Below are 72,089 nucleotides of genomic sequence, written 5' to 3'. Positions count from 1 at the left end.
CTGAACACTGAAAGCAAGAAAAGGAATTTTGTATGTAATTCTACGTGAGATGGGCAACCAATAAGCCTTTTTTAAGAGGGGTTACATGGTCAAACTTCTTAGCCTTAAAGATAGTTTTTACAGCTGTATTTTGAATATTTTGCAATCTTCTTCAATTCGATCTTCATCATTATTCAACTTCACTTTTAATAATTTTCACCATTTTTCAAAGTTAAAACTGCACTTATCTTGCTTTTCTTTAATTTGATCAATATCAGGTAGGGGATTCAAGAAACTAACCCTTCTACCCGAAAATGACCTGATCGAATTGAAGAAAAGCAAGATAAGTACAGTTTTAACTTTGAAAAATTGTGAAAACAGTATGTGAGTTGAATGTTGATGATGAAGAAAGAATTGAAGAAAAATCTTCTTTAATTCACTTTTGGGAGCTGGTGAAAATTAGATGTATAAATCCCAACCGATATCGAATCTGTTTATCTGTGTGGGTATCATTGCTGAGGCCCCAGAAGAAAACTAAAAGTGTATTAGAACTGAGAGAATATTGGATGTTTTTCAAAAGAGGAAGCATTAACAAGAGTTGACAAACTCACTGAGCCGAGGAATCTTACCTAGCACTGCTGCCTTAACTAAATATGACAAGAGAAACTGGTGCACATCTAAATGATTATGCAGTGATGTCACCTAGGTATGGTGGATAATCCCAAATACCAGATGAGACTCTACTGTATTACAGTATTTGCCAGCGTATAGGACACAGCAGCGTATAAGACGCACTCCCTTTTTTAGACACATTTTTAAGAAAAAAAATAATTTTCTACATTTTTTCATGAATTTCCTTAATGATTTACTGTACTAATTTTATAGTTATTTACGTCTACAAAAAACACAGAAATTCATCTCCAGAGCTAAATGAAGAATCACTTGAAGCCTCTTCAGAAACTGCGTTGTTTTTTGAGCCATATTTTACCAAGAAATCTCAACATAAAATATCACAGAACACAGATAATGTTCTTGTCAAATCTACCAAATTAAAAGTACTGTACTATAGGACAGTCAGCATCCGAGACAGAGCAGAAACAACATGACTCGCATGTACAGTGCGTACTTGTGACGCGCGTGTACAGTATTTGGGAGACCTTGCAGGGTCAGAGAGAGCAGAAACAATATGACAGTACATTAATAAAAAACCAGAAGTTTTAGACTGACTGAAATTTCAACTCATAATTTTGATTACTGGCGCATAAGACGCACCCCATATTTTAAGCGTATTTTGAGGGGAAAAAAGTGCATCCTATACGCCCGCAAATATAGTAATTCAATTTTGGTTAACAAAGGAACAGAGAAGATAAGATGCAGCACTAATCCCTCTCTGTACTAATGAGAAGCATGTACTGCTGTTGCCCGTGCAGTCCCTGTTCTGTGGTGGGACCTTGTGCATGCGGGTGGGAAGCTTGCACTGCTGTTATTTATACTGTTATTTGCTCTGTGTATGTAACCTTGCACTGCTGCTACCCATGTTGCACTTGTTCTGTGATCATCAGTTTCTTGAACTCTCAATCCAAACCCCTTGGGAAGCACAAATTTGTCAGGAAATATCTATGTACTAATTTTGCCTCATCTTCTTGGGTGAGACGCAACATGCGGCAAAGGATGATGAATTGGGGATAAACAAGCAGACAGACCACGGCTTCTAAAGAGCAGTGCACTATAACTAGCTTATCTGGTATTTTCAAATTATGCTTAATTTAGATTCCTGGAAAAGTCTACTTTGAGCACAACTTGTAGAGGATGCCTAACCCTTTCAAAATCGTACAAACCGTTCATTTTTGGACATTTTTAGAGCAATCAGCTGTCTGTGGCTTTCTCCACTTCTTTGGCATGAATGATATACATGAACGTCTGCTCAATAGTGAAATCAGCCGGAAGACTGCCTCTATGGATGCCAATGTGCTTACTCATAAGGTTCAGAGTGGAGCTGTAATGTCCACATACTGTGCAACGGTACATGAGGGCACCCGAGTGAGTCTTCAGGTGGCACTTGATAGTGGACCGCCCTCGGAAGAACTTATGGCAAACTTTGCACTGATAAGGTTTCTCCCCAGTGTGGATCCTCCTGTGGTAGTTGAATTCGCTTGTGTGAGAAAACCTCTTGCCGCACACCTTGCAGCTGTATTTAGTGTGTGTAGTCTGCGTCTGCAGGGCAATGTCTTCACTCAGAAACTCTCCGGGCACTTTCCGCTTCTGTAAGGTGCTGTGCTGCTGGTCACCAAAGCCCCGCCGCTCTTCTAGCCCATCACACTTGTGCTGGCTGATGTGGCAGCGATAAGCCACGTCAGATCTGAAGCTTTGGCCACACAAGTGACAACACAATAAGGAGCTGTCTATGCTCCGGTGGACAGCCAAATGTTTTTCCAATAGGCTGCGGTCCACAAAACTGCTGGCACAAGCTGCGCAGGAGAAGACTGAAATGTCCATGTGAGACAGCGTATGCCACATCAGGCTACACAGGTTGGGGTGCCGCCGATCGCAAATTCCACATGCCTGAGCTTTCAGGTTCACATGCTCCAAAATGTGCCCACGGAGTGTATGGAAGTCTCTGAGCAAAATCTTCCTACAGGCAGCACAGGTCAGTTCTGTGCTGGTCCCACCGTTGAATGAGTTGATTTCCCCCGGCAGTGGGTCAGAAGGGCGCACCACCACATTGTGATCACTCACACCATCCTTCCGATGAAGAGCAAGCTGCCACTGGGTGAAAAACTTGGTCTCACACAGGTCACAGGAAAATAGGAATATACCCACATGTGAAAGGACATGGGTAACACGGGAGCTATGGTCATGGAAGTGAGTTTTGCAAACCTTGCAGTTGCCTGTCTGCAGATCAACATGTTCCCGAGCATGCTGCCTGATGAGCTGCAGGTTAGGCTCCAGAACCTTCTTACATACCTGACAAGGCATAGCCTTGTTTTCCCGTCCACTAGTGGCTTCCCCAAATACCAGCTCATCTTCACTACCATCACTCAGTTCAATGACTTCACCAGCTGGCCCCAGATCTTCCCCAGGATCTTCAAAATGAAGCTCCTCCTCCTCCAACTCGTCCAGCTGTAGTTCATCCATTGGGCAAAAGCTCTGATGTTTGCACTGCTCACCAATACTGGTGCAGGAGTTGCTCCCTGTAGAGGACCCCAGTGGTATATCAGCTACAAGAAAACTGTTCTTACTATAATCCCCGTTACTCTGGATCTTGAAGGTTTGGCTAGAGTTTGTGGTAGGCTGGATGCCCAAACTGACATTACCTCCACTTGTTTGAGCTGCCATATTAGGAGAGGGAAATGGTACAGGCTCATCCTGCTCTGTCTTTGCTGGTAGCTGAAGTGGTAATGGCATGCTCTGATTAGCTTCACCTGCTAGGTTTCTCTCTTCTGCTTTGTAGCTACCCATTCCATCTAGATGTGCGATATAAGTCCTGTCAGAGCTGAAGTGGTCACCACCCCCACCTCGTGTCTCATTGACAGAATGACTAGGGTCTGTTGAGACACTGTTCAGGGAACCTGATGGACTTTTATTGGATGATAAAGAGTACTTGGCCATAGCTGAGCTTTCCAGATCTGGGAAAGTTGCATGGCAGGCTTTGAGAAGGCCTTCCATGCCTAGCTTTTCAGCCACCTCATATATAACTCCCACATTGATCAAGTCTGTAAAAAGCTCAGAGGTATAAATAAAGTTGAGAATCTTTTCAAAGTTTGCTGGAGTGATGAAATCCACCACATAAGTCCTAGCTGCATCCAAGCCTGTGTTCAGAAAGAGGCTCTGGAAGTAACCCGCAGCACAGGCAAGTACTGCCTTGTGTGCAGCATACGAACGGTTCCCTACCACAATGGTGACGTCACACATGGTCTCCGAGAGTCGGCACTTATTTAGCTCCTTCAGCAGATTGTTAGGATGGTCAGTGCTGTGTAACTTGATCCTCATGCCCATGTTCAACTTTTCTAGGAAATAACTCCGCAACGACAAAGATCCCCTTAGTGTTTTCACAACCACATGATTATGCTGCAAAAAGATGAATGCGCTTGGTTGTCATTAGCAGCAAGAGATTCTATGGAAAAAAAAACACAAGATTTAATAATTCATCTGTTTCATAGAGAGAACACACATTATAATAACGCTAGACACTTTTTGAAATCAATAAACACTGACTACTCAGAAGTAGGTAGAACCTCAGCTGTTTGTTGATTGTATATTTCCAATATTGTATTGGCCAATCTTATTGTAAACAGCTTTGAACTTATTTGGCTAAAGCAGTCTACAAATAAAGAACTGTTGTTATTAATAAAGGGGAATATGCATGCATTTTAAATCAGGAACAAATGTTTTTGAGAGTATATTACTGGCTAATGTTCCATAAATTAGTTTTCTTTTCTCTAGCCTAACGGGACAAAAATGGGATACTCTTTCTCCTCACTGCCACCCCCCACCACCACATATAACCCACCTACTCGAAGTCACAATACTCCCCACAGAAAATGAATCTTGTGCTGCAGACAGATCTTGGTCCCAATTCCCTAAGATACATTGGACCGAATTCAACAAACTCTACAATAAGTACAGCCACGTATCATGTGAACTCAACCACTGCCCGCCATATCTCCTGTCATCAGCGAGCACTAAGTTCCGTACCTTACTCCTACACTGGATACAAACCATGCTCACAGATGGCATTTTCCCAAATGACCTCAGCGAAATCATCATCACCCCAATCTTAAAAGACCCAAAAGGACCACGAGACCTCTCATCCAACTACAGACCAATAGCCTCTATACCTCTATATATCAAACTAACAGAAGGATTAGTAGCCAAATTCCTCACCAACTATCTCGAGGACCATAACTTACTCCATCCCACGCAATCCGGCTTCATAACTAACTTCAGCACAGAGACACTACTAGGCTCCCTTATCGACACAGCAAGACAACACCTCAGCATTGGAAAAAAAATGCTGCTCATACAGTTGGACCCGACGGCAGCATTTAACCTGGTAGACCATAACATCCTACTGCAAATCTTGGACTCAATAGGCATCTCAGATAAAGTATACTCATGGTTTGAAGGTTTCTTAAAATCCAGAACATACAAAGTAAAATCAGACAAAGAAAAATCCAAACCTTGGTCCAACCCCTGTGGCGTTCCACAAGGGTCCCCACTGTCCCCTACTCTCTTCAACCTATATACGGCCTCTCTTGGCGTTTACCTGAACAAACAAGGCCTATCCTCTTATAGCTATGCTGATGACATCACCATCCTCATTCCTTTCGACCAACCAATGCTCTTAATGTCAGACACACTACACAGAACTCTAGCTACAGTTACGACTTGGATGGAAGACCACAAACTGAAACTCAACCCAGACAAAACTAAATTCATCCTCCTAGAAAATAACAAAATCCCAACCATAACCAACTTAGAAATCAACTCTATCAACTTTGCAAACCACCCTAAAACTTCTAGGTATGACTATTGACAGAGGCTGCACCATGCAACCACAAATTAACAAAACAATACAGAAATCTTTCGCAGTTATGAGAAACCTTAGACAAGTCCGAAAATTCTTAAAAAAAAACACAATTTCAGCTCCTAGTACAATCTCTAATCCTAAGTATCCTAGACTATTGCAACATCCTCTACCTCCCCTGCCCTGCAATAATGATTAAACAACTACAGACAATTCAGAATACAGCTCTGAGACTCATCTATTCATTGAAAAAACATTATCACATTACTGAGGCATTCATCAATTCTCATTGGCTTCCAATCCAGGAAAGAATACAATTTAAATTCTACTGTATACTATTTAAAACTATAAATGGAGACAGCCCAACTTACCTAAACAACCGCCTCATCCAAACCACCTCTACCAGGCATAGAAAAACACCCCCCCCCCCCATTCACTTACCCCCCAATCAAAGAAGTAAAACGGAAAAAAACTATACAACGGACTACTGGCCACTCAGGCAGCGAAGATAGACAACCAAGTCTCCAACCTATTGACAACAACCCCAGACTACAAGATGTTCAGAAAGGAAATAAAAACTATACTCTTCAAGAAATCCCTTAATAAAGCTTAACCCCCCTCTTACCATCCCCTCCCTAACCCCAGATCCTACTTTTCCCTCTCTTGGAAACTTTCTCTGATCTAACGTTGTAACCCTTCTTCCATAACTCTTTTTGTAATCCGCTTTGAACCGAAAGGTAATGGCGGAATAGAAATCTGTAATGTAATATAATGTAATGTAATACACTGTATTTATGTATATTAAATCGCCTGTTCTGTGGGTGCAAGAAAAATAAATGTAGATTGCCATTTACACATCTAACAAAGTACAGTATAAATAAAATACACATACTTCAATATAAACACTAACAAAATAATTGGAAGGCCAAGTTTGATGTTTCATATTGTCTTCCAACTTAAGTATGTAATATGTAAATACTATTTATTTGGGATCCTATCACTAGGAAGTAAAACCCAGATGTCTTAATCCATCTTCCTTTTTCTGGAGCCACATGGTAACCCTACCTATCACTCCATGCTAACATCTTGTTTGCAGGGGATACTGATCCAACTCTTCAGCACTACCAGGATCCTCTTGGCTGATGCTAATCAAGGAACAGAGGCAGCCAGAGGTGGGCATCTGGGCGATCCTATCTAACCCCAAACTTCTTTATACCAGGACACGGCCCAGAGCTGGTCAGAAGATTAACCTCTGGAGCATCAGTTTTATAGGGTAAGCATTTGGATGGCGAGGTGAAAGGGGGGAGGGGCGCTGGAAAACAGTACACTCGAGCATTTGTGCCTGCCTAACGGCAGTTATTTATCATTACTGTTATCAAAGTGTTGGGGGAATGGTTTTCAGGGCCCGAGGCTGAAGGCAGCCGGATAGAGGTTCTGACCCCTCCTCCACCTGGAAGGCGTCAGCCGGACAGAGAGAGAGAGCAAGTCACACGCAATTCGGCTGCCCCTCGCACGCCCAGCACCCTTCTTCACACAGAACCGGTCTCCCCTCCCCCGGGGTCTGCCATCTCCCCCTCTTTCTCTCTTCCCGCTCTACCACGACTCCCCCCCCCCTCTCCTCTCCTCCCGGTGCACGATCTAGCGCCTCTTCCCTCACCCTCCTAGAATCAAACTGATACCTGAGCGGCTTTCCTCCTTCGGTGACCCGTCCCCCCTCTGACACAACCTCTCTTGGACGCGTCCCGCCTCGCCGGAAACAGGAAGTTGCGTCAGCGGAGGCGGAGACGGCTAGAGAATGGGGGGGGGGAAGGTTTACATCGGAGAAAGGCGAGACGCCAGGGAAGGAAAATCGCGGGGCTTCTTGCGGTCGACCTCAAAGACAAGTTGGAAAGGGGGAGCTGCGGGGATGGATGGAAGTAGCTCCCGCGGCGATCACGTGCGCGTGTAGGAACCTCCCAGCGGCCAGCTACGTACCCGGGGGGGGGGGCGGCCCTCCGAGACGTCCGAGGACCGCCCTCCTGTTCCCTGCCATGAAATTCAGCGCAGCCGCTCTCGCGGTCTGCGTGGACCGATTCGAACCTCGGAAGTCTCCTGATCTACTGGCGCGTGAGGTGGCAGATACATGGGATCGCTGCATGTGGAAGTTGCCACACCCACGTGCCAGTGGAGCAGGGGTTGACCGCTGATGTTCTCCGAGGACTTCGTTAGAGTCAATAGTGCTGGTTAACTGTGGGTTTTTTTTTATCACCAAAGTGGTCAGTGTTAAATAGTGCGCCGGGAGTTATGAGAATGGCACCAATGCTGATGCATAAGTCTTCATCTTTTTTCATTTGTTCTGGTTTTACAAATAATACTATAGGTAAAACACATACATAGACTTGGAGGCGACATTAAGGGCAAATGGGGGGGGAAGCATAGGTTTTAGATACTGTCTTCCCCCTCCTCTCAAGTACCACACTATGTACTGTAAATTTGTCAATGAAGCAGTCTTTTTTCGGAGTTGCCAGATGGCAAAAAACTTTCCAACCAAACTCATGACAAAAAAGGAAGCCTAACTTGTGCTTGGAGTGGCCCAAAAATGTCCCAAACAATTGCTGCTGGAAACCCCTCTAATTTATCAATCAAATGTTTCATACAAGTACAAATTTTTTATATATATAGTGCACATATTCTTGTACATTTCCTCTGGAGCCTGAACTATCCGGTAATGCATCCATTCCAGCCTTGGCTGCAGAACTTAAAAATAACACCAACCCCCTCTGCGATGTCACCTGTGCAGCCACTCCCTTTGAAGTTCAGTTTTGATTCTGCAGCCTTGCTGAGAACTTCTAGTTTTCTTCTGCTCGTGATTTTATTTCTCAATTCCTAGTATTTTATTTTCTTCGGTACCGCGGTTTGCCCTCGTGCTGCAGATCAACTCTGTGCGAGTGATCCTTCGACGGGAGATCGCAGACATTTTAATGCTTGTCTGCTTCTGGAGGGTGCTCTGTAAGCCTGAAACTGCAGTAAGCCCTCTGGACAGCCTGCAGATTGAATTGGGTCTCCAGGTTCGGGAGCCATCTCTCCCCTGGTTCGTCCGCAAAGGGGTAGAGCGCAGGCTGCTGCGTTTCCAAGAAGATACGCCAGGATCGGAACCGTGCCACTTGTCTTCCCTAATTTCCCTGAGGGGTCCTGGGGGTCATGATCTGAGGTGGCAGGGAAGGTGAGGCGGTCAGAAGACCTGAAATATCCAGTTTATTCAGCTCTTCTTGCTTGTACTGTGTTTTACAGGCTGCCATAGACTTGCATTGCAGCACATGTCTCTGTGGTGTCTTGAGTGTCACAGAGCTTGCCGATTTGGGGGGGGTCTTAAAATCGGGGTTTTGGGGGGTTTCCCTGCATGCCCTGGTCCCCCCACCTGTAAATCCTAAAATCACAGTTTTTAGCGTTTTCCCTTCGTATTGTTTTTCCGGGTTTTACCGGCTTGATGTGGAAGCTGTAGGGATGGGACACAGCAAACACACACATGCAGGCTAAGAGTCGGGCGGAGGCACTGCCGTGGCAAACTCCGAGCTCCTTTTATTATGCTTCTATGCTAATGACATCATAGTAACTCCCTCGATTACATGTCTAATGATTGGTGGATACAAAGTCACATGCATTTACATCATGTCACCCTCAACTCTGCACGTAGGCAATGCCTGATTAACACGTGGACAAACCCTGAGTCTTTGCACGTATTCAATGCCTGTCAGCTGATGTCCTTTCCAAATAAGGACTGCTTAAATTAAGGGTTAATTTGTGACAGGTAAGGGAGAGAGAGGGAATGATTCACCATTCTTTCACAGGGACTTAGAAATCAATGTGCTGACCTTGCCCTGTTTTAGAACTACGTCCCTTCAGGTAGCGATGGGTGTTGTGGCCTTTGGCCCTTCTGTTCTGGCGGTGGGCTCATTGGGCCCCCCCTGAGATTTGGGACTGCTTTGATATGTCCCGATAGTTCAGGCTCCAGAGGGATTGTACAAGAATGAAAGATTAGGTTTCTTACCTCTGCTAATCTTCCTTCTTGTAGATATCCTCTGGAGCCTGAACTCCCGCCCATCTGTTTTGTCCAATTCGCAGGTTGCCTGCCAGTAACTGGTAAGTTGGCTTTGTCTCTTTGACCAGCCTTGTTAACATTTCCCCGCTTGTCCTTTTATTTAAGCTTATGGGGTTTTAGGGTTCCTGGGATGGTGCCCCTTCTGCTCTTTAGGCTGGTTCTTCTTTAGTGACCTGTTCCTCAGGTTTGCAGGTGTGAAATGTTTCAATTTCTTATTATCCTAACTTTGCCTTTAATTGGCGGTTGTTGATTATGTATTTGGTTATAATGAGCAGCATTGATTTGTACCGGGGAGTCCTCGCACCCCCCTCTCTTTTTCTTGTGTTTCCTGTTTGTATTCGATCCTTCTGGCTTTGCTACCTACTGAACTTCAAGGGGAGTGGCCACACAGGTGACATCGCAGAGGGGGTGTGTGTTATTTTTAAGTTCTGCAACCAAGGCTGGAATAGATGCTTTACCTGATAGTTCAGGCTCCAGAGGATATCTACAAGAAGGAAGATTAGCAGAGGTAAAAAAAACTAATCTTTCATTCCAAACAGTCCATAATGGTATTCAAAAGATCAAACCCCAAATACAAAGCATTCAGGAAAAACACAATTAAAAACAAGCACTTAGGCCCTGATTCTCTAAAGTGCATCCCGATTTTAGGTGTCCTACAGCTGTCTAATCAGCCAATCGGGATGCACGTTTTAAAAAAAAAAAATGCTCCCCAGGCAAGCCTGAAGGCACCTCCGGGAGCCTAGGGAGACCCGCAAGATGCCTAAGCTCATCTAAGGGCCTTAGGCGAGCCTTAGGCTGAACCTAGGCGGCCCTACGCGTCTCCCTAGTAGAGGAGAAGCTTAAAATGTAGGCCAGCAGTGGCCAAGGAATAAGTATCTAGCTCAGGAAGTCAAGCTGAGATCTCATAAGTGGCTGCAGAGTAAAGAGGGAAGCAAAGATACAGCAATTAAGCAGGAGGAAATCCAGGAAACACAGCATCTGTGTTGTAATATGTCTCTTGCTACTCCCAGAGACTCCCAGTAGTCTCTTGTCACCTCTTCCATATGAAGGATAGGAACAGTGCTACTCTCCATTCCCCTTCAACTCAATCCCTAAACATAGTTTCTCTCAATAGCAGGTACATTAGATAGATTGTGATCCCACCGGGACAGAAAATGTTTGAAGTACCTGTATGTAAACCACTTTGAAACCTACAAAAAGACAGTATACAAGTACCAATCCCTTTCCCAGAGCTGCAAAGAAAAATACCTCCCCACACACACCTTTTACAAAAGCATAGAGTGGTTTTTAATGCCAGCGGCGGTAACAGCTCCTATGCTCATAGGAATTCTATGAGTGTCGGAGCTATTACTGTTGCAACCGGCGCTAAAAACCATGCTATACTTTTGTAAAAAGGGGGAATAATTTTCAAAAAGGAGAATTGTAGTTCATGGTATTGCTTGCTACCACAAGCTCCTCTTTACCCTCCCTAAACAAAATACCATATTTATCCCAGTAACTGCAAGGCTGGAAAAAAAGCAGATACCAGTTGCCACCACCCCTCTACTGAACCAGCCCAATTATCTCCCACACAGCGATACTTGCTTATTTGTGGGAAGAAGCTAATAGTTATTATAGAATGTTGTAGGGAGGCTTGAAAAACAGGACATGTTGCTTCCTTTCTTGTACAGATTTTTTAGAATCCAGTTTATGAATGGGACCGTTGGATGATCAAGGAGAAAAAGGGGCGCTCGGGGAGGATAAGGCCATAGTAGAGAGATTGAATAAATTCTATGCTTTGATCTTTACAGAAGCAGATGTAAGAGATCTACCTGAACCAGAAATGATTTTCAAGGGTGATGATGCGGAGAAACTGAAAGAAATCTTGCTGAACCTGGAAGATGTACTAAGCCAAATTGACAAGTTAAAGAATGGACCGGATGGTATACATCCCAGGGTACTGAAAGAACTCAACATGAAATTGCTGATCTGCTGTTAGTGATCTGTAACCTGTTGCTAAAATCGTCTGTAGTACCTGAAGATTGGAGGATGGCCAATCTTATGCCAATTTTTAGAAAAGGTTCCAGGAACAACCAAGAAATTACAGACCGATAAGCCAGACTTTATTGTTGGGCAAAATAGTAGAAACTATTATAAAAAATAAAATTATAGAACACGTAGACAAACTTGATTTAATGCAGGGTTAGGCAATTCTGGTCCTCAAGAGCCACAGGCAGGTCAGGTTTTCAGGATATCCACAATAAATATGCATGAGATAGATTTGCATCTCAAAGAGGCAGTGCATGCAAATCCATCATATATATTCATTGTGGATAGCCTGAAAACCTGACCTGCCTGTGGCTCTCGAGGATCAGAATTGCTTACCCCTAATTTAGTGGAACAAAGTCAGCCTTGGTTCATCCAAGGGAGGTCTTGCCTCATCAATTTGCATGACTTCTTTGAATAAACATATGAATAAAAGTGAGCTGATTGATGTAGTGTATCTAGATTTTCAGAAAGCTTTTACCAAAATTCCTCATGAGATGCTCCAGAGAAAATTAAAGAGTCATGGGATAGGATGCAATGTTCAGTTGTGGATTAGGAATTGGTTATCGGATAGAAAACAGAGGGTAAAGTTAAATTGCCATTTTTCTCTATGGAGGAAGGTACACAGTGGAGTGCCACATGGATTTATTCTAGAACTGGTGCTATTTAACTTATTTATAAATGATCTGGAAATTGGAATGACGAGTGAGGTGATTAAATTTGCAGATGATGTTGTTAAAACGCATGTGGACTGTGAAAAATTGCAGGCAAACATTAGGAAATTGGAAGACTGAGTATTCAAATTACAGAATAAATTTAGGGCTCCTTTTACAAAGGTGCGCTATCATTTTTAGCACATGCAGGAAATTATCACACGCTACGCTTCTAGAACTAACGCCAGCTCAATGCTGCGTTAAGGTCTAGCACGTGCGGCAATGTAGCACGCGCTATTCTGCGCATTAAAGCCCTAGCACACCTTAGTAAAAGGAGCCCTTAATGTAGACAAATGCAAGCCGTGTCTCATTTCCAGCTCACCACACATTTGTTTCCCACGTACTCACCTTTATAGGACCCCCAGGGACCCCTGAAGAAGACTTTTTGTCGAAACACGGACCGTGTTGGATCCTGTATCCCTAGCAGACTAGGTCCTTTAAGGCTCTTATGTGGATGATTTATTTTTATGTGGATGGAATTATTTTATGTGGATGATTTCAGTGTACCTTTGGAACTTTGACACTTTCAAATAAAGTCCATTTAGGAACATCGTCACTCCACAGAGTTTTTTTTTTGTTTTTTTGGGTTTTCAAATGCAAAGTGATGCATATTGGGAAGAATGACCCAAATTATAGTTACCAGATGCTAAGGTCCACCTTAGTGGTCAGGCCCGGCACAGGAAGCAGATTTTCGGGCACAGGACATGCTGATGCCGGCGATCCCGATGCGGAGGGAAGTAAGAAGAGGGTTCGGGTGGGTTGGGGGATCTCAGGCGGCGGCGGGGGGTGCCCGATGGCGGCAGGGGGGTGCATGATGGCGGCGGGGGTGTGTGTGTGCCGGATCGCGGGGGGGAGGGTGCCCGTTTGCGGGGGGGGCCTTCATGGGGGAGCAATGCCGGTTCTCGTGGGGGGGGGGGGAAGGTTTGAGGTGGGAACATATCAAAGCAAATTTCCCTTACTTCCTATGGGGAAACTTGCTTTGATATACGAGCATTTTGGATTACGAGCATGCTCCTGGAACGGATTATGCTCGTAATCCAAGGTACCACTGTATTTCCATATTTATGTAGAACTTATAGCCTAAATGGTTTACATTCAGGTACTCAAAACACTTTCCCTACCTGTACCAGTGTACCTAGAGCAATGGGGGATTATATGTGACTTGCCCAGGGTCACAAGGAACAGCTGTGGGATGTGAACCCACAACCTAAGGGTGCTGAAGCTGTAGCTATAACCACACACTGCACCACACACTTCCCTTACTTGATCAGACCAATGCTCTATCTAGCCCAGTATTGTCTTCACGTTGGCCAATCCAGGTCACATGTATGTGGCAAAACCCCCAAATAGTAGAACATTCCATGCTACCGATCCAGGGCAAGCAGTGACTTGCCCCATGTCTGTCTCAATAGCAGATTATGGACTTTTCCTCCAGGAACTTGTCCAAACCTTTTTTTCAAACCAGCTACATTAACCGCTCTTACCACATCCACTGGTAATGCGATCCAGAGCTTAACTATTCTGTTTGAGGAAAAAATATTTCCTCCTATTGGTTTTAAAAGCATCTCTCTGTAACTACATTGAGTGTCCGCTAGTCTTTTTTGATGGAGAAAAAAAATCAATCCACTTGTACCCGTTCTATACCATTCAGGGTTTTGTAGACTTAAATCACGTCCCCTCATACAAGAGGAGTTCCATCTCCTTTATCATCTTTGTTGCTCTACTTTAAACCTTTTCTAGTTCTGATATATTTTTTTTGAGATAAGATGATCAGAATTATTTATTTTATTTATTTATTTTATTTATTTATTTATTTAGATTTATATCCCGTTCTCCCAGTAGCTCAGAACGGTCTACAAGTAAACATACACAGTAGAAGTAATTAGGCAAATAAGATGTACAATAGGTTTAGATGCTTGGACATACAAGATTGTGCAGTATTTATCAGGGTACAATTAAATGCAATACTCAAGATGAGGTTACACCATGGAGTGATAGAGGCTTTATAACATTCTTAGTCTTGTTTACCATCCCTTTTCTAATAATTCCTAGCATCGTTTGCTTATTTGGCCGCTGCCACACATTGAGTGGAAGGTTTCAGCATATTGTCTACGATGACACCTAGATCTTGAACGTGAACTCTCAGGCCTTGAGCATGCGCACATGCTCAAGGCCCGGCACAGGAAGCAGATTTTCGGGCACAGGACATGCTGATGCCGACGATGCCGATGCGGAGGGAAGTAAGAAGAGGGTTCGGGTGGGTTGGGGGATCTCAGGGAGGGTGCCCGATGGCGGCGGGGGGGGGGGTGCCCAATGGCAGCGGGGGAGGGTTCCGGTTCTTGGGGGGGGGGGCGCTCGTACAGCGAGGCAAGCTCGGTTTACGAGGCACCAAATTTGCGAATGTTTTGCTCGTCTTGCAAAACACTCGCAAACCGGTGCACTCGTAAACCGAGGTACCACTGTAAATAAATATTCGTATGTTCTTAAGTTGGACTCTACAAAATGGACAGCAACAATTAACTTGCCTTCCAGCTTTCTGAAAGACAGTGGCAAGTGTTTTGGAACAGGATAATTGCATTACTGTTGGAATTAACATGCTTATTATTGATAGAATTTATTTTTAAAGATCTTCCAGTAAAATTAGATATTAAAGATTGAGAGCTTATTACTGTTGTATTGACAGTAATTACAGGAAACTGGAAACAAGACAATTTGATTGACTAATGTTAGATAGAATTCGGTTTGCCAGATAGTGAAATTTGAATTAGCTATGGCTAAGAAGTCACGGTCTTGGGATGTGCAAAGTATGTTCTGGAAACCAGTTCAATAATTCCAAGCAAGTTAGACTAAAGTGATAATGATATATATTATAAGTATGTCCTCTAAACCCATTCATTTAAAGTATGCTGGCTACCCAACATTCAGGATCTTTTTGAAGAGTACGGGTTCTTTGCTCATATATAGCTATGGGAAGGGGGAGTTATTTTCAGGTAAATCTCAATAAAAGGAATTATTGTTTAAAAATGTATTCAGAAGGAAAATTCTGTGAGAAGGGTCCTTAATTACCAGGAACAGCATCCAGTGCATAGAAAGCAGCCCCTACCTGTATTGTACAGTACAAAGAAATAAAGTACAGACACTGTCTCATACATAAAAAATTATCTTTTTATTCAGTGTTATTTTTGTTGGTAACTTACAGCACAGATGGGAACATATGCAGACTTATCAGACCAAAGAAGCATTGGGGGGGGGGGGGGATGAAAGGGTGTCAGGGAGGAGGTGCCATCTCTCATCCTCCAATGCAGTAACAGGATTACAAGATAAGAGGGGAAGCAGGGTGCATGGAAGCAGACACTGTAATGTGAAATGTTAGCTGAGGAGGCTTGCTTGATGTATAAAACAAGATGTATTGCCCCATGGTCTCTGAAAAACCAGCTGGGGGATCTCTTTCAAGAGCTCCTGTAGGCCAGTCTTAAACTCAGCGCTGAAATCTGAAAAAAAAGAGAGAAGGAGCAGGGGGGAAAAGATGAGTGAACATTCCTGTAAAGTTGATTGAAATCAATTAGAAGCTTTTTTAATCCAATGTGTTCTTTCTCCTTAATGATGAGATTAATAATGAACTTCCTGCAGCATTTTCAGCCACTGGTGATCATATGTTTCAGTCTCCATCCAAATCTGAAGATCTCCAATGAGAGGCATAGTTAAAGCTGAGCACTGGGGTGGTGCACTCCAAATGTGGACTCCAAATGCTTATGTCCCCCCCCCAACTTCTTTACCCTTTGCCTCCCTCAAAATAAGCAGGCAAACTACACACTTCTCCAGTACCCTTCCAAAATACAAGGCTAGCCTAACCATTAGGCAGTCACCCAGGGCAGCAGCTTCTAGGGAAGCAGCAAAACCAGCTGCAATCAAAGTAAAACAATAAACTTTGACAGCCACAGTAATCAAAGAAACCACTAGTGCCTATTTTAAGCTGCAAAGCAAATATTAGGGTTACCAGATGTCCAGAAAAACCTGGACATGTCCTCTTTGTAGAGGACATGTCCGGGTGCCTGAATGGACTTCCTAAAACCCGCAGTTTGTCCAGGTGTTGGAAAGCCTCACCGCGTCTGAAAGGCCTCCGAGCATGCGCAGATAATGTCGCATGCATACGCGTATGTTCGGAGGCCCTCCAGACCTGGCATGGAAGAAGAGATGAGGCTGTGTGGGGCTGGGGTAAAACAGGGTGGAGTTTGGGGCAGGGTTTGGGGTGGAACTGGTTGGGGCTGGGGACCGAACTAGGCAGGGCCATCATGTGTCTGGGATTTTTTTGCTTTAAATATGGTAACCCTATTTAAAGACGCTTATGATTGTTAAAAGATTCCAGGGTCCTTCCTTGCCAAATACTGCTTATTTTTATTTAATACTGATATGATCCCTCTCTTTTCCCTATTGTTTTTACCCTTAATTGTTCTCTTTTCTTTTAAAATTGTATTTCTTCCTACCATCCCGTTGTTCCCATGTAGGTATTGTCGTGTCATTAATAAGTTTGTTAATTGTTCCCCATTTTAACTTTTTAATTTTTTAACTGTAAAACGCTTAGAATGTATGATTAGCGTTTCATCAAATTTTAATAAAACTTAGAAGTATGATACCTAACTGTGTTTTTATAGAATCGTAGGATGATGATGACTGCAGAGTTTAATGATCAAAATTTTGGAAAGGGAATCAATGAGCTAGGGGCCTGAAAATTACTGGTAATTGAGGAGGCAAAAGGATAAAGATTTGCCTAGGGTGGCTCTTACACCAGCCCTACCTGGGCCATCTCCAGAAAACTTGTGAAAACATTTGGATGACATTGGAGAAGAACTTGATTTTCATTATTTACAGCGCCTTTCAGTGTGTACCATTACAAAAGGTATGGGCCAGTTTCTTGGTACTGTCTCAAACAGAGTTATACTGGTGGCAGGCAACTGTAGAACTCCACTATCCCTAGCTATTGAAACGCTCTCTGGATAGTGCAGAACCAAAAAGCCTTCTCACTAGCCTAATGCTATCCATATAGTGAAGTGGGAGGGAGGGCAGAGGTGCAAAATTATCCATAGAGTGGCAACATTCAGCCACTATATAGATAAGCTATGGGAGCAGTTCTATAAATTGGTGCCTCCTTTTAGGTGCCATAAAGAAGTGCCCTTAGTGCCAGTTCTATAATGACTTAAGGGTACGCCTAAACCAGTGTTCTTCAATACAAGGTAAGAAAGTGGCCCTCTGGCTTAAATAAACCAGGGTGTGGCAGGCCTACTAAGATGGACAAGGTGATATGCAAACATGAAATAATAAACAATTATTAACTTTCTTACTATTCAAAGGATTTTACTAGTTAGGGAGAATATGATAGTATAAGGACTCAATCCAAGAACAGGTAAGAAAGGTTTGTAAGTGATATTAAGATATAAAAAGATACCGAACCAGATAAACAAATATGGGAATAAAATATTGGTAAAGAAGGAACGTGTTTTTGCTGTAGTCATTGAGGGGAAACAGGTGAAACTTAGGAATCCATTTTGGGGCATTAAAGCTGACAAACTTGTAAAAAAAAAAAAAAAACCCAGACCAGATTTCCTGCATTTTTTAGGGTTCTTAAAAGAGGCCTTTGCCAAGTTTGTAGCCAGTGGATATACTCAGAGGACTGGCTGGCAGACTTGAGTTGCTATAAAAATGGACTTTTCTACATTCCAAAGAGGGGCCCCTTTTGAAGAATAAAGTTACCTAGATAATAATTGGATACATAAGTGTATATATTTAATATGTATGTACCAGATATTAGTAAACGATTGAAATATACGGTAAGTTAGTACTTAAATATTTAAGAATTTTCTTTTTTCTTTAGACTAAAACATATCTACTTCAAATTGTGTTAGGTGACATACAAAAAAGTCAGACTTTTAAAAAAAGTTGTTCAGCCCCTCCCCTTCTCACGTGTGACACAAAGGGCTGTAGGATGTCAGATTAGCTGCAAACTGATAGAGAAGCAGTTTGGATTTTTGAGGAACACAAAAGAGAGACCATTTTCAGGCTGTGTACAGGAATATTTTCTTGTAAGTATATTCTTGTATTAGAATTGTTTCTTCTCTTTCTTTTTATTATTGATTTAAAATCAATATTAGAATGTAAACTTAGAAATTCCTTTGTGTGGGGAAAACCCCACCCATTATTACTACATATGTATTTATGCATATACCTTATATGGGAATGAAATATGTTAGCCAATGATATAGAAGTAAAATTTATGATGTCATAGCTAGTATAAATATAGAATTACTATGGCATATTGGAGATTCTTTCTTCAGGAAGATGCTGTTAGTCTCTTGATGAGAGAATTTCCCATTGTGCAAATATATTCATATGTAAGAGCCCATAATAAGAATATTTTGTCATGAGATGGCTTTTTAAATAAACATTAATTGAAACAAGTAATTACGATTTGTGCATTTAATTACTGGACACCTGTGAGATATTGTTTAAACAGGTAATTGGCAAAAAACATAAGAATATAAGCAATGCCTCCACTGGGTCAGACCTGAGGTCCATCGTGCCCAGCAGTCCGCTCACGTGGCGGCCAAATAGCTCCAGGACCTGTGCAGTAATCCTCTATCTATATCTCTCTATCCCTTTTTCCAGCAGAAAATTGTCCAATCCTTTCTTGAACCCCAGAACCGTACTCTGCGCTATTACGCCCTCTGGAAGCACATTCCAGGTGTTCACCACACACTAGGTAAAGAAAAACTTCCTAGCATTCGTTTTGAATCTGTCCCCTTTCAACTTTTCCAAATGCCCTCTTGTTCTTTTATGTTTTGAAAGTTTGAAGAATCTGTCCCTCTCTACTCTCTCTATGCCCTTCATGATCTTGTAAGTCTCTATCATGTCTCCTCTAAGTCTCCGCTTTTCCAGGGAGAAGAGCCCCAGTTTCTCCAACCTTTCAGTGTATGAAAGGTTTTCCATGCCCTTAATCATTTGTGTCGCTCTCCTCTGGACCCTCTCAAGTATTGCCATATCCTTCTTAAGGTACGGTGACCAATACTGGACACAGTACTCCAGGTGCTGTTTAAAAGCCTGGGGAGCAATGGTGGCCTGTGGAGACCTCTGAGGTGGCCCCCCATCTTTCTGGTGGGAGGAGGGAAGGTCCTTGCTGTTCTCTGCCTCTTTACTTAAGCTCAGGACAGAAAGGGGGAAGAGAATGGTAGGAGAAGTTGCACATTTAAAGAACAAGGTGTTTCTCAATAGACAAAAGAGAATTCACTTGGAATTGCAAACATTATTGAGGATATCATCAGTAAAAAGTCTGAAGGTGGATTGGAAGGGATGGGTGTCATTGACACACATTGGTCACAGTGTCATGGCCCCATATAGGAAGATATTTGGCGGCTCTCCTTCAGCTCATTTGGATCCAAAGTGGGCTGTGACTTAAAAATTAAAGAAAATCACTGGCCTAAACCATTATACAATTCTAGTGTAAAACCATATCAGTGTGCAAAAAGGTAGGGGTGCCCACTTATGAGAGATCAATGGCTGAGGCAGGGGTGGACTGACAGTAATCTGGGCCCCTAGGCACTAAGCATCATGGTCCTCTAGCCACCTGTCAAAAATAATTAAACTAAATGGAAACTAGGGGGGAGTGGGCCCCCTACAGTTTTGAGCACTGTCCTATTGTTCCCAGTGGTTCCCAGTGCTCCTGGGCTGGTGGAAATGGGCATGCCTAAGTACAGCATGCAACATGCACAACCAGCAATACTCTGTAAATTGTGCTCATCCCTTGGCAACATGCCTATGCCCCTCTACATTTACACTCCCTGACAGCTGCTTGCTAAGTGATCTAAGTGCGCTGCTTATAGAATAGCACATGCACGGAACTGCAATTATCAGCATCAGTCATACCCATAACCACTACCATTCTATAAACTGGATGCACTGTTGCCCTTCACATATTTAGGGCTCCTTTTAAGCAGGCGGTAACTTTTTGGCTAGCACGTGCTATAGCGCACGCTAATCCAGTGCGTGCGCTAGAAACGCCAGCGCACCTTTGTAAAAGGAGCCCTTAGTTTAGACCTAATGAATAACAGCGGTGGTGGTCACTGTGTTACTCGTATAGCAGTGCTGAATATACATGGCCAGCATTTGGGGTTCCTTTTACGAAGGATCCCTAGCGTTTTTAGCGCATGCACTGGATTAGCGCGCGCTAGCCAAAAAACTACCGCCTGCTCAAGAGGAGGCGGTAGCGGCTAGCGCGCGCGGCATTTTAGCACACGGTATTCTGCGCGTTAAGGCCCTAACGCACCTTCGTAAAAGGAGCACTTAAAGTAAGGGAAACAAAAAAAGTGGGGGACACTAAAACTGCTGCAAGGACAATCAGTTATATGTTATATATGTGCATTTCTAATTTTAAATTTGTTGATACTTCAATAAACTGACTGTCCTTGTAGCGGTTTGACTAGTGTACCTTCCCCGCTTTTTTTGTTTCCTTTAGTTCTCAAGTGGGGTTGTATTTACCTTTGTATTGTTTGCAACATTTAAATTAAAACAGTGATCGCCTGTACTGAGTATTACCCTCATGTTCAAAATATGTTCCCTGACCTCACAAAATTCCTTCAGCTCTCACAAAGTGACTGCTTTCTGTACAGCGCTCTCCATCAATGAGAAGGCTTAAATGGTGGTGTCTTACCTGACTCTGCATTTTGTTGAGTATTTGGGGTCTTCAAGGCTGGGGAAGGACTCTTGGCTGATGTCTGTAGGGCTGTCTGACAAAAAGAAATTTTAAAAAACCCACCTAAGGGCTGAGCAGGACTTGTGTCCATGCACACGATGTTGCTATTGTAGTCTGCTTAGATTTGGCCCAATGTGTGGTATATAAAATAAAGATGAAAGGTGAAATTGCTTGTCCCTGTTTTTTCCATTTGGTAACTCATCCAAGCACCATTATAAACCACCTGGCTTGTTCCTGTTTCCATTCTGGCTTTCATTGGGAAGCCATTGCTCCAGCCTCTCTACTTTCCTTCCTTCTTTCTGTCTTTATTGTAATAAAAAATAGTCTACCCATTCACTACAGTTCTAGACGGATACATGAAAACCATATAGAACAAAACTTAAAACGATGAGACTGAAGCACAGTAAAAGACAGTATAAACATTTTATACAATAAGGGGGCAATTCTATAACAGGGTGTCACAAGTTAGGTATCTAGATGCAGCATTCTGAGTGTTAATTCTATAATGGCATCTGGGCGCCAAGATTACAGTCTAAAATACTAGCATACGTTGGCATCTAGGCACCTACATTTAGGCACACCCATTGACAATGGTGGAACGCTCTGCCACAATATATTAGAAATGAAAAAGATGTCACAATGTTCAAAAAATCTTTAAAATCTTATCTGTTTAAAGATGCTTTTAATATTTAAATTTCTTAAGTGAGGTTTCAAATTGTGCTATAGTTTAACCACCCCTCACCCTCTTGTTTTTTCCATTTTTCTACCAAAAATTGACAATTGTAACTTTTGCTTTTTCCCTCTCGACTCATGTTTGTATTTTATGAAAGTATATTGTTAAAATGTTAGTTTCTTTGTATTATACTCTATTTTAATTTTGTTCATCGCTTAGTAATTTTAATAAGCGATTCATCAAACATATTAATAAACTTGAACTTGAAACTTGAAACACCATATTTATTTATTCATTCATTTTTTTAACTCGTCCTCCCAAAAGAGCCCAGAACAGGTTACAGGAGTACATACACAATATAGGCCAGAGACAAGATAAACAGCATGTAATATCAATAGCAGACATAAATTTGTTCATCTAAATGCTGCATTTTGTCATGTAACTTACAGGATTCTGTAAGTTGTGCACATACCACCTCGGCTTCTCCCCTATGAATATACCTTTGCATTTATTCACTAACTGGGGAATTCTATGTAGGTCATCACTGTTCCTCTAAGCCAGTGGTTTGAAACTTGCAGCCTGCCAGGTACTATTTTGCGGCCCGCGGTCTGTACTCAATGATCGAGTGTTTAGTTTCTGGCTGGCTCCCTTGCTGCAGTTGTTTTTACGATCAAAGCCGCGGGCGGCGGTTCATCAGAAGCGTTCCCTCTGACGTCACAACATCCGAAAGAAGGTTTCTGACGTAGGCGCAGATTGCACGAAGAGCTGCCGCCACCCGCAACTTTGAACGGAAAAACGACTGCAGCAAGGGGGACGGCCAAAAGCTAAACACTCGCCAGAGGGAGGCACAGAAGAGAGCGAGACCTAAACTCGTTGCTCTTGCTTCGGGCCTTCCTCCGTGGACACAGAAATAGGTGGGACCCGGCAGTGAGGAAGGCCCGAAGCAAGCAAGAGCAGCTAGTTGTGAATGCTGCTGCTGCTGCACAGGGAAGGGCAGGTCAGATGGCAGGTCAGAGGCGTTCTAACAGTTTAGGCACAGGGTTATAGAATGCCTACATGTGCATGCCTAACCTTCATGAGCTGGACACCAGCATATTCACCAGCCTTTGGCAGGCATAAATGCTCACGCCCAAAGTTGGGCTTGAAGTACATGTTAAGCTAGTATGTTATCAAGGCTGATCCATGCAGAGCATCATTTACAGAAAAATATCATAGCACATATCATCCAACACCTAACTTTGGGCGATCTGTAGAGAATGAGTAGAAGAGTGGCCTAGTGTATGGAGGAGTGGTTTAGTGGTTAGAGCTGATGCTTCAGCACCCTGAGGTTGTAGATTCAATCTGAGCCTGCTCCATGTGACCCTGGGCACATCATTTAACCATCCATTGCTCCAGGTACCATAGTTAGATTGTGAGACCACTGGGACAGATCGAGAAACACATAGAGTACCTGACCACCATTCAATGTAAACTGCTTAGGATCCCCTTAGGGCAGGGGTGTCAAAGTCCCTCCTCGAGGACCGCAATCCAGTCGGGTTTTCAGGATTTCCCCGATGAATATGCATGAGATCTATTAGCATACAATGAAAGCAGTGCATGCAAATAGATCTCATGCATATTCATTGGGAAATCCTGAAAACCTGACTGGATTGTGGCCCTCGAGGAGGGACTTTGACACCTCTGCCTTAGGCTATATATAAGCAGTAAATAAATAATAATAAAATAAAATAATGCTTATGTACATAAGTGCCAGTATTCTATAAATACACAAACCACTTAAATATAGGTGTCAAGTTATAGAATGAAGGGTAAATGCCAATCAAACAAGGTCACCTTCAGTCTCTTCCAAGAACTGATCAAATCACAGAGAACAGAACTCATTCAGTTACATATTCCCTGAGCCTGGAGCTACAAATATAAAAGCTTGTGCCTGGACAGCTTGACCCGACCAGCTTCTTACCTTCTGCCTCCCATTAGGAAGTTACCCCACATAACCCATGTCCTCCCTCTTTCTAATTTTGGCTCTCATCAGGGAGCCATCATACATTCCATCTGTTTCCCCCTTCCTATTAGGTTTTAGTAAGGCACTGCACACAAACTCGTAATGTACCTCTGACCCCGAAGACAGACCCTTTCCTAGAGGAAGACACATTAATTTCCACAGGCCTTGATGGCATGGCACTGACCTCTAAAATGACCTCATTATAGGGACTGACAGAAAAATTCACTAAGGTCCTGATTCTATAAACAGCACCCAACATGTATGCACCGAGGAGCACAAATGTCAATCATAAGCTAAGCACCATTTATAGAATCACACCTAAAGACACCTAAAGTAGTCTTAGGCACTGATAGGCATTGAAACCTTAGGCCCACTCAGTGGCAAAGTGAGGGAGGTTGGCGCTCAGGGTGGTGGCACCTGGCATCGCTGTGCTATGCACCCCCCACTCTTCCCTACATCTTGAGCGCCCCCCATATACCTCTTGAAATATTTGTCAGCGCAAGCAGCACCTTCTACCTGCTGCTCACGCCCGCCTCGTCTCCCCTCTAATGTCATGTCTTGGTCCTGTAGCCAGGAAGTGACATCAGAGGAGAGTCGAGGCCGGCATGAGCAGTAAGTGGAAGATGCTGTTCATGCTGGCGAACATTTAAAGAGATACGTAGAGGGAGTGCAGAGGACCCTGCACCAGGTGCCTCCTGTGAGGATGCTGCCTGGGGTGGGCCGCCTCTCCCACCCCTCTTGCTACGCCACTAGGTATACTCTATGCCAAGATTTTCTTGGCCTGAATGAGTGCACCTAAGACAAAACATGCTGAAGATCTGCCTATAATTCACCCCAAACCTTGGCAACTTTCTGGTAGATGCTTTGGAGTAGATACCTACCTCAAAGTGGTAGGCACCTACCATCTAATTAATCACAATTTAATTGTAATTTTCAATTAATGGAGTCGATTAAAACTAATTAAATAAGTTAGGTGCCTAGATTGACTAAGTGCATCAATCTAGGCACCTAACTTTAGGTGTCTTTTATAGAATCAGGCCCTAAGTAGCTGAGCTGCCATAGATGCCAAGGGCATCTTACCAGTGTCCATGCATTTATGGCTAGCAGCTGAAAAATAGCCTTAGTAGTGCGGACAGGAATAACTGAGCAGAATGAATGGGCCAAATATCTTTATGCTTTATCCACAGTCATCCACTCCCCTATTCTATAACTTTAGCACCTAAAGGTAAGTCCCATCTGCTAAAAAGATAGATCACTAGCACTTAACGTGGGGGAATGTACATTTGCATGTGTGCTAGCTGAGGGCTCAGGATTCTATCATTTTGGCACACATTTCACTTTTTTTTTTTTAAGTTCAGTACGTTTTATTGAAAGTTTTGTAACATAACATAAAAGAATAAAACAATACTAATACAGAACAAGAGAGAATGTTGTATTATCATTAACTAATTTTGGGCGTTGACTTGTGCATTTATTGAATACCAACACAAGCTTTATTGGCACACATTTCACTTTAACATGTACATGCAAAGGGGTGTTACACATGGGTGGAGGCATGGGTAGGGCCTAGGCGAGGCATCTCTGTTTGCTATTGCCATGGCATGTACGAGCATATAGAAGCCGATGTATGCTAATATTCTGTAATGGATTATTGGTGCCCAGATGCTGCTATAGAATTAACGCTCAGCTCACTTTAGCCCCCAGTTATAGAACTGTCCCTCTGCAATATTTCTCTGATACATTACTGGAGACTATATCAGACAGCCTGCTGCTGCCCTTTAGATGGTCTAGAGAAAAGGAAATGATCAGAGAGTAGGAGTGATCACTACACCTACCAGAGTCTGTGTTCCTTCTTCCCATCAGCCCCACGAAGAAATCATGCATGTCTCCTGCAGAAAAATGTCATGGATGCATTAGGGATACTTAGGCTCAGTAAATAAGCATGTACTGGTAACTCATAGCTAGCGAATGACACGGTGACAAAATTCGTCACCGTTCCCATCCCCGGGAACAACTGTGGGAAACCATCTCCATGTCATTCTTTAAGAACAGAGGGAAGAATCAGATTATTCCTATATGGTATCCTCCCTCCCTTTATCCCTCTTTCTTGGAATTCCTCAAACCCTAATACCACCAGATCCTCCCACAAATTAAAACTATCCTTCCCCTCGCTAAAAGGCATTTCCCACACAGGAAAGCTAGGGACCTCCCTCCACTTCAAAATCACTGTGCTCTGGAACAACCTTACCTCCCCTCTTCGGAACTTGAGCTCTCTTCAAGTTTTCCGCAAACATCTGAAAACCTGGCTTTTCTCAAAAAATGTAAGTCTCCCTCCAATTTAGGAATCAAGGAAACTCTTATATCTTGGCATCCCAAGTCCTCTAAATTTTCTTCACACTTCTACCTCTAACTCTCTGTTGTAGTTCCTTCCTATTTCTCCTACTGTAAACCGCATCGAGCTCTACGAACGTGGAGATGATGCGGTATACAAACCTAAGGATTAGATTAGATTAGATTAGATTATGAATGGGCACAACCACCGACCCTCAAGCCTTGCATTGAAGAATGCCGATGTAAAAGAACTGAGGTTGAGATACACATTAAATAATGACGCGGAATTGTTTCCCGCAGTTATCCGCAGGGACGGGAACGGTGATTCATTTTGTCACTGTGTCATTCTCTACTCATAGCTGCATGTTCTAGATACTCTAACTGTGGGTTTCATAGTAATAAAGATCACAGCAGCTTCTTGGGGCTGAGGGGATGGGGAACACAATTCATCCCATGCATATAGACACCATTACATAAGAACATAAGCATTGTCATACTGGGACAGACCGAAGGTCCATTGAGCCCAGTATCCTGTTTCCAACAGTGGCCAATCCAGGTCACAAGTGCCTAGCAAGATCCTATAGGAGTAAAACAGATTACAAGTTTAATATAACTCAATATACCGCCCAATGGGAGAACTTTTAGAGTATTTTACAATTAATCAAAAACAGTAGTAGTACACAGAGACCCAGATGGCCAACTCCGAATGAGCAGATTTTATTCTGCTTATCCTAGAAATAAGCAATGGATTTTTCTGTCCATCTTCATAATGGAATGAGAAAACATGTCAGGTAGTCTGTGGTCTAGATCAGTGGTTCTTAAACCTGTCCCCAGTCACTCAGGTTTTCAAGCTATTCCTAATGAATATACATATCCTATATTTAAATAGAAAACTATCCTTACAATAAATAAGCTATAAATAATTATATCATATTTAATCATTCTATTCTTTTTAATAATTTATCAATTTTTCATATATAAATACAACATACGCTAACTCACAGACCCCACCTCCCTACATTTCAATCTAATTTCTAAAAAAAGCTTAATAACTGTTCTTTCAGCAACGAAATACTGGAAATGTCCATATCGTGTCACAACTTGTTCAAATTTCTCTGTATTCAGTTCAATACTTGTTATGTGAAAACCTCCACAAACTGTCCAAATTGCAGATGAAGATGTAATTCCCCACAATCTGAGCTGGTTGTGTCCAATCAAATCACTTGCTTAATAGTATCACTTGCTCAACATAAGACCGTGTTTCGCCGCGCAGGGCATCTTCAGGAGCTAATAGAGCTGAGGTGCCATCTGAGTATTCATAATATCTATGCTGTAGAACAACTGTTCTGTGAGATGGTCAGTGTGAACTTGGTTTAGATATTTTCTCCCACCGAGTTGCCTTGTACAGCATAAATATTATGAATACTCAGACGGAACCTTAGCTCTATTAGCTCCTGAAGACGCCCTACAGGGCAAAACACGGTCTCGTGTTGAGCAAGTGATACTATTGAGCAAGTGATTTGATTGGACACAACCAGCTCAGATTGTGGGGAATTACATCTTCATCTGCAATTTGGACAGTTTGTGGAGGTTTTCACATAGCAAGTACTGAACTGAATACAGAGAAATTTGAACAAGTTGTGACACGATATGGACATTTCCAGTATTTCGTTGCTGAAATAAGAACAGTTATTAAGCTTTTTTAGATATTAGATTGAAATGTAGGGAGGTGGGGGTCTGTGAGTTAGTATATGTTGTATTTATATGTGAAAAATTGATAAATTATTAAAAAGAATAGAATGATTAAATATGATATAATTATTTATAGCTTATTTATTGTAATATAGGATGTGTTATCTAATCTAATATTGATTAGCAAAACTATTGAATTGGTTTGATAAGTCCTAAATTATTGATATTTTGGTAATGAATATGCATAAGGCAGATTTGCATGTCTGTCACCTCTATTGTATGCAAATCTGCCTCATGCATATTCATTAGGGATATCTTGAAAGCCCAACTGACTGGGGGTTCCTCAGAACAGGTTTAAGAACCACTGGTCTAGATGACATTACCAATCCCAGGTGCACATCAGCCGGGCAGGATGGAGAATGGGGAAGGAAGGAAGGATTTGTGCTAATTACTCTGTTAACTCTGCTGTTTGGTACTGATGCCTGGAAATTCCAGCTTTGCAGCATGTCACTCTCAGCTGAAGACAGTCAAGGAGGATGAGCAATAGTTCTAATAACAGAAGTACCTATTTTGCATCCAGTGGAGGAATAGCTTAGTGGTTACAGCATGGGCTTGACATCCAGGGCTCCCTACTTCAAATCCTACTGCTGCTTCCTGTGATCTTGGGCAAGTTACTTAACCCTCTATTGCCTCAGGTGCAACATTAGATCATAAGCCCTCCAGCAACAATGAAATAACTAGTGTAACTCACCTTGAACTACAGTACAGTCTCAATTATTCAATGTAAACAGGACCAACCCATTGTTAGATAATATAGAAAACAATGGTAACCCTCTAAACAAAAGCATAGCGTTCCTGATTTTCAAAGTGACATACACTTCTCCGGATTCGCGGGGGATAGGGGCAGAGCCGGACCGCGAATGGTGAAATACCGCGAATATCTTCTGGTTCAGCTCTGACCCACCCCCGTCTCCCTCCTGCCTTCCCCCCCAGCATCCCGGCCTTACCTGGTGGACTAGTGGGCTTTTGGGGCAGGAGCGATCTTCCTACGCTCCTGCCCCAGGCAGATTGCCAATAGGAAATAGCTGCCGTGAGTTCCCATAGTCTCTCGAGACTACGACGGGAGCTCCCCACAGTCATTTCCTATTGGCGATCTACACGGGGCAGCAGTGTAGGAAGATCGTTCCTGCCCCGAAAGCACGCTAGACCACAAGGTAAAGCCGGGACGCCGGGGGGAAGGCTAAACTGTGTTTTTTTTTTCTTTTTTCCCCCCTCCCCAAAAAATCACAAATATGTGAAATCGCGATTGCCGAAACCGTGAATGGGGAGGGGGAAGTGTAGTAACATAAACAAAGTAGATGACGGCAGATAAAGACCCGCATGATCCATCCAGTCTGCCCAACCTGATTCAATTTAAATTTTTTTAATTAAATTTTTTTTCTTCTTAGCTATTTCTGGGCAAGAATCCAAAGCTCTACCCAGTACTGTGCTTGGGTTCCAACTGTCGAAGTCTCCATCAAATCTCACTCCAGCTCATCTACACCCTCCCAGCCATTGAAGCCTTCCCCAGCCCATCCTCAACCAAAGGCCATATACAGACACATACCGTGCAAGTCTGCCCAGTATTGGCCTTAGTTCATTATTTACTATTATTTTCTTATTCTAGATCCTCTGTGTTCATCCCATGTTTCTTTAAACTATGTCACCATTTTCCTCTCCACCACCTCTCTCGGGAGCGCATTCCAGGCATCCACCATCTTCTCCGTAAAATAGAATTTCCTAACATTGCTCTTGAATTTACCACCCCTCAACCTCAAATTATGTCCTCTGGTTTTACCATTGTCTTTTCTCTGGAAAAGATTTTGTTTTACGTTAATACCCTTCAGGTATTTGAACGTCTGAATCATATCTCCCCTGTCCCTCCTTTCCTCTAGGGTATACATATTCAGAACTTCCAGTCTCTCCTCAAACGTCTTTTGGCGCAAACTTCCAATCATTTTCGTCACCCTCCTCTGGACTGCTTCAAGTCTTCTTACATCGTTCGCCAGATACGATCTCCAAAACTGAACACAATACTCCAAGTTGGGCCTCACCAACGACCTGTACAAGGGTATCAACAGCTTCTTTCTACTGGCTACACCTCTCTTTATACAGCCCAGCATCCTTCTGGCAGCAGCCACTGCCTTATCACACTGTTTTTTCGCCTTTAGATCTTCGGACACTATCAGGTATTAATAACACTATAGCACATTCTGCAGCATAATTGGAATGCTAAAACAATTATTATACATACATGTGCTTGTCACAATGATGCTGTTTTGCAATAAAAGCAGTGTCCTATGTCCAAAACAAATTGTCTCAGGTGCAAAACTTCCTCTGAGCTATGCTGAAAAATAGAAAGAGAAGCCGAGCGCTTCTTAATGGAGATGTGATGATATCACTGGGGGGGAGGGGGGAGCCTGTCGGATATGCTGGGTGGTCAGATTAATGAAGGTCAGATAATCGAGACTGTACCGTACTACTGAAAAAAGTGTGAGCAAACTCCAAATAAAATCTCCCACACCCCTGTTCTATAGACTTCATAATCTTATGCAGGAACTCAGGGAAGCAGAGCGTTTCACTAGGGCAGAGCTTATCACCCCTCTTCAGTCAAGTTTTCAGTTTTACATCAAGGAATATGCATTAAACAGATTTTTATGCAAATATATCTCATACATATCCATTGTGTAATGCTGAAAACCCACTGGCCTATGAGCAGACGGATGGGCCATGTGACCTTTTTATGCTGTTATCTTTCTATGTTCCTAGGTATGCCTCCAAGAGAGAGGTGAGAAACAGTGCACTAGGGGGTCCTTTGACAAAGTGCGCAAGCCATTTTAACATGCGCTAATAACGCTAACGCATCCATTAGAGTCTAAAGCAGTGCAATTATGGCAATCTCTTCCTATCTCTTTAAAGAAAAGGGCTTCATATTATTTTCATAAATGTTTTATTTCAAAAGTCCTTTAACTAGTGATTGATTCAGCTGCTTTTTTTTTTTTAATCTATTGTAAATCACTTTGGGCTCAATTGGCTATATAACAATGCCAAAGACAGTGGCAGCAGTGGGATAGAAGCCTGGTTTCCTTGATGGCTCAGTTCAGTTATGGGGCAAATACAGAACAAAAAAAACCAAACAGAAACCCCACGTAAAATCAAACAACAGAAGAACAAGTGGGGAGTGGGATAGACCACATCAACCTTGGGGTAGACAATCTTTATATTCCACCATAAAAATTGTCTAGCCCACTCCCCACTTGTTCTTCTGTTGTCAGCTCAGTTATGGAACATCTTCTGAATGCCCTAAAACAAAAGGATAGGGCTTGCAATGTGGAACAGAAACAGATCTGAGATTTGCAGCTCCATGCAGCACAGTCCAGTTATAAGCCCCACTATACTGCTGGCATGAGCAGTAAAAGCCATACACTTACTTACCACGCTGTCACTTTGGGCTCCTTTTACAAAGGTGCATTAGAGCCTTAGCGTGCGCTAAATTGCCCCGCGCGCTAGACTTTAACGCCAGCATTGAGCTGGAGTTAGTTCTAGAGGCATAGCACGGGTTTAGCGCGCTAAAATCCTGCATGCACTAAAAGCGCTAGTGCACCTTAGTAAAAGGAGCCCTTTGTGAGTGGAGGGAGCAAACACTATTAGCCAAGCAGAGAGAGAGGTGCAGTAACAGTGTGAGGAAAAGCTTGTGGTGGTGGATAAACTTAAAGCACTGACGTTGAGATGGCAATCCAATACAGTACTCACAAAAGAAGACCCCAATTAGAAAGTGTTTCATTGGTAACGAGACTCATTGAAGTCCTGCACTTTGCACTTACGTTTTTGAGGAGCAGAAGAGAATTCCCTGGGGTCTAGAAAGCAAACAAAGAAATCCAATATAGCTGCTGCGTAAACATGCTCAAGTTGGTTTGGAAAACTGTGCTTTCTGACTCTTCTACAGGTTCCCTGTCTTCAACACACCATACGTGTGTGTATGTGCTCTGGGGTTTCAGAGGTAACAGAGCTGTCCCTGGCTTCCACCATCATTAAAGTTACCAGATTCTTTGGTTTGCAAATCTGGAACATTCGGGTGAGAGCAGAGCCTTCCCATGGTAAGTTTCCACCATAAAAATTATAATCTACTAAAAATAAACATTTCATTATCTTTATATCTTTAAAGTACTTCCTTTAAGTTGCTTAACATAAAATACGTGAAGGGTCCAGAACCAAAGTCTAAGACTGGGTGATATATACTGTGTTTCCCCGAAAATAAGACAGTGTCATATTAATTTTAGGCCCAAAAAAACACACTAGGGGCTCCTTTTACTAAGCTGCTGTAGCGTTTTTAGTGCGCGCTGCAGATTAGCATGTGCTAACCCCCGCGCTCTATGGAGGTATTAGTATCTAGTGCCCGGGGCATTGTAGCACGCTAAAACCGCTAGCGCAGCTTAGTAAAAGAAGCCCTAGGTCTTATTTTCAGGGTATGTATATGATCATCTCTCCCTTCCTCTCCTTCACCCCAATTTTTCCTCTTTCCTTTCTCTCTCCTATATGTGCAGCATCTTTCCTCCCCTCCCTCCCATCCATCGTGCAGCAGGACCCTTGCCCAGCTTTTATCCTTCCCTCCCTCCCATCCCTCGTGCAGCAGAACCCTTGAGCGAGTATCCCCCTGCCGCGTATCTGAACCCCCATCCTTCCCTCCCTCCCATCCGAACCCCGCCAACCGTGAGCGAGCCCTACATACCTCCCTAAGCAGCGTCGGGCCGGCAGCACTCTAAACAGGCTGCTTTGGCCTTGTCCGCCAGTGAATTCACTCTGCCGCATTACTGATCAGGATCAGTGCTAGGACCAATTTTGTGTAGTATGTTTGTGAGCAACATTGCTGAAAGGTTAGAAGGTAAGGTGTGCCTCTTTGCGGATGATACCATGATTTGTAACAGAGTGGACACCTCAGAAGGAGTGGAAGACATGAAAAAGGATTTGCACAAGTTAGATGAATGGTTTAATGGCTGACAACTAAAATTAGATGCAAAGAAGTACAGAGTGATGCATTTGGAGAGTAGAAATCCAAGGAAGCCATGTGTGTGTAGGTGAGAGGCTGATATGCACGGATGGAGAGGGGGACCTTGAGTGATAGTGTCTGACAATCTGAAGGAGAAGAAACAGTGTGACAAGGTGGTGGCTATAGGCTATATATGTAGAGAGAGGCGTAACCAGCAAAAGAAAGGAAGTGTTCATGCCCCTGTACAGGTCATTGGTGTGGCCCCAATTAGAGTATTGTGTTCAATTTTGGAGACTGTATCTGGCAATGGATATAAGAAGATTTGAAATAGTCCAGAGGAAGGCAACGGAAACTGTAGGCGATTTGTACCAAAAGACGTATGAGAAGCCCTGAATATGAACACTCTAGAGGAGAGGAGGGACAGGGAAGATATGATACAGATATTTAAAAACTTGAAAGGTATTGATATAGAACCAAATCTTTTCCAGAGAAGGGAAAATGGTAAAACTAGAAGGCATAAATTGAGGTTGCTGAGTGGTAGACTTAGGAGTATAGTTAAGAAATTAGTTTTCACGGAAAGGGTGACTGATGCCTGGAATGCCCTCCCGAGGGAGTGATGAAGAGGAAAATGGAGACAGAATTCAAAAAAGCATGGGAAGAACACAGAGGATCTCTAATTCCGAAAATGAAGGATATACATTGAAGAACGAAGACTGATGCTGGGCAGATTTGTACGGTTTGTGTCCTGTATTTGGTAATTAGTTTTATGATGGGCTGGGGAGGGCTTTGACAGAAATGCCAGGAATTTGGAACATGAGGATAGTGCTGGGCAGACTTTTACAGTCTGTATCCTGCAAACGAGATGGTTTGGAGTAAGCTTCAATGGCAACTCCAGTAGTTGGAACCTATGGACAGTACCAGGCAGACTTTATTCTATGTCCCAGAAATATAAAAGATAAGACAATTTTATTTAATCATGAATTTATAATACATGTAACTATTGAGCAGACAGGATGGACCATTCAGGTCTTTATCTGCTGTCATTTACTACGTTACAATCTGAAAACTGAACATGGCCAAATCTGAGCTTCTTATCTTTCTCCCTATACCTACTTCCCTTATTCCCCACTTCTCTATTTCTGAAGATTACACTATCATACTGTGTCCCCAGCTCATAACAATGGGATTATTTTTTAGTCCTCTCTCTTTTTCTCTATGAATATCTAATGTTAAAACCTATCATTTATTTCTCTAAAAAATCACCAAAATGTGCCCCTTCCTTTCTGAACACACTAACAAAACTCATATATACACTTTCATTACCTCCCACTTAGATCACTCTTCTCACAGTTCTCCCACTAAAGCATCTCTCGCCCCTTCAAACTATTCAAAATTCTGCTGCACGACTTGCCTTCCATCAGTGACACTACACTCACGTAACCCCTCTTCATAAGTCACTTCACTGCCTCAGTGTCTATTTCCGTATACAGTTCAAACTCCTCTTGCTGAATTAGCAGTGTTCCCTCTAAGCTGCGCTGGCGTGCGCTGGCGCACAAAATATTGCCTCGCAGCGCACAAGTTTCACGTCACAGCGCACGGCGTACGGAGATGGCAGGGCGGCGAGAGGAGAATCGGGCGAGTTGGCGCTGGCGCCCGATATTTTTAGCGCACAGCGAAAAAAATTTTGCTCACTACACCCGCCCGCTTAGAGGGAGCACTGATTACAAGTGCATTCATTTTGCAGTCCCTCTGAATCCCACCTTTCTTATCTCTCCCTACGCCCTTCCCAGGCGAACTCCATTCACCAAGTACAAGTTAAGTCACTCTCATCTGTACCCTCGTTTCTCCATCACCGATTTTAGACTAACACTGGGTTTTGCTAAACGGCGCTAGAGGTTTTTAGCGCAGGCCGGTGAGGTAAATGCTCTGACGCTCATAGGAATTTTATGAGTGTCAGAGCATTTACCTCACTGGCCTGCGCTAAAAACCTCACCACCAAAAAAAATCTCTAGCACCGTTTAGTAAAAGGAGCCCTAAGTTCCTTCCCTCTTGCTATGCTGTACACTGGAACAGATTTCTAGAGTCAGCACATCCTGTTCTGTCGCTGGCCCTATTCAAATCTAGGCTAAAATCTCAAGTTTTCGAAGCTGCTTTTAACTCTTAACTCCTTTATTCACCCATTTAATGCCCATGTTATAATTATTCCCATAATAATAAAACCCTATAATTTCTTATTTTGTCTTGTTTATCTGTCAGAAAAAATGAAATAAAATAATCTGTCTTCTTTACTTATGGGAGTCCTACGCTCTCAGTGGACTAGGGGCTAGATTCACTAACCCTCGATTCCATGTCCGATCCGTGCCCGATTGCATACAGGCCGACAAATTCACAAAAGGCCTACATGCAAATAAAAACAATCGTTGACACTCCCCCCACCCACCACACTGATCGCTAGAGAGCAATCCCGACACATGCGCAGACCCTCTGTAGAGGGTCTGTGCATGCGTCTAAGAGCCGCAACTTTTTTTTTTTACTTTTACTTTTAAACAGCCCAGTGAACCTGTGGTTTTAACCCATGGGTTAAAACCACGGGCTCACAGTACGGGGAAGGGCAGGAGGTCAGGGCTGAGACAGGGCAGAGAGCAGGCAGGCAGGACATCAGGGCAGAGAGCAGATCGGGGCAGAGAAGCAGGGCAGTCAGAAAGGACCTCAGCGACTGGTCCTCAGCAGTCGCTTACTTTGGATCGGCCAGCCCAGTTGGTGTTGCTTTTTTTATTTTACTGAGTCACTTCCTTACTGCTTTGCATGCCGATTCCCCTCATTTGCATGCATGGATCGGGATGGGATCACTACACAGGTTAGTGAATTGGATCGGAGGGAAATCGAGTCGCAAAGGGCTCGCAAACCGATCGGTACATGATCAGTTTGCTTTGTGAATGTAGCTCTAGGTCCTAAAGGTTTTTATGTGGATTACTTTGCTTTTAAGTAGATTCTTATGTTGACTTTTGGAACTTTCAAATCTTCAATAAAGTCCATTTCAGGAACATCGTTACTCCACAGTGGTTTTTTTTGGTTTCTCCTTTACTTATGCAACTTCTGTTGATAACCTGTGTAGGCTTGCTCATTGTTTAAGATATATTGTTTTGATTTTTAAAGATTTAGGGAGATGTTCCTTTGCAAATTTGTCTTCTTCAATGTACTTGTTAAGCTTTTGTTCTTCTGCTCACAGTGGGAATTATTTGCTTTTGGATTTTCCTTCTGTGAAAGGCCTAAGATGCAGAAGCCTTTCTTTTATCAATCAGCAAAAATATGGAATTTCTCGCCTCAGGAAGTTTGAGTAGGTTTCATATATGCAATTTCACAAAAAATTGAAAACTTATATTTTCTGTAAATTATCTTTTATAATAAATTTTGGGGTCCTTTTACTAAGGTGTGCAAACCGATTTAGCGTGTGCTAAAGATTAGCACATGCTAAATGCTAAGGTGCCCATAGAATATAATTTTTTTATTTATTTTTTTTATTTATTTATTCAATTTTCTATACCATTCTCCCAGGGGAGCTCAGAACAGTTTACATGCATTTATTCAGGTACTCAAGCAGTTTTCCCTCTCTGTCCCGGCGGGTTCACAATCTATCTAAAGTACCTGGGGCAATGGGGGGATTAAGTGACTTGCCCAGGGTCACAAGGAGTAGCGTGGGTTTGAACCCACAACCACAGGGTGCTGAGGCTGGAGCTTTAACCACTGTGCCACACTCTCCCCATGGGCGCCTTAGCATTTAGTGCACACTATATTAATCAGTGCACGCTAAATAGGTTTGTGCCATAGTAAAAGGACCCCTTATAGTTCTGTTTTCTATGTTACTTTCCTGATTTTGGTATATGTGATTGGTACATATAAGAGGAAGGGTTGTGGCTCACTGGTTGTGAGATCAAATCCCAGTGCTGCTCCTTGTGACCCTGGACAAGTCACTTAATTCTCCAGTGCCCACCACTTTGAATGTCAGCTTTAAAATGCCAAAGCAGCATACAAGTCCTCCTTCCCTTTCTTAATTTTGTAGCCCCAAACATTTTTTTTTTTGGGGGGGGATAAAGCAACATCAGCATCATTCTAAGTTCTGATGAGTAGGGACTGTCTCATGCGCTTGTGTACAGTATAGCACTAGACTCCAACATCCTCCACTCATCATCACCAGAGTAGAGCATTCAATCCCTTTCCTTCTCCTCCTGCCATACATTCCGTAAAACACAAATTGTCTATATCCCATCTGCGTAATTACATTAATTGCACATTAACCTCCCCTTTTACAAAACTGTAGCACAGTTTTTAGCGCCGACTGCAGAGATAAAAGCTCCGATGCTCATAGGAATTCTATGAGTATTAGAGCCATTACTGCTACGGCTGGTACTAAAAGCGCGCTATGGTTTTGTTAAAAGGGGGGGCGGGGGTTATTGTATAGACCTACTTGTCTGTATTTCGTTTGTTTTAATTATTATGTATGTTATCGTATTTTTTGCCGGGAGAAGGCTTGTGGGCCGGCAACATGCAATCGTTGCACGCTGGCCCTTCCCTTCTTTGAGATGCGGCGCGGCGGCGGCGGCAGACCCAAGCCAGAGGAGGAGGAATCGGCGGAGAGTAGGCAGGCTTCAGCGCGGCAGGGAGGGAGGAAGGCAGTGTCCAGCATGGCACGCTGGCCCTTCCCTTCCTGGAGTTGCAGCGCAGTGGTGGCCAGTAGGGAGCAGCGGCGGCAGTAAGCTCGCGTACCCCCAACGAGAGGGACATTTTGAAAAGATACAATGGGGTGGGTGGGGGTGTTTTAAAATGTTACTTTTGCTTCATAAGATGGAACAAAATTTCCACCCAATTTTGGGTGGAAAAAAAGTGCGTCTTATGAAGCAAAAAATATGGTTCTGAGCTCTCTGGGGAGGATAGGATATAAAACAAATTAAATAAATAAATGTATACATCTAGTAGTGCTATAGAAATAATAATAAATAGTAGTAGTAGTGCTATGGACTGCTTCCACTGCCGGGAGCTCATCTATGGCTTTTCTCCAAATCAAATGCATGGGGGGAATGTTTGGGAGCCATTGACAAAATTTTATAAGGAGTGATTGTTGATTTTTCCCATTGATCATACATGTCCAGATTGGGTGGGGAGATACTTTTAATTTGAGTGCATTTGTTGGATATGTAGAAAGGGGGGGATGATATATGTATTTGTCATAAAATATAATTTGACAGAATTTAAGTGCTGTTAAAGTGTAAAATATCTGTATAATATGTTGCACTTATTTTAGGCTTTAAAATGAATAAATATTTTTTTTAAATGCATGGGAGGAAGTTGTAGTGGTTTTTGTGAGCATTTATGTATCATCATTAGATAGAATCAGTACTGGTAGTGGTCTGCATCTTGGAGTGAAAAAAAACCAAATGTTGGTTCTCAACCAATGAAAAGGCCACCTTCATAAGAACAGCCTTACTGGGTCAGACCAATGGTCCATCAAGCCTAGTAGCCCGTTCTCATGGTGGCCAATCCAGTACCTGGCCAAAACCCAAATTACTGGCCATGAAGGGATTTGAACCCTTAATCTTCTGATCCAAAGTCAGATGCCTTATCCATTAGGCCACATAATCGTGGAATTGTTCTACATTCAACTCTTGTCACTGGCCAGTAGGGCTGCCCACCTGTCCCAGGTCAGTCCTGACAGGCTGAGCCAGTCCTGCTGTTTCCTTTTTCCATCTGTAACTAACAGGGACAGTGCCCAAGGACTCAGACTCCTCTTTTGGGTGTGATGTCAATTCACTCCATCTCAGATTTGATTCTTTGCTTTTCAGTAAAGAAGCACAAGAGGAATAACAGCAGAGAAGCCTTACCTGTGTTCCTCCTGCCCATCAACCCAACAAAGCCGTCATAGGAGCCTCCATCATAGTACCGCTTCAGTAAGGATGGCGACAATTTGTAAATATTTGAGACTTTCTGCTACACAACGATGAAAGTAAAAGAAAATGGCTTTCAGTGGTGAGAGAAGCAAAACAAAGGGAAGAACAATACAATACACTAAAAAAATTATATCCCGCCACTGTCAAAATGTTATCCAGTATGGATTACAATAAAAGAGTCTAGAGCATTTGTAGGAGTTACGATATCTACAACATTTCATAAAGTTTCAATAATAAATAAAAACTTACAGGTCTCCGTTTCTCAGATAAGTCTCTCTTAGCGTTACCCTTCTCCTCCACTGTCAACTCCAGACTTCGTTCCTTTCATCTAGCTGCCCCTTATGACTGGAATAAATTACCGGAGTTTGTCCGTCAGGCCCCTTCCCTTTTTTAAAAGCAGACATGAAAACCCACCTGTTTGATATAGCTTTCAATCCTTAACCCTACTCCTCTGCCCTTAAAAACAGGCCGCTGATTAACCGTTCCCCTTAACTGTATCCAGACAACTTCCTGTTTGTCTGTCTTGCCTATTTAGATTATAAGCTCTGTCGAGCAGGGACTGTTTTCTTCTTCTTTGTGACTCTGTGCAGCGCTGCATGCATATGGTAGCACTATAGAAATAATTAATAGTAGTAGGTCAGGGTTCAGACCACAGTGGTGAGTGGCTTACAAGCCATTTCCAGCTGCATGCTGACTTAACCCTAGATATTCAATGCCAGGGCATGTGTGGCTTTCGGCACTGACTACTGAAATTTGCAGCTAACTCCACCCTTAGACCGCCCACAAACTATCCAGTTTTTACACAGGCCGTTAGAGGGGATCATCAGTGAAACTATCCAGATAATTGCTATTGAATATCTATGGATAGCCCTGCCACAAGCGATTTAAACAGCCAGGAGCCTCTCCTGTCCATTTAAATTGCTTTGAATATCAACCCCTTAAATATCTTTTATGTTACTTTCCTGATTCTGAAATAAAGAAGTCTTCCAACTCTTTTTTTTTTTAATCTCATATGATGGGTTTCCAATTTAATAGCTGGAGGGAAAGAATTCCAGCATAAGGCCGCTTGATAAGAAAACGCTATTTTGTTTGGAGGTCCTAAAAGCTCTACCCTAGACCTCTCTCTCCAGCCTCTGGTTCCCCCAACTACCTCCTTTCCAGTCGCTGCCATTTTAAATCTTCGGGCAGCCATCAGCGGCAATGAGTGAGCCTGCTGCCATCAGCCTGTCCCGGAAGTCTTCATTCTGCAGCAACTTCCTGTTCCCGTGAAGTCAGGATGCCGCAGAATGAAGTCTTCCGAGGTACTCCGACGGCAGCAGGCTCAATCATTGCCTCTGACAGCTGCAAAGATTTAAAATAACAGTGGCCAAGGAGGAGTTAGGTGGCGGAGTTGGGAAAGCCATAACTCTTCTGACTGCCGACTGCCAATTTTTGGGGGGGCCCTGTGGCCACTTCCATTCCAAAGCCCTATGCTATTACTATTAATTATTTCTAGAGCGCTATCAGACATACGCAATGCTGTTCAGAGTCACAAAGGAGACAGTCACTGCTCGAATGAGCTTACAATCTAAACAATTATGACAGACAAACAGCATACCAGGGTAGGGGTTACATTTAGAGGGAATGGTTAAACTGCAGGCTAAGGTGATGAGCAAAGGGGTAGAGGGGAATAAGGTTATGAGTTGAAAGTTGGGTGGGTTTTCAGCCTACTTTTGAACAAGGTCAGGAACGGGGATTACGCAATGACTCAGGTAGTTTATTCCAGGCATACAGGGCGGTGAGATAAAAGGAACGGTCTAGAATCAGAAGTGGAGGAGAAGTGTACTGATAAAAGCAATCTGTCTGAGGAACAGAGTTCTCAGGGAGGTGTATGAGGAGACACAAGAGAGGGGAGATACTGAGAGTCTGCAGAATGAACACACTTGTAAGTTAGTAATAGGAGTTTGCAAGGACGGATAGGGAACCAGTGAAGTGATTTGAAGAGAGGGGTGAGGTAAGTGTAGCGAGGCTGGCAGAAGACAAATCATCCAGCGGAGATTTGTACCGATTGTAGAGCGAAGAGGTGGTTCAGCAGTAGTCTCAGAAAGGATGGGGATGATTTTAGGGGTCCTTTTATCAAGCTGCGATAGGGGTTTAATGCACGTAATACCACATGTTAATGTTAAACCGCCTGCTGCGCTAGCCACTAGCGCCTGCATTGAGCAGGCGTTAGATTTTTAGCTGGCCGTGGGGGTTAGCGCGTGATGAAATATCCGACGTGCTAATCCCGCTAGCGCGGCTTGATAAAAGGACCCCTTGGTGATGTTGTACTGATAGAAGCACCTTGCTATATATCAGGTGTGTTCTTAAGCTATGTTTTTTTTAAATTTTTCTTTATATTTTCACTTTTTTTTTTGGGGGGGGGGGGATTTTCAGATAGCTGTTCCACTGATATCAGTTGTCTGAACCATAAGGTTTTTCTAGGAATCAGCCTTTATCCTCATTGATCTTTTTTATAAATAATTCTTCACTCCAAAAATAATTTTAATAATTTCATGAATATTATAAGAATGCAACACTTATCTTTCATTGCTGAGCTTTTTATGATTTAGTGTTGTTTGAATATCTGAATCATCTCTCCCCACCTTGATTTGGAAGAGGTGATTCAGATATTCCATGATATCCCGTGGGCAACTAAAGGGGGAAATCCTTGAAACAGCCTGTGGCGAAACATAGTCCGATGTCGGAGTATGTACCCCTAGCCGCGTTTGCAAAAAAAGATGAGTACTGTATAAAAATATTTAAATTATAAATAAGAGCACTTTAAGCACTGTATTGTGTATTAAACTGCCATATGGATTTTCCCTATTTTAAATTTGTAATACGCTTTGAAATATTTGACATTGCATGCACATCAAATTTTAATAAAACTTGAAACTTGAACTTTATGAAAATATAAAAGGGACCAATGACAATGCAGGTGCTTTCAATCTGTGTGTGACAAAACTTCATAGAACATACAGGGGCACCACTAAGGTCCAAGTTGTAATATTTAAGGTACCTAGAAAAAAGCTATGAATTTTATAAAGGCCATTCCTAGTGGAACAGCCTTTATAGAATACAGTGGTACCTTGGTTTATGAGCATAATTCGTTCCAGAAGCATGCTCGTAAACCAAAATACTCGTATATCAAAGCGAGTTTCCCCATAGGAACTAAGGGAAACTCGCTTGATATGTTCCCACCCACCCCACCCCCCAAGGCCAGCGGCGCTGCTCTACCCCCCCTGAGAACTGGCATTGCTCCCCCCAAAGGCCCCCCCTGCGTGATCCGCCATCCTTCCCCCCCCCCCCCCCCCCCGCAATCCGGCACCCTCCCCCCCCGCGATCCGGCATTCCCCCCGCTCACATCGCATCCCCCCCGCCACGATCTGAAATCCCCCAGACCCACCCGAACATGCTGCTTACCCCCCATCTGGCTACCGGCACCGGCACAGTTCATGCCGGTGCCGGTGCCCGAAGATCTGTGTCCTCTTCTTTGCTGGGCCTTGAGCATCTGCGCATGCTCAAGGCCTGCGAGTTCACACTTTCTCCGAGAGCCTGTAATGTAGGCCTTTAAAACCTTGGCCTGCATTACAGGTGCCTAAGTTTTAAGTTAATTCACACCAATAGCGGGGCAAACCTATAGCTTCAGTTAATTCTATACATCAAGCCTAAAGAAGCTATCAACTACTATAAATTCAAATATTAAACAGTTATATATCACCACAATTTTTGCATACAATACATCAATGAATCAATAAATATTCATAAACATAACCCCTAACCACTATTACATTGAAAGCCCTTCCCTTCCCCCATGTTTAAAAGAATACTATCTCCCAAGTCCATTGTGCCTTCGGCATCAAAAGTCAATTTGCAAGGTTTATGCATCTAACGTTTAGGCAGAAGTTCTGTATCACCCGTCATACCACATCTGATAGAATCATAAACAGTCAACTCCACAAAAGCTGTTTTAAAAAGATCATCAAGAGTCACGCCCGACATAGGACTGTGTTTCGCTTTATAGCATCTTTAGGAGCTGGGGCTGGCAAAGGCTCCCAACCTTACTTTACGTATAAGTTACATAGCCTCATGGATGAGACATCCAAATCGGGAACTACATTCAAGCTCACAATAAAATGGAAAGCAACTTCTCTAAGATTTAAGTTAGGCGTGATACTGTAATAGGTACCTAAATGTGATTGACATATTATAGGCGCATATCAGACACAATTTATAAAAATTCCCCCTAAGTGCTTAAGCCAATAATTGATTGTTATCACCAATTCAGCCAAATACTTTGTGTGCATCTCAAAGATTCCTGTCCAAAACCGAGCGCCTCATTTTGGGCGGCCTATATAAAATTTTCTCCAATGTGCTTAGTGTTTGAAAAAAGTGACATAAAGGAAGTTGATAATGAGAATGGTGAAAGAGCGTGAACTAGTGGGTTTAAAGTACAGCAGGGGAGATTAAGGTGAGATTTCAGGAAGAACTTTGTACGTGGGAGAATAGGCAAGCAATGGCACAAATTACCTAGGGAGGTGGCAAAATCTCTGTCACTGGAGTAAGTCATAAATATCTTTTATTCCAAGTGATAAATATCCGCTGTGATATATGATTCAACCACTCTTAATAGCTATAAATTTCATAACTTTACTGAAGCTTTGGACCTCAGAAACACCACTTATCGCTCAAATGTTTATCATAGCGATAAGCTTGACGTGTTGTTTCCTCACTGACCCACTTTGTTTTAATCCTAATTGGATTTCAGTATTTAAAGTGCAGTCATAAACCTTTAGTAATATATGTAAAAGCATTTGACTAGTAGCACTTTAAAGCACTTTTTAAGCACTTTGAAACTATTGCACTTTAAATATTGATATCCAATACGGATAAAAAAAGAGGGCCAGTGAGGAGACAACACATCAAGCTTATTGTTATGATAAACATTTGAGCGATGAGTGGTGTTTTTGAGGTCTGAAGTTTCAGTAAAGTTATGAAATTTATAGCTATTAAGAGTGGTTGAATTATATATCACAATGGATATTTATCACTTGGAATAAGAGGTATTTATGAGCTATATGTGATTCCAAGTTAGAGTACTATTGAAGAAATAACCATCTTAGTGGGATTGGAGTAAGTCAAACATATTACTTGGAATGGTTTAGGAAATAATGTACCGGGCCATGGTGCGTCCTCACCTGGAGTACTGCGTCCAGCACTGGTCGCCGTACATGAAGAAGGACACAGTACAGGTCGAAAGGGTCCAGAGAAGAGCAACTAAAATGGTTAAGGGGCTGGAGGAGTTGCCATACAGTGAGAGATTGGAGAAACTGGGCCTCTTCTCCCTTGTAAAGAGGAGACTGAGAGGGGACATGATCAAAACATTCAAGATAATGAAGGGAATAGACTTAGCAGATAAAGACAGACTGTTCACACTCTCCAAGGTAGGGAGAATGAGAAGGCAATCTCTAAAGTTGAAAGGGGATAGATTCCATGCAAATGTAAAGAAGTTCTTCTTCACCCAGAGAGTGGTGGAGAGCTGGAACGCTCTTCCGGAGTCTGTGGTACATGAAAAAAACCTTCAAGGGTTTCAAGACTAAGCTGGACAAGTTCCTGCTAAACTGGGACATACGCTGGACTCATTTAGAGCACTGGTCTTTGACCTGGGGGTGCCACGTGAGTGGACTGCCGGGCAGGATGAACCCCTGGTCTGACCCAGCAGCGGCAATTCTTATGTTCTCATGTTTATCAAAAAATACTCACACAACCCACTGTAAACACAACACCAACACTCTTCCATTCACATGTTCTAAATTATGGGGAAGGAAAAGCCTCAGAAACAAAGGAAATTCTTACATAGTGCCATTTAGCACTCATGTGTAATCCGTTCTGAGCTCATTGGGGAGAACGGAATAGAAAACTAAGTAACAAAATAAATACGCTTCCTAACTTACTCCCTCTTTAACGAACGCATAGCCTGGGTTTTAGCGCCAGCAACGGCAGTAACTGGTCCGACACTCATAGAATTCCTATGAGCTTCGGAACAGTTACCGCTGCTGCTGGGGCTAAAACCCGTGCTATGCGTTCATAAAAGAGAGGGCTACAGAATTGGTATAAAAACCTCCCCAAAACAATTTTTCGTTTTGATATTCAATGCAGCTCATATTTTTAATGTCCAGAAACTCAAAAGAACAACCAGCGCACAAAATCATCCACTTAGCTTAAATCATCCACCGAATCAGACCAGGCAGCACACATTCTTCACAAAACATTGCAGTCTCTGTGTGAATAGAGTGGCAGTGTCATGCTTACTGAGGGTTTTATGATTTATTTTTATATAAGCTTTTTACCACTGTCCCTATATATTTCATAGGAAATAAAGTACCAGAGACAGAAGATGAACTGGGTGGTCTCCTGAAAACCTTTTCAGCTCTGTCTGTGATTCTAAGTGGCACTTGATATCTCTTAAGCTCAATTTTTCTGTGATGCTGTGGCTTTAGGTGTGTGGATGTTAGTGCCAGATTTACCTATAAACTCCAGCTTAGGGCCTCACAAAAGTTCAGAAATAATTTTAGCACATGTATATCAATGTACATTAAAATTGTTTAAAAAAAATTCCATATATGTATTACTAGGTGTCCTTATAGACAATTGTAAACTTGTACTATAATTATGGCAAATCTACTGCAAATCATAACCTGTTAACTGTATATTATGCATGTTTAACCTGTAACACGTTCTGAGCTCTTTGGGATAGAAAACGAATTAGATAAATAAATTTCTAGGGTATACGATATGGTATAACTTATTAACAAGGGATCTCCAAGCTTTATGTAGCTAGGGCCTCACTGGTGGATGTTTAAAGTGACTTGTCATGTTCAGAGTTCAAATCAAGCCCACAGTAAGCTGTCTTGCCTGCTGAAAGTCATGGTTTCCATTTTGCACATGTAACGGCATTAGAAAGGAGCAAAGTGATATATACACAGAGTCATGCTCTAAGCTCGATGCAATTAGAAATATTTTAATTGGCTTCAGTATAGTCTCTGATTGGTGATACAGGCGCAAACATCAGTCCTGATTAGAACTAACTGATGAGTGTCCAGGAGCAGTTGCCCCCTCCCCACCTTGCCAAAATGATTATTCCCTAGAGTTAGAAGCAGATTGTCTGTCTTCTGCTACAATAATTTAGCCTGACATTCTTCACACCCTTAGTAACATCCCAATTGCCCCAGGATGGTATGAAACTGAAAAGTAACACAAGGTTTAATGGACTAGCGGCACCGATTACTGGTGTCAGTAAGCTATTGAAGTGGTAACATCCTTAATGCATGTCCTTGTCTGATCTGTTTCCCTTGAAATGTATTTTCTTTGGCTATTTATATTAATTATCTGGTTATAAGGAGAAAGGTGAAACAGACCTCTAATTTAAATTGTCAAAAATGAAACATTTCAAGAAAAATTCAGAATCCAATTACAATATTCCTCATAACTCCAGCCAATAATAATAATAATTTATTTTTATATAACATAGCGGTTTACACAATAGGTACTCAGCATACAATATAATAATAACATCATACATAATAAAATTCTAAGTAACTAATACAAGCATTAAAACTAATGAATAAAAAAAACACAATATAAAGTAAAATAAGTATAGATAAAAAGATTAACGGCCTCTTTTACAAAGCCGCATTAGCGGCTGCCGCGTGGTAACAGCCCCGAAGCCCTTTAAATCTCTATGGGCTTCAGGGCCGTTAGCGCAGCGGCAACTTTGTAAAAGAGGCCATAAAAGTACATTATAACTACATGATAATATGAAAATCAGTAATGTATATTATATTGTTTAAATAAGTGGGTTTTAAGATCTTTTCGAAACTGATAGTAAGTAAGAAATGGAGAAACAAGAAGATTCAAACATGAATGCATTAATCCTGCTTGGAATGCTAAGGTCCTATCCAAAACTTTTTGTAATGACATGCATTTGCTGAAGGAAAATAAAACCAACCAGATCTACGAATATTTTTCTTAGAAATTAAAAAACTAAAATGAGAAACAAGGTAAGCCGGTGCTAAGCCAAATAAAACTTTAAAACAAATGCATCCAAATTTAAATAACATCCTAGCCTCAAACGGTAGCCAGTGAAGCTTTTGATAATATACACTGATATGATCGTGTTTTCTCAGATTAAAAAATCAAACGAACAGCCGTATTTTGTATGATTTTTAGTCGGTTAGTTCTGTGCTCTCCTCTATGGCCAACTCCAGACTCCATCCCTTCTACCTTGCTGCACCGTATGCCTGGAACCAACTGCCTGACTCGTTAAGTCAAGCTCCGTCTCTGGCAGTATTCAAATCCATGCTCCAATCCCACTTCTTTGCTGCTGCTTTCAATTCCTAACTCCAACCCATCTGCTAAGCACCCATATCTGTCATATCAGTCCCTCTGTAATTCCCCACCTGAATACTGTGTATAGATGCACCTTTTTGTCCAGTCTGTCTATCATAACTAGATTTTAAGCTTTTTTGAGCAGGGACTGTCTTTTCCATGTTTGGTGTTCAGCCGTGTGTATACCTGGTGGCGCTATAGAAATGATAAATAGTAGTATTTATTTATTCCCAGGGGAGCTCAGAACGGTTTACATAAATTTATTTATCACTTTACCCCTTTCTAACAGCAGCAACATATGTCACACGGAAGCCAATACTTCAGCAGGCAACACAGACAAGTAGGGTAGGGTTACCATATGGCTCCAGAAAAATGAGGAGAGATAGAGACATCCGGGTTTTACTTCCACTGAAAGAAATGGAGCTAAGGAGGACAGATAGAGACATCTGGGTTTTACTTCCGTTGAAAGCAATGGAAGTAAAACCTGGATGTCTCAATCTGTTCTCTTTTTTCTGGACTCCACAAGAGACAGGAAAACTCAACCCCACGCAAAGCAGAGCAGAACTAAAAACAAGTGGGGAAGGGACTGTACACATCAATCTATAGACCAATTACAACTTATTGAAAATAATCATAAAAACATATTTTATATGTAAAACACCAAGCCTTATTGAGAGTCCTCTTTTGCTTATATTCTTGGATCCAACACAGTTTGTGTTTTGGCTTCCACTAGAAAGCCTTCTTCAGGGGTAGGCTTGTGATCTAGTTGATGGCGCTGATATAATATATATTCCAAGAAATGGCTCTAGGCTTGTAATGCTGTGCTAAATGACTTCAATATTAACGCTTGCAGGAAAAAACTGGCAGCGTCATAACTAAAAACAAAAACGCCTTAAAGAATATAGGTTGATGTATACAGTCCCTTCCCCACTTGTTTTTTGTTTTGCTCTTTTTTCTGGGGCCATATGGTAACCCTTTTGTAGGCGTAGGGCAGGGGTGTCCAATGTCGGTCCTCGAGGGCCGCAGTCCAGTCGGGTTTTCAGGATTTCCCTAATGAATATGCATTGAAAGCAGTGCATGCACATAGATCTCATGCATATTCATTGGGGAAATCCTGAAAACCCGACTGGACTGCGGCCCTCGAGGACCGACATTGGACACCCCTGGCGTAGGGGCTTGATTTGAACTCTAAACACAACATTGTACAGCAGATGACATCAGAATTCACATTTCTGCTGTGGCTTTGTGCATTCCTGCTTTCCTCATTCTTTCCATTTCATTTATAAGCAGCCCTGGCATACTAGCACCAGGAGCCTAAGGATTTTCCCCTATAGAATAGGAGGATGGGTCTATAAAAATAGGAGTGGTACTATATATAAAATATGGAGTCAATATTGAGCTGATGATGACCAGAGGTTTTTAGGCCACTCACTACCGCATGTTAAGCTGAGTCCTGATATCCAATGGCAGGCCATATCCAGCTTCTAGCATTGAATATCTGGGTATCTGTAGCCACCTGGAAGTTGACCAGGCATTGGCTGATATGCAGAGCAGTGCCCTATTAGCTCAGCAGATAAAGTTAAGACAGCCAAGTTAGGATAAACATTTTGCTGTCCTAACTTTATCCTCTTACTCCATTAGCTACTGTTTGAAGCCAGAGAACATAAGAACATAAGAATTGCCAGTGGTCCATCGTGTCCAGCAGTCCGCTCCCGCAGTGGCCCTTAGGTCAAAGACCAGTGCTCTACTGAGTCTAGTCTTACCTGTGTATGTTCTGGTTCAGCAGGAACTTGTTTAAATTTGTCTTGAATCCCTGGAGGGTGTTTTCCCCTATAACAGTCATTTGGCTTAGTACCTATCTACCTTATTTCCCACTTTGCAATATTCAAGTCCAACAAGAACACTCAAAAAAAACTACTGGTATGCTTTCACGGCACCAAAGTGAGGAAGAGGTGGAGGACAAAGACCTGTACAGGTGAAGATCCTAAGACCTCCATGAAACTGGAGGTAAAGACAGACCCCTGTGAACCTCAGATTAACAGAAATATGGTAATGCTACTTTAGGCCTAAAAGCACCCTGAACAAACTATTAGAAGAATCACATCTCTCATATAATTTCTCTCTCTGCTAACATAAGCAGTTTTCATGCGAAACTCATCTTTCACACAGAAACTAGCAAACATCTGCTGACAATGGCAAACAAGTACGGTAGTTTGTTTATGATAACGGAAATTAGCAGCATCAGAAGGAAAGTAACACATCACTATAATTCCAGGTTAAGTTGACTTATCAGAAATAATACCAACCACAAGGATATGAAATTGATAACTATGCAAATAAGTAACAGGAATAAGATGGGCCTTGCTTGGAAATTAGTGATTCTTGATATTAAAAGCACAAATGTCAGGGAAATCAGGAAAGCCATTTGGCAATAAGACATCACACTTCAATATGACTCAGAAAGTCTATGTTGTTAACCAATTAATTAACTGATAATGAAATGACAATTATGAATTTCCAATAGAAATCAAGAACACAGCATGTACTAATGTGGTCTTAGGTTGCTAAGAATGTATAAAAGACCAGTTTACTAATGGATTAAGCAGAACAGACACCAGGTATACAGAAGGCTGGCATTCTATATATGCTATCTGTTAACTCAATTGGCTGAGACTTATTCTTTGTAAGCTGACTATTTTTGATTACTAATAAATATATATACAATATACAACTAAATGGGTTGTCGTGTGAGGTCACTGATCAATGGAGATTTCGCAGCGCTCCCAAAAGGCCTGTTGTTATAAAAGATTTTGGGGAAAAACCATTAACCTATCAAGCAGGAAAAATAAATATATGATGGAATACTCTGTTACCACAAACCCAGTCGTACTATTCTTTTAGAAGGTTTTTGAAAACATATTTATTTGATAAATTTGTCACTGGACAGCAATTATGAAATGTAAATTGATTGAAATGATTTGTAATTCGAATATTACTGCTGTGTTATATGACATGTAATGATCGCTATTTTGTAATAGTCCTGTTGATGTAAATCGCCCAGAACTAATATGGTGTTGCAGTATATAAAAAACAAAGTTATTATTATTATTATTACTACGAGGGGCTGCTGAAAAGTTTTCAGCCCAAACAACAAAGTTGGAGCAGTCTCCATCGAGGGCTATACACTTAGTCCAGTGATTTTCCACTTTTTTCGTTGTCAGAAAAATACAGAATGAAAACAGTGGAAAATCGCTTGACTAAGAGGGGCATTTTCAATAGTGCGTTTAAGTCCGACTTTGTGTGTTTACCGCTAGAAGTCCAAAGTCAGATAAAGATTTGAGTGTATTGGATGTCCAAATTTTTTTCCAAAAATTACCTGCTTGGACATGTGGAGGGGCATAATCAAAAAAAACATCTAAGTCCCCTTTTGGCCTAAGACCTTAAACGTTGAAAGTAGAAGCAGGGAAAATGTCCATAATCAAAAAAAAACGTCCAAAAGGAGTTTTTTTTTTTATAATGGCCTGCCTCTACCTTCAGCTGTTTAAATGACCAGACCACCCACCACACTACGTCTAAACTTATACCCCATAATGAACCTAAAAAACGCCTAAGCCCCAAACGTCCAACACAAGGGCTTTTAGGCGAAGGAGGAGCCAGTCCTTCGCCTAAAAGCTGGATTCTATAACCGGTGTCTGTCAAAAACAACACCAGTTACAGAATCCACCCCAACCCCCCCCCCAAGACATCGGGGCAGGAGGAAACCCAAGCCCTCCTGCCCCGTGATCCCCAACCCCCCCGATTACGTTCAGGGCAGGAGGGAACCCAAGCCCTCCTGCCCCGTGATCCCCAACCCCCCCCCTGAGTCCGATCCGGCCAGGAGGGAGCCCAAGCCCTCCTAGCCTCTCGCTCCCACTCCCTAGAAGATCAGTCAGGAGGGAGCCCAACCCCTCCTGCCCAGGCAGACCCCCTACCCCCCACCCCCACTATAATACAGGCAGGAGGGATCCCAGGCCCTCCTGCCCTCGACACAACCCCCCCAAAGACCGCCCCCCCAAACCACCGATCGGCCCTTCCCCCGCCAACCGGCAACCCCCCCGCCGACCCACGACCCCCCACCCCCAATCCCAACCCCCATACCTGTTAAATGTTGGCCGGACGGACGGGTGCCAAGCCCGCCCGTTCAACAGGCCAGCCAGGCCAGCCGACTCCTCTACCCGAACTGCCACAACCCGCGGCAGGAGAAATAGGGAATCTCTCCTGCCGCGGGTCGTGGCAGTTCGGGTAGAGGAGTGATGGCATCGCGGTAGGGGAGATGAGGCATCTCTCCTGCCGCGATCATTGCTGTAGGGGGTAGGCAGGTTGCTGGGGCCGCTGAGCTGATCGCTTTTTAGACTTTTTTTTTTTATTATGAACCCCATTGGCTACAAAGACGTCTAACTTTATGCAGTATTTTTGACCACAGATGCATCCAAGCTCCAAGTGTCCAAATGCAGACCATTTGGATATGGGAAGCGCCAGCATTGTAATTTTACTGGCCATACAAACATACCAACAGAGCAGTGGGCCACCTTAGAGGCCACTGCTGCAGACTTCACATAAAGGGTGCCAGATGTACATCTCACCAAAACCCCGTTATAATTTAGTGTGAGCCCTCCAAAACTCCCCCAAAACCTACTATACCTACCTGGTCTACCACCTGAATAGCCTTTATGGCTGCAGCTAGCATCTATATGGCGGTAGAGTAGGATTTTGGTGAATTTTGGTGGCCTCACACTTTCTATCATAAATGTAGTGGTTAGAGTGTCTTATGGGCCTGGGTCCTCCTCTCTATGGCCCATTAGTGTATCCATCAGGCTACTTAAGACAGCTGTGTGATGCTCTACTAGGCTTTCCCATACCAGATGCTGCTGGAGTAATATACGGAAATACATTTTTACAGAATAGGTGGTAGATGTGTGGAACAGGTGGTGGTGACAAAAACTGTCTGAATTCAAGAAAGCTTGGGATAGGCACATGAGATCGCTTAGGGAGAAGAAGAGATAATGGATGCTGTGGATGGGCAGATTGGATGGGCCTTTATCTGCCATCATGTTTCTGTGTATGTGTGTTTCAGTTTCAGTACACCTCTGTGTCTGCATGCATATTGTGACAGGGAAGCTCCTGTCCCAGTGCCAAGAACTACAAAACCCAGCATACACCCTGTCTTGAGCCCGAGAAAACCTGGCCCGGAGCGGGGCCAGCCAACACAACCAGGAAGGGAAGAAGGAAATCAGGCCATAGCAAAGCCCAAGAGTCAGAGGGGGAGGGCAGGTGACACTAATTACTCTCCCTATTGCTCCTTTCCTCAGGTGGGGAAACTAAGGTCCAACCCAGGAGGGGGTGGGGCTAGCCCTCAGGAAAGGCAAATTAAAAAACCTCTGACACCACTTGGGGGGGGTGGCAACCAGGAAGCACAGGTGAAGCTACTGCTAATCAGCACTCAGCAAGGAAGGCTTGCAGCTACCAGGGAGGAGTGGTGCCTCAAGCCAGGACCCCATCCTGGAAACAACCTAGCAGGAGGGGAATTGAGAGCCCGGGGAGGTATCTCACTGTGGTGGACCAACCTTGGAAAGCAAAGTCCAGAGACTGGCAGAAAGCAGCCACGGTCAGTACAGACCTAACCCCCAGGCAAGGAGGTAATTGGCAGGCAGTGTCTGAGGATGCCGGGGGGAATAGTCTGAGCCAGGAATCTTTGAATTATGATATGGACAGTATTAGTGAAGAATGTGAACCTGGAGAGGACATGGAGATAGGGGGAGAGTATGACTGAGAGTTTATGCTAACTGTCCCCAAGAATCCAGTCCAGGATTAGGAATCCTGAACAAAGCCCTGCTAGAGGAGGGCAAAAGTACAGTGGTACCTTGGATTACGAGCATAATCCGTTCCAGGAGCATGCTCGTAATCCAAAATGCTCGTTTATCAAAGCGAGTTTCCCCATAGGAAATAATGAAACTCACTTTGATGCGTTCCCCCTCCCCGAGAACCGGAATTGCTCCCCTTGAAGACCCCCCCCTGCGATCAGGCACCCCCCCCTGCGATCCGGCACCCCCCTTGCCTCGAACCGGCACCCCCCCGCCACGATCCAACCTCCCATCCCCGACACGATTGGGCACCCCCCCCCCCGACACAATCCGACATCCCCCCCGACACAATTGGGCACCCCCCGCCGCTTCTTACCCTCATCTGGGCTCTTGAAGATCTGCCTACTTGTCTGCTGGGCCTTGAGCATCTGAGCATGCTCAAGGCCTGCGAGTAACTCGCAGGCCTTGAGCATGCTCAGAAGCTCAAGGCCCAGCAGACGAGTAGGCAGATCTTCAAGATCCCAGATGAGGGTAAGAAGTGGTGGGGGGTGCCCAATTGTGTCGGGGGGGATGTCGGATCGTGTCTGGAGGGTGCCCAATCGTGTTGGGGTCGGTCGGATCGTGGCAGGGGAGTGCCCAATCGTGGCGGGGGGTGTCAGATCGTGGCGGGGGGGGGTGCCAGTTTGAGGCAGGGGGATGCCGGATCGCAGCGGGGGGGGGGGGGGCTCGTAAATCGAGCTATGCTCGGTTTCCGAGGCTCCGAATTTGCAAATGTTTTGCTCGTCTTGCAAAACACTCGCAAACCGGTGCACTCATAAACCGAGGTACCACTGTAAATTGCTTTAAGAGGAAAAGAAAGCATTACCAACTACTTTAAGGTGCCTTCTTGAGACCTGGAAAGAGAGGGCGTTAATGTGGTTTTCTGCGGGGAACGGCTTCCCCAACCAGAGGTGTTCAGCAGGAAACTTGAAAGCCAAACTTTTGTGGTTTTTCTTTTGGTGCTTCAGTTTGTTTGGACTTACATTGAATAATGAGCCTGGAGGCCCCAGGCGAAGCCTAAGGACTTAAGCCTTGTTTGAATTTTCAAAATGTGCAAAGCTGAATGTTTATTCCAAGCTAATTTTTTTTCTTTAAAGAAACTTTAATAAACTTGCACTTTTGTTCTCAGAAGATCCGTTTCCGGGTTTTCTTTTTCACCAGCCACATAAAAGGCGCTACATAAATCTACCTGTGATCCGAGCCCGGCTTCCCACCTACTTAAGAACCGGCCCAGCCACAATATGTCCTGGATATGAACCTCAGTGTACCTGTAGATATTTCAGTATATCTATATTTGTATGCTGGTGTGTAGACATGACCACTAATATCGACATGTTTGCTTAATTTTCAATTCTACTCATATGAGCTTTTGTCCAAATCCCATAAATGTTCTTGCATGAGGAAGCAATTCTTGTTAGAACATTTTGCTCACAAGCGCATCTGTAACTGTTCTCCCTACTGACTATCCTCAGAAAAGTCAATTATTCTTTTACTGGTTCAATTAAAAAGTGATGGAGAGAAAGAGAGCGGGAAAGAAGGAAAGAAAAAGAACCAGAGACCAATAAAGATACAGAAAGTAAACTGAGATAAGAGGCCTTATGGAGCATCAGTTCAGACAAGTAGAAAGAATCTGGGCAGGTGTGTGAGGGAGGAAAAAAACATGGCAAAATCCAATGCTACACAGGGGGCTGTTTACCACATGCTTAAAATGATGGCAATTACAGATCCTGGAACATTGAGAAAAAAAGTAATGTTCAGATGTGGCTGCAGATGCTGACTATAAAATAAACAGAAAAGAGAAGAAATTATTTTTTTTTAATTTTTGCATATGGTTAAGCATGCCAGGGACATAAAATTGCATTAAAAAAAATAGAAGGGAATGCTTTGCTGTGTATGTAAGTCAGCAGGGGAAGGATCTTCAGGCACAAAGAAGATGGTCTGATTCACAGTAAATTCTGGGAACCAACAGAGTAGAATTTGTTTTTCATATGCAGTGACATTTTGATTAAAAAATATATCAGAGTGGTTGTCTGGGGTGCTGTGTGACAAGGGGTGCCACTGGGATCTCAGAGCAAGGGCAAATCAGGACCCCAGCATGATCCTCCAACAACCCAACCCACTCCCTTCATATAGGGCACCACAGAGCCAACCTTGTTTAGACAGTAACTTATAGAGCAGGGGCAGCCCTATAATGAGGCCAATGAGGCAGCACTCATGAGGGAGTGGCATTTTGCTGCTGGCCAGCATACCTGCTGGTCAGCTCTCTCTGCTGCTCCCCTTCCCAGCATCTAATCTTTTCACCCTCTCCTCCCCCCCAGGCATTTTTTTTCTCCCCCAGCCCCGTGTCTACTTTTAGATTTATCAGCGGTGGCAGTGATTCACAGAGTGGCCCTGCTGACTCCAGCGCTTCTCTCCACTGTGGCCCGCCCTTTCTGACAACTTCCTTTTTCCATTGGGGTGGGCCGCAGTGGAGAAACATGCCGGGGTCGACAGGGCCGCTCTGTGAATCACTGCTGCCATCACCAACTCTAAAGTTAGACGGGTGGGGAGTGGGGGGGAGAGGGTGAAAAGCTTAGATACTGGGAAGGGGAGTGGCAGAGAGAGTTAACCAGCAGGTATGCTGGCCAATAGAAATATGCCACTCCCTCAACAGTACCTGATATTGGACTCTGGAGCAGGCGAGGGTGGAGGGACCAATCCACCTCAGGAGTAGCCCATAAGGGGGCGCTCTGAAGGCCAGCATCAAGATCTTCTTCCAGCAAAGGCAACGTTCACAATTCAGTGCTCTGTAGGCATCAGATCTTCCTTTCTGCTGAGTCCTGCCTAGAAGAGGAAGGCCTGAAGCCAGCAAAACCCATAAGTTGGGGGTGTGTGACAGAGAGAGAGAGAGAGGGGAGGAGAGGGGAGGGGGAGAAAAATGCTGCATCTAATTAGGGAGAGGGAAGAAGAAGGAAGACCAGGGAAGGGAGAGAAGAGGAAAGAGAGATGCCAGACAATGGGGAAGGAAGGGAGGGAAAGAAAGGAGATGCCAGATCATGGAGGGGGAGGGAAGGAAAGGGGAGAAGACAGAGATTCTAGACTAAGGGAAAGGAAGGAAAGGAGATGCCAGATAATGCAGGGGGAGGGAGAGATGGAAGGGAAGGCAAGGAGAGGGATGTCAGGGCATGAGGGGAGGAAAGGAAAGGAGAAAGAGATGCCAGACCATGGGGTGGAATGGGAATGTAGGAAGGAAAGGAGAAAAAAGTGATGCCAGAGCATAGAGGAGGGGGTGGAGACAGAGAGAGAAAAATGGAGAGGAGGCTGAAGCTGAAATGATTCATGTACAAAGGAGAGAAGGGGCACAGGATAGTTTATGGAAGGGGCATAGAAAGAGGGAAGATGCCATATGGAAGAGAGATAGAGAGGGCAGACACTTGATGGAAGGGGCAGAGAGAAAGAGAGGGTGGACAGTGGTTGGAAGGGACAGAGAGAGAGGGCGGACAGTGAATGGAAGGGACAAAGAGAGAGAGAGGGCGGACAGTGTATGGAAAGGACAGAGAGAGAGGGCGGACTATGGATGGAAGGGACAGAGAGAGAGGGTGGACAGTGGATGGAAGGGGCAGAGAGAGGACAAATGCTGTATGAAAAAAAGAGAACGAAGAGATGATTAAAGCAGAAACAACAAAAGATAGAAAAAAAGATTTTTTTTGTTGTTGTTGTTACTTTAGAATAAAGTAGTAATGGTAGCTGTATTGATAAAAGTTTATAAACAGGAAATGGAAATAAGGCAATCTTTTTATTGGATTAAACCCCTTTCCTCTGGTCAGGACAGGATACCTTAACAGCAGTATACTGTACTGACCTGAAGAAGAAGGATTTGGCCTCTGAAAGCTAATTGAAAAATGGATTAGTCCAATAAAATGGTAATATTTCCCATTATTTGTTTTATTTCCCTTTGATAATTTGTAACATGCTGATTGCTGTTTCTCAGTTCTTTTCAGATTTCCATCTGCTATCTTTATATTTCGCATAATATTAGGGTACAATAAAGTGTTTTATCTGGAATTTATTAATTGGAATATATTAGCTTTGTACTGTATTCTGTACAAAATATGGAGCCCCTTTTAAGGTTTTGTATTTCATAAAGTGCTATTGCTCAGATAACATGAAAATCAGGATTTTTTTTTTTGTATGGCGACTTCCATGGAGAAATGTGCTAGTTCTAATTTGCAGTTTGGGGGGGAGCCAGAATATCAGCTCTCTTATACTGTGACTAACGTTATTATAGTATGTTAAACTGAGATTTTCTTTTGCTTTCTTTCTCATTGTGCTCCTTGTTTTTTGAGCACCATCTATCTCCTTAGAGCAGGGATGTCAAAGTCCCTCCTCGAGGGCCGCAATCCAGTCGGGTTTTCAGGATTTCACCAATGAATATGCTTGAGATCTATTAGCATACAATGAAGGCAGTGCATGCAACTAGATCTCATGCATATTCATTGGGGAAATCCTGAAAACCTGACTGGATTGCGACCCTCGAGGAGGGACTTTGATACCCCTGCCTTAGAGTATGGCGAGAAACATGTTTTTTTAGTTTGTCTGGCAGGATCCATTGTTCTGCTTTAAACATGGGTGACCTGGGCCTTAAAAGAGTGGTGTGTGAGGCTCTGCTGTCATTTACTGTTTTACTGAAGCTACTACCCTCTAAGAAGTTGCTGCTAAAGGCAGCTGGCCAGTCTTGCCTAGTAGTTGGGGCATCCCTTGGCCCACCCCTATTTTGGATGCTCGGAGGGGGGGGGAGGGGGTTAATCCCTCGCCTCAGACAGCAGTTTGCCTTGAGCCGCCCCTGGAGATTTATTTAATTTGTTTTCTATCCCATTCTCTCCAACGAGCTCAGAACGGGTTACAGGTTAACATGCATAATATACATGTAACGGGTTACAATACATAATGTAATGATGTTCTGAAACAACTAGGGCAGAAGTCAAACTTCTGCAATACTTGGAGTTATGGTGTCCATAAATAACAGATGCCCAGGAGTAGATATCAGCCAGAGAGCATCACAAATCCCAAATTAGGCTCAAATTTCTATTCTGCATATACTATTTGTGGGGGAAAAGACAATAAATGTCATAAGTTGCATTCATCTCTTGGGATTTGTTAGAGGTATAACTTAAGTGATTGACCAAACATTTATCCTATTTCAGTGGCGTAGCCAGACAGACAGTTTTGCGTGGGCACAGCATTTTTTCTGGCACACCCCACCCCATCTCAAAATTTAAATACTTAACTATTAAGGACCCCCCCAAACTCTGTCAGCTGAAGACTTTTTCTGAATGTGGCCAGAACTCCCTTTTACCAAGCTTGGCAGGCAGCAGCAACATCCCTAAGCCACCGATGCTGGCCTCCCACACATACTTAGTTGTTGATGGCTCAAGGATGCTAATATCACCGACTGCAGAGCTTGATAGAAGAGAGTTCTAGCTGTCTATGGAGAAGGCCCTCAGTTGGGGATACTTGGGAATTCCCACCAGCTAGCAAGGATCAGGACTGGTATTTGATATCATAGTACCCAGGTCAGAAAATAAGAGGGCCCCTCTACCTCCTCGATCCCCTCCAATTTCTCCAACTGCCATTACTATCACACTGACAGATGCTCACCAAATGCAGAAAAAGTGATCATAAATTAGAAATAAAAATATTTAGACAAAAAATGAACTGGAAACCTCAAGAAGTTAAACTTAGCCTGTACTGCAACACTAGAGAAATAAAAATAGAAATGCATTTCCTTTTCTACTGAATACAATATAGACACTCGCTATGCACATTTCCCAACGCGTACATATTCCATTTAAAACATTCAAAATTTTTTTACCTTTGTTGTCTGGACATTTTATTTTTCATCCAAGTTGGTTCCAGTTTCTCTTTTCTGCTTTCCTATCTGTTGTCTGCTAATTCTCTTTCAAGCGACTGCTGTCCATTTATCTTTCTCCTCTCTGCTCTCTATATCTGCCTCTGACATATCAATCAGTGGTGTAATAAGGGTGTGGGGGGGGGGCGGGGCGGACTGCTCTAGGTGCTATCCTTCCTTCTCTTAACCCACTCCACCCACAACTCTTACTTCAATGGGTCCCTGGCAGTGGTTCTCACGTGTTGCCTACTGCTAACCCAGATGCTCCCCTCTGCTGTATTCCACCCAGGCAAAGAAGCAGGAAGTTGCAACAGAAGGGATGGGGCATGGCAGAGGAGAGGTTTCCAGATTAGCGGCAGGCAGAGTGTGAGAATCACTGCTGCTGCCACTGCTGTGTTGAAGAGAGCACCATGGGAGGCCACAACCTAGCCTGTTTTCTCCATGCCAGCACTATAAAGGTGCAAAGCTGCTGGGTGGGCCCGAGCCCAAACTAGGTCATCCTAGGCCCTCCCAAGGCTATGCCTCTGTCCCATAGACACAAAATAGGAGGAAAGGCTGCAGAAGATAAAGCACAGCATGCCTTTCTGATCCTGGATAAATAGCATGATTGCTGTGTTAGCCCACTTCTAATACAGGAAAGGAAAGAGAGAAGAAAATTAGATAAGTTGACAAATGTCTGTTGGATTTGGGAACAGAGGATGAGGGAGGGGGAACAACCTGATTATTTTAATGGATGTTGATCATATGGTTATGTATTTATTTGTGTCTATGATTAGGACTGTAATCCAGTTTCACAATTAAAGGAAAGGTGGGAAATCAAACATTATTATTATTTTTTTTTTTAAAGGAGGTTAGGACCTAGGGGGCCAAATTACTAAACTATTAGATAGATTGTGAGCCCACCGGAACAGATAGGGAAAAATGCTTGAATACCTGAATAAATTCATGTAGACCGTTTTGAGCTCCCCTGGGAGAACAGTATAGAAATTTAAATAAATAAACATCAATTCAAACTGAATTAAATATCTGCTGTCCCTCACTGCACTCTCTATCTGCCCTCTCTCCTGAACATGCAGAGATACCTTGTGTATACCTTCCTCTGCAGCATCTGCACGTCCTGGACTGTGTACCTGCATGTCTTCCTCTGTACCTGACCTCCTCCACTGTACCCACAGGTATTCCCGTATGCATCCACAGCTATCCCCCTGTATGCATCCACTTGCCCTGCACCTGTGCACCTGAAAGTGTTCCTACCCCTCTACCTGCCTTGCTGTGCTGCACCCACTCTTCACAGTGACTGATGTACTGTAGAGCACTGAGATTTTCTTGTAAATTTATTCTGAGCTCCTACTCTCATTTACATTTCTGTCAACCTGTCACGCTCCCATGAGAAGACTGAACCACTTAACTATAGGCAGAGAGGCAGAAAAGAATCTCTCTGTCTCTTTTGAATGTCTCTTTTCCTCTCTTGGTAGAATTTCTTTGTTACAGTCTCTTCCTTGTAAACATAGAAGCTGCTGGCAAAAGAAAAATCAATGAGCCTTCTTGAAGTCTCTGAAAGCGGTTGACAACTTGTGAACCTGCTTGTGAAATTTTTCCACTAATTTAGAATGAATTTTGAATAGTAAACCATGCATTTGCAATGCATGCAATTTGAAGTCAATGAGTGTGATTTAGGGCTCCTTTTACAAAGGTGCGTTAGGGCCTTAACGCACGGAATAGCGCATTCTAAAATGCCGTGCACGCTAGCCGCTACCGTCTCCTCTTGAGCAGACAGTAGTTTTTCAGGTAGCGCGCGCTAGTCCGGTGCGTGCGCCAAAAAAGCTAGCGCACCTTTGTAAAAGGAGCCCTTGGTGGCAACAATGCACACAGATGCTAGTATGATAAAAGGTATGGAAAACCTTTCATATGCTGAAAGACTAGAGAAACTGGGGCTGTTTTCACTGGAAAAGCGGAGACTTAGAGGGGACATGATAGAGACTTACAAGATCATGAAGGGCATAGAGAAAGTGGAGAGGGACAGATTCTTCAAACTTTCGAAAACTACAAGAACGAGAGGGCATTTGGAACCATTTTTGAGATACGGCAACCAGAACTGAACACAATACTCGAGGTGAGGTCGCATCATGGTGCATTACAGAGACATTACAACATTCTTAGTCTTATTAGCCTAGAAAAGGACTTAGGGGTACTGGTAGACAAGACAATTAAAACGTCAGCCCAGTGCGCAGCAGCCTCTAAGAAGGCGAACAGAATGCTAGGTATCATCAAGAAAAGTATTACAACCAGAACGAAGGAAGTTATCTTGCCGTTGTATCGGGTGATGGTGCGCCCGCATCTGGAGTACTGCATCCAATACTGGTCGCCGTACCTTAAGAAGGACATGGCGATAACTCGAGAGGGTTCAGAAAAGAGCGACGAGATTGATAAAAGGTATGGAAAACCTTTCCTAAGCTGAAAGACTGGAGAAACTGGGGCTCTTTTCCCTGGAAAAGCGGAGGCTTAGAGGGGACATGATAGAGACTTACAAGATCATGAAGGGCATAGAGAAAGTGGAGAGGGACAAATTCTTCAAACCTTTGAAGACTACAAGAACGAGAGGACATTTGGATAAATTAAAAGGGGACAGATTCAGAACCAATGCTAGGAAGTTCTTCTTCACCCAGAGGGTGGTGGATACCTGGAATGTGCTTCCAGAGGGTGTGGTAAAACAGAGTACGGTTTTGGGTTTCATGAAAGGATTAGATGTTTTCCTGAACGAAAAGGGGATTGAAGGGTATAGATAGAGGATTAATATGCAGGTCCTGTACCTGATGGGCCGCCACGTGAGCAGGCTGCTGGGCATGATGGACCTCTGGTCTGACCCAGCAGAGGCACTGCTTATGTTCTTATTTACCATCCCTTTTCTAATAATTCCTAGCACCTTGTTTGCTCTTTTGGTGGCTGCCACACATTGGGTAGAAGATTTCATTGTATTGCCTACAATGACATCTAGATCTTTTTCTTGGACACTGACCTCCAAGGTGGACCCTAGCATCTGGTAACTATAATTTGGGTTATTCTTCCCAATGTGCATCACTTTGCATTTGTCACATTAAGGGCTCCTTTTACAAAGATGCGTTAGGGCCTTAATGCGCAAAATAATGCGTGCTAAATTGCCGTGCGCACTAGACCTTAATGCTAGCATTGAGCTGGCGTTAGTTCTAGATATGTAGCACAGGTTTAGTGCGCGCTAAAATCCTGCGTGCGCTAAAAACGTTAGTAAAAGGAGCCCTAAATTTCATCTGCCATTTGGAGGTCCAGTTTTCCAATTTCCTAAGGTCTGCCTGCAATTTTTCACAGTTCGAATGGGTTTTAACAACTTTGAGCAGTTTAGTGTCATTTGCAAATTTAAACTCACTTTTACAAAACCATGCAAAAGATTTTTAGCACCGGCTGGCACACTGAATGCTCTGCACTGCTCCATAGTTTATTAAAATTTCGATTAAACGCTTAACATAGAATTCAAAGCGTTGTACATTAAAATAAATGGGGGAATTTATATTAAAATAAACATGACTTACTACAGAACTACTAACATACTGGAATGGGATATAAAACAAGGGGAAAGGGGGGAGAACTCCATTAATTAAAGAAAAGAGAACAAAAAAGGAAATAATATCAAGGAGGGGAGGTAGGTAAGTTAAAAATAATAAAATATCGAGGATCCAAGATGGCGGCAGTCCCGGGACAGCGTCTCTAATTGCTATCTATAGAGCAGTCCTTTCCGATTCCTAAAAACTCTAATGCCGTATTCGAAGCATAAGGGGACGGTTCGGACTGATCCCCCTGCACCCAGACTCCGACCCCTACTCAACGCTCAATTCTGGACTTTGTTTCCGTACCTGGGAGTTCCACATCAAATGTCGAAGGGAAGAGGATCCGAGGTCTCGGATTGGGAGAGTTCTCTCTCCCCTCCGGCAGCTGTGCCGCCACCACGCCCAGACTATCCTGCAGCTGTTGAGGGACCCCAGCAAACTTTCTCTCGCGAGGGAGACCCCAATTGCAGGGGCAGAAGCAGCAGAAGTTCTGGCTGAACAACGAGATTTGGAAGGGAAGGTGGTAACCTCCACTCCAGCAAGATCATCTCCGGTGGTTACATTAGAGAGCAATTTGAATGCTCTCTTGAAGCTCAACTTTTTCAGTTGACAAATCTTCTCAGGAGTTAACAACGCTTGTGAGTACTGTTAAATCTCTATCTGAAAAATTTTGAAGGAACTAAGCAGCAATTAACTTCAGAGGTTAAGCAGGTGAAAGAAAAAGTAGAAGATCTCCAAACTTTATCCTCAGGATTGGTTAAAGACAAAATTCTTCTTAACAGAAAAATTGAACAATTGGAAAACTATAACCGAAGGCTTAATGCTCGCTTGCTAAATTTTCCAAAATCATTAGGAGTGACTCCCATGGAAATGAAAACTTCAATCAAAAATTTCCTGAACAACTACTCTCCTGACTATATTCCTCTTATAAAAAAAGGACATGGGAGCCACACCGGATGAAGGTGTCCAGAATCCATCAGAAGTTTTGAATCTTACAGATTTTCTTGAGACTTCAATAACTGAGACCTTAGAGCATGCCACCCTAATTGTTTCCGAACAGGATATGTCTGCTTTACTTAGGCAATATTTCCGCAATTCTCCAAATACCATTCATGGGGAAAAAAGTCTGGATCTACCCAGACGTTCCTAGACAGACACAAGAGCGCATGAAACTATTTCTTGCTATGAGAGTTGAAGTAGTAAAGCTGGGTGGGAATTTTCTTTTGACTTACCCCTGTAAGTATATTATAAAGTATTTGGGGACAAAATATGTATTTTTTCTCACCTGAACAATTATGTGCTTTTTTTTTTTAATTCTTTATTCATTTTTATAACTTACATCAAGTGCATTAAAAAGTAACATCATTTTTTTTAGTTCAAAAAATTTTTTTATTGGTTTTTGGAAAACATAAAAAACATAAGTACAAAAAGAAGAGCTTCCAAGGAAGCACAGGTTACTTAAATACATCACTTGAAATTCTAAGATTCTTCATATTAAATATAATTTATCCCTTTCCCACCCAACTTTTCAACTCTCATAACACATATCCGCCTAGAACCGCAAGGCACAGGCGGAATAGAAATCCCTAATGTAATGTAATGTAATATACTATATAATAAAGACTTTCCTTTCATTCAAAGCAAATAATGAAAATTCAAAAAATTACCCCCTCCCCATTATTTCATTTGTACTAACCAGGGAAATGATACTTATTCATTAGAATAATTTGTTAATGGCCCCCATGCATCTTGAAATTTATTAAAATTCCCTTTTTGAATAGCTAATGTTCTTTCCATTTTATAAATATGACACACTGAATTCCACCAAAAGCTGTAGTTTAATCTATTCCAATTTTTCCAATTGCATGTTATGTGTTGTATGGCAACCCCTGTTAAAATAAATAAGTAAGAGTTTATTATTTTTGGAAGATATTTGGCTCTTAGCCCTCATAGACATGCCAAATAATACTGTATCATACGATAATGCCACATGATTTTCTAACAAACTATTAATTTGGCCCCAAATTGATTTCCAGAAAGCCATAATAAATGGACAATAGAACAATAAATGATCTAAAGTCCCTGCTTCAAGATGACAATGTATTATGTGCTTTTATAGATATGAAGAAATTGTCAACAGGGGGAGTTTAGCATTTACAACACAGTAATGTATAAGGTTGGAATTTTCTGTGAAGCCAATACCTGAGCATGGTTTGCCTTAGAGGGTTCTCTTCACCATTTTCTGATTTCTTTCCCTGGAGGGTTTTATTGTGGTCTAAGGAAGATATATCTTTTCCCTATTTATGTTTACATATACCTTATGATTTTCCTATCTGTATTTCTTTAACAAGAGTTATCTTGTATATTATTTCTAAACTCAATAAAAAATTAAAATAAAATATCCATAGGAACTCTATGACCATCGGAGCAGCGCAGAGCATTCAGCGCGCCAGCCAGCACTAAAAATCTCTTGCGTGGTTTTGTAAACGGTGGGGGGTTACTCACCACACTCATCATTCAAGTTTCCAGATCATTTATAAATATATTAAATAGCACTGATCCCAATACAGATCCCTGCGGCACTCCACTATTTACCCTCCTCCATTGAGAGAAATGGTCATTTAATCCTATCCTAATAGCCAATTCTTAATCCACAACAAAACATTGCTTCCTATCCCATAACTCTAACGTTCTCAGTAGCCTCTTATGAAGAACTTTGTTGAAAGCTTTCTGAAAATCATATATTCACACCATCAAAGAGATGCAGCAAATAGGTGAGGCAAGACCTCCCTTGGCTGAACCCATGCTGACTCTATCCCATTAAACTATGTTTGGCTATGTAATCTGTAATTTTACTTTTTATAATGGTTTCAGCTATTTTTCTCTGTACTGAAGTCAGGCTCACCAGTCTGTAATTTCCTGGATCATCCCAGAACCCTTTTTGTAAAAATCAGCAGAACATTAGCTATCCTCCAATCTAAACTAAACTAAACTAAACTAAAGCTTAACTTTGTATACCGAGTCATCATTCTGAGAAGGCTCAACTTGGTTTACAGCAATTAAATAAACAGTGAATGATTTACAAATGATAAATAGAAGATAATAGCAAAATTTCAAAAGAATCAATTTTCAAAATGTTTGGCAAATAGAGTAGTCTTCAAGTACTACTGATATACATACAACAGAAATACATGGAGAGCAGTCATCCCCACTGGCTTTAAAGATATGATATTTAGCCACATTCTGTGAGTAAAGCTATGTGGTTTAAGTGAGAACAGTAGTTTTGATGGCTTAAATCCATCTACATACCAAATATAATCAGCACACCATTTCGATCATGTTACCCCTTTGCTTAAATCAGAATATTGGCTTCCTCTTTCTGCACATACCACTTACAAGCTTCTAACTCTGGTTTATAAATCATGCTCTTTGTGCCTTCTTATCTTAGTCAGCTGATTATTCCGTATATGCTCTTCGTTCTCTTTTTTTCTGTGATAGTAACTTGCTTTGTCTGTCACCTTTCTTGGAACTTTCACCTAAACTCTTCTTGGCTCTCTGCTTTCCATTATTACATTATATTAGAGATTTCTATTCCACCATTGCCTTGCGGTTCAAGGCGGATTACAAAAGAATTACAAAAAACGTATTACAAGAAGATATCTGGTAATTTCTAGAGGAGATAAAGAGTAGATGAGGTTGCTTTGGGGAATCGGGAAGGTATTGGGAAGTGGGAAGGAGCTAGCAGTATTAAGTCATTTGCAGGAATTTCTTGAAAAGTAGAGTCTTTATTTCTTTTCTGAATGTTTTGTAGTCTGGGGTCATAATTAGTAGATTGGAGATTTGGTTGTCGAGTTTTGCTGCTTGTGTGGCTATATAGGCCCGAAACTCTGGAATGAGCTCCCTCTACATATCAAGAATTCATCTATCCTTTCTGAATTTAAGAAATGACTCAAAACTTATCTGTGCAAATCTTTGGTTCATAGCTCCATAATGTCAGCACTTTTGTTTATATTTGTACATGTATTTCTGTCTTTTAAAAATATGGTAGGTCACCATTTTATTTATATATTTGATTTGATGTAAACCTCTGTGAAGCCTTTACAGGCCATATGGCAGTATATCAAGTGATAATAGATGGAGTAGGTGAAATGCCTATGCTCCACCCTGCTGCTATCCAGATAGTAACATAACTTTATTCTTCTATACTGCCATAACCGGATGATTTCTAGGCAGTTTACATTGAAGAAAGCTGGACAATCAGCGAAATACAGAAAGTTTAAAAAGTACAAAATATTTCTTAAAAATACAATATTAGAGCAATCTAAAAATTAGCAAAGCTGTTATGCAGATAGTACTTCTGAAAATTGAAATAGGACACTTATCAGTACAGTGGCTGTTGCTCTGTGGATAAGAACGTTTGAATATTTGGATTTGGGATTTGGATTTAATTTCAGAAAAATGACCTTGACCTAACAATATTTTTGAGACTTCCTCCTTAAATCTCACTTGAAAAATTTCATCAGGTCATCTTGAACAGCGTTTCCCAAGTTGGTCCTGGTGTACCCCCTTGCCAATCAGGTTTTCAGGATACCCACAATGATTATGCATGAAGAGCCTTGCAAAGTAGTGTATGCAAATCTATGTCATGCATATGAGGGGGTGCTAAAAAGTTCTCAGCCCAACCAAGAAGAGAATGACATGTATATGGTTCAATCAATGATCAATGATTTAACTTTTAATCCTGCGCGCTGACAGCCTGCGCGGATTTGTCTGAGCTCCTTTGTCCTCGCGCGATTGTCTCATGCGCTTTCATCTATGTACCAAGGGTGAAAGGCGCCCAGAACGTACGCAGGTAAGGCTAGAAGTTAGGGCACTGGTCTTTGACCTATGGGCCGCCGCGGGAGTGGACTGCTGGACATGATGGACCACTGGTCTGACCCAGCAGCGGCAATTCTTATGTTCTTATGTTCTCCCCCGCCATCCTGCTCCTTCCCAAATTCTCCCTGCTGTGCACGCACCCCCCTTTCCTTTCCCCGTACCTCTAGTTGTTCATCGCCGTGAATAACAACTTCAACGTGCTCCTTGTGACCCCAGTGGCTCTACCTCTGACATCACTTCCCATTCTCAATGCCCGGAAGTGATGTCAGCGGGAGATCTGATGCGGTTGTGAGGAACAAGTTGTTGCTTGCTGCGGTGAAGAACTAGAGGTACGGGGGGTGTGCGCATGATGAGGGGAGAAGTGGGAAGAGGCGGAGGGGGTGGAGAGGAGGAGGGGTGCTGGCGTCCCAACCAACATGGTGCCCTTGACAGACCCCCCTCCCCCCTTACTACACCACTGTGTATATCCTGTGTCTAACAGTGCATTCTGACCATAGGCTCAGGGCACACACTCAGGCCCTGATTCTGTGACACCTACAAAATGGGTGCCTGCCATGTGTCAATCACTGACAGGTGCCGGTTCTAGAATTTCAGCTCCCAAAGATGCTGGAAATGTAGGCCAGGGTTTTACAGCCCTACATTTCTGGTGCCTATGGCCTTTGTTGACTAACGGCTATCATCACTTAGTGATGCCGAAGCCTGGTGCTGCCCCTAAACATGCCCATTTTCAGGTAATGCTAGGCATCATGGTTCTAGACGCTGGTCCTGGAGTCTGCCTAGCTTCGCCTAATTTTTTTTATTTGGTTTTAATTGGTGACTTGTATCCTTTCTAATCTTTTCCTGCTGCCCTTCCCATAAGAGATCTAATTTCATTAATATATAGACCAGTGTTTCTCAAGTCAGTCCTGGAGTACCCCTTTGCTAGTCAGGTTTTCAGGATATCCACAATGAATATGCATGAACTTCATTTGCATGCACTCCCTCCATTATATGCAAATTTATTTCATGCATATTCATTGTGGTTAGCCTGAAAACCTGACTGGCAAGGGGGTACTCCAGGACTGACTTGAGAAACACTGCCCTAGACCATGAAAAGTATGCAGTGGAAAAGCAGAAATGAAGTTATAGTTGTTTTTGTTGGTTTGGTAGATTGGGTGGTGACATTTCACATTCATTTCATTTATGTTAGTTTTAGTTGAACGTAAGAGTTAAACAAGTTATAAGTGATACCTTTACCAAACTAATTTAGTCTAGTAGAAAGATATCACCCATAACATATTTGATGACGGAGTAACACAACAAAAGATAAAACACAACTGACTGTGGAGGTGAATGTCCTGAAAGATGATTTTTATTCACTCTTCAAAATAAAAACTACAAATAAAAGTCTGAATTAGTAATTCACGTATGAATGTCCTGACGGACCCTACACGGTCCATGTTTCGGCGAGACCACCTTCCTCAGGGGTCCAGATGATGTAGGGTACAAAGATAAAAACAGGAGTAAAGCAATGTACGCGTCTTTGAGCAGAAAACCTGAAAATGGCTTGAAATAAGCAGAGTGGCATGTAAAATTGCCATTTTCAGGTTTTCTGCTCAAAGACGTGTACATTGCTTTGCTCATATTTTTATCTTTGTTCCCCGAGGAAGGCGGTTTCACTGAAACACGGACCGTGTAGGGTCCGTCAGGACTTTCATACATGAATTACTAATTCAGACTTATTTGTATTTTTCATTGTGAAGAGCGAATAAAAATCATCTTTCAGGACATCCACAGTCTGTTGTTTTTATCTTTGGATTATTCTACTCACTTTCAAAATCAAACTCTTACATCAACCTACATTTCTTGATAAACTCATTATTCCTCAAAGTTCCACTCGTACATTAAGATCATCGGACCACAAACTTCTCTATATTCCATCCCTAAAAGACTTCTATTATACTCGCAAAACAAATTTCGCTATAACTGCCCTTACATTATGGAACTCACTTCCACAATACCTTCGCGACGAACAACAATTAGCCAAATTCAAGACAAATCTAAAGACTTTCTTATTTCGGGACGCTTTTAATCAAACCTAAGAAATTTTTTTTTTTTTTTTTTTTTCTCTTTCTCTTTCTCTCTCTCTTCTTTTTTTCTTTCATCAGGCAAGCATCCATCATCTTCACGCCTCCCCTTCCCTTCGTTCAATCCCCCCCCCACTTTTCCCATTTCTTCTATACAATGTAACTTTTTCCCTTCCTCCCCTATTACCCTCACTCTCCAGTACGTCAAGTCTTTGTCATCTATGTTTAATTTTAGATATCTTCATGCACATTCTACTACATTTAAACTCTTTATTAATTTTATTGTTAACCGGCCAGACATTTGTTTGATGGTCGGGATATTAAAAACTAATAAACTTGGAAACTTGGATTGTTTTTACTGTGGATCATTGGGTCTCCCTTTTTGTGTTTTTGGAGTAACACAACAACCACATGTTGGAGTAAAGGAGCAGCTTTAATAGTCAGCACAGTGGGCTGAGAACCTGGGGAGCCGGGTTTGATTCCCACTGCAGTCCTTTGTGACCAAGAGTAGGTGACTTAACCCTATTTTACCCCAGGCATGTGCACCTCAGCTATGGAATACTTTGGGCTCCTTTTACTAAGGTGCGTTAGTGTTTTTAGCGCACGCAGGATATTACCGCTCGCTACACCGCGCGCTACGTGGCTAGAACTAACGCCAGCTCAATGCTGGAGTTAGCGTCTAGCGCGTGGGGCAATGTAGTGCGCGCTATTCCGTGCGTTAATGCCCTAATACAGCTTAGTAAAAGGAGCCCTTTGCCTTCGTTCCTTAGGGGAGAACCAAATCTTGACAGATTTAAGAGCTCACTGAAGTCATTTTTGTATAAAGACGCTTTTGAAGACTAATACCCTCCTTTTACTAAACTACGCCAGCAGTTTTTAGCGCCGGGAGCCGCGCTGAATGCTCCACACTGCTTCCGATGCTCATAGAGTTCCTAAGAGCGTCAGGAGCGGCACGCAGCATTCAGCGCGGCTCCCGGCGCAAAAACTGCTGGCGCAGTTTAATAAAAGGGGGCCTAAATCTCTACTCTTAGCTCTTCATTCTTTAAAAGAAATACAATTACTCCTTCGAAATTACAGGAGGATCCAGTTATTTCCTTTGCTATCCCATTTGTATTTCCCTTATTTGTGTCTTTCCTTTAATTATTGTAGTTCTACCCTGTCCCTTTTGTATCATGTTAGTCTTTGTTTGATTTAGGGCTCCTTTTACTAAGGTACGCTGGCGTTTTTAGCGCACGCAGGAAATTACCGCATGCTACACTGCGCGCTACGCTTTTAGAACTAATGCCAGCTCAATGCTGGCGTTAAGGTCTAGCGCGCAGCAATGTAGCTATTCCGTGTGTTAAAGACCTAGTGCTCCTTCATAAAAGGAGCCCTTAGTCTATGTTTTTAACCTGTAATATGCTATCCTTTGTTTTTATAATGGATATCGCTTAGAAGTTTTATACCGTAAGTGATATTATCAAATTTTAAACAAACCTGAAACCTTAAATTGTGAGCCCACTAGGGGCAAAGTATCTGAACATAATATACAGTATATAAGCCATTTTGGTTGTACCACAGCAAGGCAGTATATCAAATCCATGACTACTTACTCTTTTAAATTAGTTTATGAAATTATTGTAGGAAGGTTTAATCTTGCCTTTTTTTTTTTTTTTTAGTGAAAGAAAGCCCCTAAAAAACCTGAACTCAGAGCTAGGTTTTGGAACTTTGGCCTATAAGTAACAATGGGCTTCATGCTCGGTATCAAGAGTTTATGGAAGAACCAAGAAACTCTTAAAGTCATTTGTCAGAACTGTCTTCTCCTGCATGCTCAGAAGCCTGTACCCATTCCTGTTTCTCTGAGGTTGCCCTCTCTTCGTACCTTTGGCTGTGCTCTCCTGGCATCTGACTCCTGAGACTCCTCGCAGTACGCCCAGCATGTCTCCATCACCATTAGGAAGAGGATAGCTAGGAGGAGGAGGGAACTACGCATCTTCCTCTGCGAGCTGAGAGAGAGGAATAAAGGGAAAGTTCAGTAGATATCCAGCTAACTTTCTTTCCCCCCCCCAAAATCCTAAACATGATCTGCCAAGAGGAGAATAGATTTTCTCTGGTGCTGCACTCCCTGCAGAGCCTGCAGACGAAACTCGGGTAGGGATTGTGAGTGCCGGGGAAGCCTTGAGGTCTAATGAGCTCGCTGGATGCCACAATCAAGTCTTCATGTATAGTTAAAACTTCTCGCATTTCTCTCTTTGTTAATACCTGTTAATATTCATCTCTTTTCAGATTCCTGCAGTCACTGTTTTCTATTGCATAAAATAATAGAAAAAAGAATTCTTTCTTCTTTGCATCGTTCTTTTTTTCAATCTTGCCTTTACTTGTTTGCATTTATAACCTTCTTGATACTACTTTCTCTATTTTTCCTCTCTTTTCTTCTTCCGTTGCATCTTTCCATGTTTTTCACTCTTTTCAGTCTTTTCTCTTTTCCCTTTCACTTCTGTATTTATTCCTTGTTGGTCTTTGAATTTCTTTCATTTTCCATCTTTTCTTCTTCTCACCCTCATTGTCTATTTCTGCTTTCTGCATCATTAGTTGTTTCCATCTTCATAATCTTTCCAGCGTTCATATTTCTGACACTTCTTTTTTTTACTTCATGTATTTTAGTTTTATTTTTCTGATGTGCCT

At 42.7% G+C, this 72,089-nt stretch overlaps 2 protein-coding genes and 1 non-coding gene across 3 annotated transcripts; all 3 read right to left on the bottom strand.

Annotated features, from left to right (window-relative positions):
• Positions 1-553: 553 nt before the first annotated feature.
• ZBTB39 (zinc finger and BTB domain containing 39) lies at positions 554-7,405 on the bottom strand. The gene is made up of 2 exons (XM_033938527.1): positions 7,186-7,405; positions 554-4,093 (listed from the first exon to the last, which is right to left on the bottom strand). Exon 2 carries the CDS (start codon positions 3,973-3,975, stop codon positions 1,846-1,848), a length of 2,130 nt encoding a protein of 709 aa, XP_033794418.1. The 5' UTR covers positions 3,976-4,093; positions 7,186-7,405; the 3' UTR covers positions 554-1,845.
• Positions 7,406-15,469: 8,064 nt separating this feature from the next.
• TAC3 (tachykinin precursor 3) lies at positions 15,470-51,842 on the bottom strand. Its single transcript, XM_033938957.1, has 6 exons — positions 51,822-51,842; positions 38,663-38,768; positions 31,624-31,656; positions 25,573-25,626; positions 21,021-21,092; positions 15,470-15,813 (listed from the first exon to the last, which is right to left on the bottom strand). Exons 2-6 carry the CDS (start codon positions 38,679-38,681, stop codon positions 15,692-15,694), a joined length of 300 nt encoding a protein of 99 aa, XP_033794848.1. The 5' UTR covers positions 38,682-38,768; positions 51,822-51,842; the 3' UTR covers positions 15,470-15,691.
• Positions 38,350-38,422, bottom strand: TRNAQ-UUG. Its single transcript has one exon. It is a non-coding gene; the product is annotated as a tRNA-Gln (tRNA).
• Positions 51,843-72,089: the final 20,247 nt, after the last annotated feature.

The sequence above is a fragment of the Geotrypetes seraphini genome, chromosome 3, assembly GCF_902459505.1.
Source record: "Geotrypetes seraphini chromosome 3, aGeoSer1.1, whole genome shotgun sequence".
NCBI lineage: Eukaryota > Metazoa > Chordata > Amphibia > Gymnophiona > Dermophiidae > Geotrypetes > Geotrypetes seraphini.
This window is presented reverse-complemented; position numbering and strand designations above follow the sequence as displayed.

Bases quoted from the DNA above. Each gene is read 5' to 3' on its own strand.
- ZBTB39 (XM_033938527.1), bottom strand. From the start codon at position 3,975: ATGGGCATGAGGATCAAGTTACACAGCACTGACCATCCTAACAATCTG.
- TAC3 (XM_033938957.1), bottom strand. The intron at 25,627-31,623 runs GTAAGTGCAAAG...ATTTTTCTGCAG, and splicing joins CTCTTCTGCTCCTCAAAAAC to GAGACATGCATGATTTCTTC. The intron at 15,814-21,020 runs GTAAGACACCAC...CTTTTTTTTCAG, and splicing joins TCAACAAAATGCAGAGTCAG to ATTTCAGCGCTGAGTTTAAG.